This window comes from Desmodus rotundus, chromosome 6, assembly GCF_022682495.2.
Source record: "Desmodus rotundus isolate HL8 chromosome 6, HLdesRot8A.1, whole genome shotgun sequence".
Classification (NCBI taxonomy): domain Eukaryota; kingdom Metazoa; phylum Chordata; class Mammalia; order Chiroptera; family Phyllostomidae; genus Desmodus; species Desmodus rotundus.
In genome coordinates this window covers 66,383,422-66,455,510 of record NC_071392.1, presented here as the reverse complement: position 1 = coordinate 66,455,510, position 72,089 = coordinate 66,383,422, and the positions used below count along the sequence as shown (strand labels likewise).

General features: G+C 37.7%; 3 pseudogenes; all 3 read left to right on the top strand.

The window, feature by feature from the left end:
* Positions 1-115: 115 nt before the first annotated feature.
* On the top strand, positions 116-1,587 carry LOC112300481 (general vesicular transport factor p115 pseudogene; annotated as a pseudogene).
* An 883-nt stretch (positions 1,588-2,470) lies between these two features.
* LOC139440249 (general vesicular transport factor p115 pseudogene) lies at positions 2,471-3,067 on the top strand (annotated as a pseudogene).
* A 31,044-nt stretch (positions 3,068-34,111) lies between these two features.
* LOC112300482 (E3 ubiquitin-protein ligase ZNF598 pseudogene) lies at positions 34,112-62,664 on the top strand (annotated as a pseudogene).
* The last annotated feature ends 9,425 nt before the right edge of the window (positions 62,665-72,089 follow it).

Here is a 72,089-nt window from a genome sequence, read left to right as displayed (position 1 = left end):
ATACAATTCAAAAATGCAGCACCAGGGTGTTTAAGGGCTTAGAGGGCTGGAGCAGCCTCTGAGTAGGAGGCAGTGGTGGCCAGAGAGTACAGAATACAGGCTTGAGGGCTAGGTCATGCAGAGGGTGGGGGAAGTTATCTTTTCTTTCCTTACTGAGCTGGTAGACCAGTGGGTGAATGGCAAGATAAATTTCCTCTGTGGGGTAATGGGAGGTCAGAGCACTGGATCCCAGAATACAGAAGCCTAGACAATTCAAAAGCTTTGTGACAGAGCAGCTTCATCTACTTTACTGGATGATGGGAGAAATGCCATGTGTGCTCTCAAATCATTATCTAAGAAATACCACTTGGAAGTGGTTATTCAAAATATAGAACATCATATCCATGTTCTACAACAGACTGTTAGAATTCTGAAATAATACTTTATGCCTTGGGCACACTATATGATAGCTAATGGTGACTAAGAAGTAGAAGAAAATTCCACAAGGCAGAGTGGAGATTTGGGAAGCCAGTTTACAGAAATTTTCATTAAGCATCAAGAAATTGTTACTTTCTTGTTATCTTTATGGGAGTAGTTTGATTTCCATGTCCATTGCCCTGGTGTGAACTTCTTACTTCTCTTTTAAAACACTTAGGGCCTCAGGTGCAGCAAATTATTTTAGTCAGTCCCATGGGTATTTCATGATTGATGGACTTAATAGCAGGTTCAGTTATATGTTACAGGAAGTTACATGTAATGATGGTGTCTTACTACTGCAGGCACTAACAAGAAGTAATGGAGCAATCCAGGAAGTTGTCGCTTTTGAAAATGCTTCTCAGAGACAACTAGACATTATTACAAAGGAAGGCAACAGTGATGAAGTTATAGTAATAGAAGATTGTCTGATTTTGCTTCAAAATTTGTTTTAAAAACATCAGCTCCAATCAAAACTTTCTTTTTTTTTATTGTTGGTCAAGTACGGTTGTCTGCATTTTCACCCCACCTCAGCCTCCCTCCCCACCCATCCCCACCTCTCACCCTGGAACCTACCCCCTTTGGTCACAAAGGTCCATATATCCTTTATTCATGTTCCTTGATGGACCTTCCCTTATCTTCTCCCATTATCCCTCTCTCCCCTCCTCTCTGGCTACTCTTAGTTCTTTAATTCAATGTTTCTGGTTATATTTTATTTGCTTTTTTTGCTTTGTTGATTAGGTTCCACTTATAGATGAGGTCATATGGTATTTGTCTTTCATCACCTGGCTCATTTAACTTAGCATAATGTTCTCCAGTTCCATCCATGCTGTCATGAAGGGTGGGAGTCCTTCTTTCTTTCTGCTGCATAATATTCCAAAATTTTCTTAAGGAAGGCTCATATAGTCAATGTATGAAACCTTGGTTTGAAAATGGAGATGAAAATTCTGACTGGTCTGAACAGAAAGTAACGAATCTACAACTAATGCTACATCTCTGTTCATGTCCTGGTAGCTCTCCCCAACCCTCCTGGGACTGCCAGTAGCTGCCAGAAAGCCATGTTCCAGTGTTAGCATACTGCAGCAGTTTTCCACTATCCTATTGGCTACTGGAGTTCCTGCTGAAGAGAAGTAAACATTAAACAACATGATAGTATTGTGACTCCCTACAAAAATGTAATTCAAGAGCAAGGTCTGCAACTTGAGGAATTAAAGCAGCAGATTTCTACATTAAAATGTCAAAACAAACAGCTCCAGACAAACAGTCACACAGCAGGTATCTCAGATTCTGCAACGCAAGGATCAGCACAGTCTTCCTAAAGTGCAGTGAGGAAAAGACAATCAGCATCAAGGTTCTTACAGTGATGGAGCTCAGATGAATGGCATTCAATCAGAAGAAAATGGTTGGTAGGGAGAGAAAACACGGTTAAAATAAGTAAGAATTGGGAAATCTTCCATTACAGATATGAATATACTATTGTTAAATACTATACAGATTTAGAATATAAAAGAATGAGATGGATCTTTGGAAGTATTTCATAGAAAAGGGTTAACATTGATTAACTGTGGTGAAATTTTGAGGATGGGGAGGAGAATTCTATTCAAGGGGGACTTACATGTAATTAATTTATGTGTAATTTTAAAAAAATAACAAGACTGTATTCTTGAATTTATGAGTTAGTCATATAATAAAAATAAATTAAAAATCTTTTCAGTGATAGGAGAAAAAAGTAATTAGGAACTTTTACAAAGCCATTTGATTGGTAAGAACTCTTTGATTAAAAAAAAGGTTGAAATCTTCTCTGGCTGTTATGGCTCAGTGGATTGAGCGCTAGCCTGTGAACCAAAAGGTTGCCAGTTTGACTCCCACTCAGAGCACATGGCTGGGCTGAGTGCCTAGAGACAACCCACTAATGTTTCTGTTTCTCTCACACATCGCTGTTTCTCTCCCTCTCTTTCTTTGTCCCTTGCACTCTCTCTAAAAATAAATAAATAAAATCTTTAAAAATTAAAAAAAATTGAAATCTTCCCAAACACCCCCAGATACAAATGAAGCAACAGCTTCAGCTATAGATTCTGAACAAATTGCAGAATTAAAACAAGAACTGGCACAGTAATGTCTCAGTTAAATTCACAGTTTGTGGAGATCACCAAACTACAGAAAAGCAGGAGCTGTTACAGAAAATAGAAGCACTTGCACAATCAGTGCCTGTGCCAGGAAAGAATGAAACTGTAATAGCTACAAAAACTACTGATGTAGAAGGAAGACTGCCGGCATTATTACAAAGGACTAAAGAATTAGAGAATGAAATAAAAGCTTTGTGTGAGGAAAGAACTGCCATTAAAGAGCAGCTGGACTCATTTAACAATACCCCTCTCATTTTACAAAATGAGAAAAACCAGCTCGAGGTGAACATTACAGAATCTAAAACAAGAAGGTCATCTCCTTGTGCAGTTGGCTAATCAGGGTGAAAAAAACATTGTCATTAAAGAATAAACTCAAGGAACTCAGTAATCCAGAGGATGAAGAGGATGAACTTGAATCCACAGACCAAGATGATAAGGATGATGAAAGGAAAGATGTTGACAAGGACCAGGATGATGTCCAGCTTTAAAATCTCTAGAAATGATTTAGAACATTTCGTAACTTTGAACATGGAGTCTTAAGGCAGTGCTTTGGTTTGCCTCCACAGAAAATAAAACTTAATAAGCCAAGTGGAACCATTCACTAATAAGACTATTGAAGTATTTTTTAAACAATGTTACCCATGTTGAAAACTGGTAAAACTCTAACTTTATGCAGAATATGCATTTTTATTGAAATTCATCTGAACTGTCTCAAATTATAACTTTTAAAGATCTCTAGACACCAAAAACTACCATTTTAAGCCTTGTGGTGGCTATTTGCCTTAGTTCACTGGTATCTGTCTTTTATTTTCACTTTTCAGATTTTGTGACTTTAAGTACTAACACATTTGATTTAATGTGTCTTGGAATCATTGTTTTTAAATTCAGTATTCGAGTTCTTAGCTAACAATTTACTTTTAAAGAAATGCAGAAGCATGGGCAAGAGGTAGGGGGGTAACATACATCATCAGCCTTCCATCCAGTGTTACTCCTGAGATGGGCAGGATAGGACGGTTTATAATAAGTGCCTTGACACCTGATATGACTGCATTCTGTGCCTCAGCAGAGAAAGAGGAGGATGTTGACACAGCGTTAAAGAAAGTTTCTGAAAAAATTATGCAACAGTGTATTAGCATTTGGTTGGTTTCAGTTGGCTAAATGTTAAAACACAATACTAATTAACTAGTCATGCTACTCAGATTTAGTATTGTTAATTATCATAAAGCATATTATGTTTCTAGTTTTTAAAAAATCCAAACTACAGCCCTGGCTGGTGTGGCTCAGTGGATTGAGAGCTCACTGGACTGCAAATCAAAGGATCACCAGTTCAATTCCCAGTCAGGGTACATGTCCGGGTTGCAGGCCAGGTCCCCAACAGGGGGCGCATGAGAGGCAGCCATATATTGATGTTTCTCTCCTCTTTCTCCCTCCCTTCCCCTCTCTAAAAATAAATAAATAAAATAATTTTTTAAAAGACCCCAATTATGATTTATATAATTAATTGGCATTTTGCCGAATAGGTTTAAGTCAGATAATAGATTTTTAAAAAGCAAATAAAACAATATATCAAAATGCAATGTTTTCATAATAAAAATAAATATTTTGTAAAAAAAAAAAAGACGGTACCAGCAATATTGAGGATTATTTATTTATCTGAGAGTTCTAATTTACAGAGAAGGTCAGAAATTAGTCAGATGGACAACTAAACCAAGGAGGCAACCACCAGAGTGCAGACAAGGCACAGTCGGTCCACAATCAGGAAGAGTGGAGGACACACGCATGTACACAGATCACAACATTGGGATTCAAAAGTGCAAGGCAGAAGTCAGCAGCCAGAAGGGCCACACAGGAGAAAAGAAAACAGTCACAGACTAGAAATAAAGGCCAGACACACAATAATACTAGTTGCAGCAGCTATTTGAGTCAGGTCCAGGCTTCATAAATGATTTTTGATAAATGCAATGGCTAAACCCAGTGCACTTTGCCTGGGTCTTGAAGGGGGAAGGACCTAATTGTTAGCAGCTGTCTGAAAGCACGATGCTGAAACTGGGGAAAGCAGCAGTTCCAGGACAACAGATTAGACCCAGCAGATCTGAGAGAAACTTAAATTGGAGCCATTCCTGAGACTAATCAAAATTGCATAATTTAAAAAATATTCTATAAAATCATTTGCATTGTGATTTAAATATATAATTTCACTATATCACTCAACAGCATTATTTATACATTTTAATTTTGCCTAAATTTTGGCTCTAATCATAAATCCTGTTTCATCTTCATTTCATCTTACCCAAAGTGTATCTACTAGTGCTCATTTGCCAGAGTAGAAGTGTGCACTCATTCATCCAAAATAAAACCCTTGAGCTGAAGAACACAGAATGACAGAAAATTGCACTCAAATATGGTTATTAATTTAAATTTAAGATTTCCAATCTCTTGTAATATTTTTAATCATAATCTCTAACACCAAAAAATGCACAACACTTCTGTGACTCTTATTTGTTCTAAAGTGATGAGAAATGAATGACATGGGATTGATTTTAAAGGCTAAGTATATCTGGAAATTTGTCAGGAACCAGTGTTAGGGGAGATATATTTTACTGGGACTAAAGAAGAGTAAAATTTAGCATTTCCAAGAACTACACAAATGCATTTTTTCAAGTGTGTAAATTGACAAAAATATGATTAACAGTATGAGCTGTTTGAAAAGAACTCAGCATCCTGTAGCAAATGTCATATTAAAATGTACAGAATATTATCCTCTGCAAATAAATTGTCATCTCTAATGTCACTGGGTGATGGATGGTAAAAACATGCACAGTTACTATTGATTTAGTACACTGAACTGTCTTCCAGATCTTTCAACATTTTATGATAAATTGTACCTACTAGCTCTCCTGAATTGTTCATTTGATTGTTTTCTGAGACCATAATCCTATCAGATATCTGAAGAGTTTCTTCTGTCTTGAATGCGAATACAGTTAATTGGTGCAAACTGAGTCTGCCTTGCAGATCACCCATTTCTCTTCTTATGACTTTGTGAAAGAAACTTTGCTGAGTGTAGGTTTCCTATGCTCCAAAGGAAGCCACTATTCCTTGTTCTGCAAAACTCACAAATGTGTGAGGAACAAAAAGGCAACTGACTGCGAGAATATTACCGAAAAAGTTTAAGCAATATGAACATTAAACTACAGGCATACATTGTTTCTTGTGCTTCGCTTTATTGCGCTTCACCGATGTGTTTTATTACAAATTTGAAGGCAAGACCCTCCACCAGCAAAAAGATATCTACTTGCTTTATTATGCTACCCACTTTATTGCAGTGGTCTGGAATAGAACCCGCAATATCTCTGTGGTATACCTGTATTATAATTATGAAATCTATTTGGTCCTTCATTATTTTTTACATTATCTAGACATTTTTACCAGTTACATTCCTCACTACCCTCACTCCAGCCTAGCTTTCTATGCCACTAAGCTAAGAGAAAATAATCCGTGCTTTATGTATGTGTACCATCAAGATTTCCAATGATACACAAACAGCAGAAGGCAAAAGTGAGAGAGTCTATGAATTTTTCTAATCCAATCTCTTTTTATTTGTCATTATTCATAGGTTTCATTTTAGTGCCTGTGCATGCCAGCCCATGTTTCTTTTACTGGAGGTTCTAATGCACTTCAAACTTTTATGTATCACCAGAAAGTTTACATTATGCTCTGATTTCTTATCTTTCTCTTAAGTTTTAAGATTTTAAAAGAGAAGTCTGAGGCAGACCAAAAGCAAACACATCTTTTCTCAGGGATGTGAGTATACAACATGAGACCAATGCAAGGGTTTTCCCCAGACTTCTCTGGCCTCCCATTCATTACTGGCTTGTGTGAGGAGGGCTGTGCCAGCATTTTCAGTAGGTAAACAATCTCTTTTTGCTGAACTACTGACACCTAGATACATGGTAACTTGTCTGAACCAGGTACTACAATCAATAGAGGAAAATAAGAAACCATTGTTTATTTCAAGGAAACACAATGAACTGCAAAGATGCTGCATAATTGCTCAGAAAAAAAGAATGACCACGTATGATACCTGATATATGACAGAGGAAGAATGAACAAATCACGGGGGGAGTGCAGCAGTGACTCCAAATTCTGGGTCCACCATAGAATCTCCAGAAATTGTTGTTAAAAATAAAGGCCCTCCCGATCATCAACTCCCCTCTTCTCCCACTGAGTCAGGAATTCAGGGAGGAGACCAAGAAACTGTATACTAAAACTGACTCCACGGCAGCTGTCCTTGGAAAAATCAAAATATGAAGGAGGTCTATCTTAGACTTCTTTCCCCACCCTGAAATCTAATATTCCATTCTTTATCAGAAAACCCCTTTTGCCTATTTCTGGTCTGTAAAAATAAACAAAGAAGTAAATCTTGCCTCAATAAAAGACCTGGGGCATATATGCTACTACAGACATCTGGATTTATCAGCATGAACAGTCTGACTAATCCTCTCCCTAAGTTAAAGAACAACAACAACAAAAAATCATCGTTCAAAACTGTCATGAACAACCATTTTGGGAACTGTGTAAATCAATCAAAGGAGAGTTAGAGATTAAGAAGCATTTACTCTTAAAAACTGATACGGCTTTGCATAGTAACAGTGAAAATATGTGGCCTTTTTTGTCACGTTGCAATCCTCCCAACTGGGCTGGTGAGAACTGATTTTACAAGTGGGGGAAGGGTGGAAAAACTAGCAACATTGTTGCCAAAGATGGTGGAATTCATTCTAACAAAGTGGTGCAAATCGGTAGAGATATTGTCAGTGAATGTAACAAACTGAGTAGGAAACAACTAGGAAAACCTTCTGATCTGCTAGCCTGACCTTTTCATCCAAAATGAATCATTCATTGGTTTCTGAAGAAAAATGTAGCATGAAGATTCTTTTTAGGGGAGGGACCAAGATGGCGGCGTACGTAGACACACTGTGCCTCCTCGCACAACCAGAACTGACAGAGAATCGAACAGCAAGGGGGACCGACACCAAGGAAATAGAAAATAAACATTCATCCAGACTGGTAGGAGGGGCGGAGACGGGCACCGGGGTGGAGAGGACTCGCGTGGCTGTGGCGGGACTGCGACTGGCGGAGTGTGGGACAAATGGCGCAGGCAGTCTGAGCACTAGCAGACCCTGCGGCCCCACATTTGCACAGATAAACCCAGAGGGCCGGACTCAGAGTGGGGGAGAGTGGGGCAGGCAGAGTGGCGGGTAGCACTCTGTGGCACCACATTCGCCCACAGATAAACCAGACGAACTGCGGGCAGCGAAGCAGACCGCGCAACCCAGGGCTCCAGCTAGGGGAAATAAAACCTCAAACCTCTGATTGAAAGTGCCCCTGGGGGTTGGGGCGGCAGCAGGAGAGACTCCCAGCCTCACAGGAGAGGTTGTTGGACAGACCCACAGGGGCCTAGAGTGTGCACAGGCCCACTTACTCGGGAACCAGCACCAGAGTGGCCCAGTTTGATTGTGGGTATCAGAGTGAAAGATTGAAATCCGGAAGACAGTGAGGCGGGTGCCATTGCTCCCACTGGGCCCCTACCCCACGTACAGCATCACAGCGCAGCGAACAGCATTACCCTGCCCCAGTGAACACCTAAGGCTCCGCCCCTTAAAGTAACAGATGCGCCAAGACAAACAAACAAACAAACAAAAAATGGCCCAAATGACAGAACACTTCAAAGCTCCAGAAAAAATACAACGAAGCGACGAAGAGATAGTCAACCTATCAGATGCACAGTTCAAAGCACTGGTTATCAATATGCTCACAGACTTGGTGGAATCTGTTCGAAAAACAGATGAAAAAATGAAGCCTATGCTAAGAGAAACAAAGGAAAATGTACAGGGAACCAATACTGATGAGAAGGAAACTGGGACTCAAATCAATGGTATGGACCAGAAGGAAGAAACAAACATCCAACCAGAAAAGAATGAAGAAACAAGAACTTGTAAAAATGAGGAGAGGCTTAGGAACCTCCAGGACACCTTGAAACGTTCCAACATCCGAATTATAGGGGTGCCAGAAGGAGAAGAGGAAGAACAAAAAATTGAAAACTTATTTGAACAAATAATGAAGGAGAACTTCCCCGATCTGGCAAAGGAAATAGACTTCCGGGAAGTCCAGGAAGCTCAGAGAGTCCCAAAGAAGCTGGACCCAAGGAGGAACACAACAAGGCACATCATAATTACATTACCCAAGATTAAACGCAAGGACCTACATCCAAGATTACTGTATCCAGCAAAGCTATCATTTAGAATGGAAGGGAAGATAAAGTGCTTCTCAGATAAGGTCAAGTTAAAGAAGCTCATCATCACCAAGCCCTTATTATATGAAATGTTAAAGGGAGTTACCTAAGAAAAAGAAGATCAGAAATAGGAACAGTAAAAATGACAGCAAACTCACAGTTATTAATGACCATACATAAAACAAAAATGAGAGCAAACTAGGCAAACAACTAGAACATGAGGGTTGTCAATAAGGGAGTGGGAGGGGGAGAAGGGGGTAAAGGTACAGAGAATAAGTAGCATAGATGATAGGTGGAAAATAGACAGGGGGAGGGTAAAAATAGTGTAGGAAATGTAGAAGCCAAAGAACTTATAAGTATGACCCATGGACATGAACTATGGGGGGGGAATGTGGGAGGGAGGGGGGTGGGCAGGATGGAGTGGAGTGGGGGGCGGGAATGGGACAACTGTAATAGCATAATCAATAAATATATTTAAAAAAAGAAAAAAAGATTCTTTTTAAATAAAAAAAAATATACCACAACTGGCATATTGGGACAATGCTCTAACCAATTAAGCTACCCAGCCAGGGCTAGCATGAAGATTCTTTAAAAAAAAAAAAAAAAAAAAAAAAACAGAAGGCCAACAGCAAGCTCTCCATATTTTCCTAGCTGACTGGGTTGTATTTAGACTTGAAGGGAGACACAGCAATCCCAGCTGTAAGTGAAAGCTAAAGAAAGCTTGAATATCAGCTGAACTTTCAGTGTGTTTCAGTGGAAGACATACTATATGATCTCACCTTTAATTGGAACATAATCAACAAAAGAAAAAAGCAAACAAAATATAACCAGAGACACTGAAGTTAAGAACAATCTAACAATAACGAGAGGGGACAATGGGGAGAGAGGATTAGAGGAACTACTATAAAGGACACATGGACAAAATCAAGGGGGAGGGTGGAGGAGGGAGAGGGAGGTGGGTTTTGCTGGGGGAGGGGGTGGAGGGATGGGGAGAAAAAGTAGACAACTGTAATTGAATAACAATAAGAATTTTTTAAAAAGATATAAGAGATTGCAAATTGTGGAAAGAAAATAGAGGAGGGGTGCATTTTCCATAGTATGAGTCCACACTTGCTACAAAAAATAAAGAACAAGGAGACAGGGGAGTGAAGGTGGGAGAGAGAGAGAGAGAAAGAAAAACCATAAAAAGGCAAAATTCAATTTTGCTACAATATTATATCTCAAATTTACATTTTCAAGAACGACAACAACAACAAAAACTTGAGAGGGGCAAAAAATAGAAAAGTGTGACCGATATTCAGGAACAAAGCAGTTAATAGAATGTGTGAACAGTGATTGTGGCAAGATAGTGGATTTAATATTCTTTGTGTGTGTGTGTGTGTGGATATACACACACAGATACACAGAGACCTGAACAAAAACTGAAATAAACATTCACTAGTTCACTAGAAAAGTTCAGCATCAGATTTGAGAACAAATCAGTAAATGAAGATAAATCAACAGAGATTATGAAATTGGAGTATATTAAAAAATAAAGAAAATATGCAGAACCTCAGAGATTGAGGGGCTTCTTCAAGTATATCAAAATAATTACAATTAAAGGACCAGAAGGAGAAAAGAAAGCAAGACAAAACAATATTTAAATAATAATGTTTAAAACCTTCTCAAATTAGCTGTAAATTATTAACCTGACCATTCAAAAACTCAGTGTACTCTGAGTAGAATCACACAAAAAGGTCAATATCTAATAGAAAATGTTCCAGCTGCTGAAAGACAAACAAGACAGAAATCTAAAAAGCAATGAGAGAAAGTGGTCCACTGGAATATATCAGTCTAAGTCCAAGTCCAACAAATTTTTCCTATCACCAAAAAAAACCTATGAACCAGGTAATATTATCTAAAATACTGTCAGAAGCTTACAAAATTTGATGGAAGACACAAATATGTACATTCAAGAATCTCTTTTTTAAGTATATTTTATTGATTGTGCTATTACAGTTGTCCCATTTTTTTCTTCCCTTTATTCCCCTCCAACCTTCACCCTCCCCCCACTAGAATTTCCCACTTAGTTCATGTTCATGGGTCGAACATATAAGTTCCTTGGCTTCTCCATTTCCTCTACTATTCTTAACCTACCCCTGTGTAGTTTGTACCTCCAATTTATGCCTCTTATTCTCTGTACCTTTTCCCCATTCTCCTCCCTTCCCCTCCCCACTGATAACATGCCATGTGATCTCCTTTTCTATGATTCTGTTCCTCTTATAAGTTTTTGCTTAGTTCATTTTTGTTATTGTTTTTAGGTTCAGTTGTTGATAGTTGTGAGTTTGTTGTCATTTTACTGTCCATAGTTTTGATCATCTTCTTTTTCTTAGATAAGTTCCTTTAACATTTCATATAATAAGGGTTTGGTGATGATGAGCATCTTTAACTTGACCTTATCTGGGAAGCACTTTAGCTGCCCTTCCACCCTAAATGATAGCTTTGCCTGATAGAGTAATCTTGGATGTAGGTCCTTGTCTTTTATGACTTTGAATACTTCTTTCTAGCCCCTTCTTGCCTGTAAGGTTTCTTTTGAGAAATCAGCTGACAGTCTTATGGGAACTCCTTTGTAGGTAACTGTCTCCTTTTCTCTTGCTGCTTTTAAGATCCTCTCGTTATCTTCAAACTTGGGTAATGTAATTATGATGTGCCTTGGTGTGTGCTTCCTTGGGTCCAACTTCTTTGGAACTCTCTGAGCTTCCTGGACTTCCTATAAGTCTATTTCCTTTGCCAGATTAGGGAAAGTTCTCCTTCATTATGCTTTCAAATAAGTTTTCAATTTTTTGTTCTTTTTCTTCTGGCACCCCTATGATTTGGATACAGGAACATTTAAAGTTGTCCCAGATGTTCCTAAGCCTCTCCTCCTGTGTGTGTGTGTGTGTGTGTGTGTGTGTTTTGAATTCTTGTTTCTTCATTCTGTTCCGGTTGAATGTTTATATCTTCTTTCTGCTCCAAACTGTTAATCTGAGTCCTGGTTTCCTTCCCTTTACTGTTGGTTCCCTGTATATTTTTCTTTATTTATCTTCTCATAGCTTTCATTTTTTCTTCTATTTTGTGACCATGCTCAACCTTTTCTGTGAGCATTGTGATTACCAGTGTTTTGAACTGTGCATCTGATAGGTTGGCTATATTTTCAACTCTTAGATGTATTTTTTTTTCTGGACCTTTGATCTGTTCTTCCATTTGGACCATATATTTTTTGTCTTGGTTTGCCTGTTAAGTAGTAAGAGGCAGAGCCTTAGGCATTGGCCAGGGCAGGGCAACCCACATCACTAAGAGGTGACATTGTATGGGGTGGCGGGGTCAAAGAGGGAACAATGATGCTTGCTCAGCTCTCAGCTGGCTTTCAGTCACTTCTTCTGCTACCCACAAGCAAATTGGGCCTTTCTGTTGCTGATTTCTGCATGGGTGGTTTTGTGTACATTCAAGGACCCTGTGGATCTCTCTAATGAACTCTGCTGTGAGGCTGGCAGTCTCTCCTGCCACCTCAACCCCCACAGATTTTTACAGTCAGAGGTTTTGAGGCCCTATTTTTCTCACACTGGAACCATTGGTTGAGTGGTCTGTCTCAATCCCCAGTAGTTCCTTCTGGTTTCTCTGTTTTATCTGCACGCAAATGTGGAACCTCCCAGTCTGCCAGCCACTGCCTTGCCATGTGTCCTCTCTGTTCCAGGTTCCCATCTCTGCCCCTCCTACCAGTCTGGATGAATATTACTTCTTTAATAACTCCTTGGTTGTCAGACTTCCATACAGTTCAATTATCTGGAAGTTCTGGTTGGTTTGGTTTTTAAATTTGTTGTTGTCCTTCTTTTGGTTGTTTGAGGAGGCAAAGTGTATCTACCTATGCTTCCATTTTGGCTGGAAGTTCTTTTACATTCAAGAATCTCAACTAACTACAAGCAAAAAAAGGTCCAAAGGGAATCTCATTATAATCAATGGATAAATTAATGAACAAATTATGGTATACATACAAAATACCATACATGACATGGTATTTATTCAGTCATAAAAATATATAAATCACTGATAGATATTAATAATTAGATAACCAGGAAAACATTATACTAATCAAAATAAGCCATATAAAAAGGTCACATATTACAGGACTTGTCTTAAAGATTTATCCAGAATATACAAATTTATAGAGATATCAAATTTACCATGAAAAAGGGGAACAGTGAATGAAGACTGATTACATAATGGGTATAATGTGTTTTGTTGGGTGATAATTTTATTGCACAACATGATAAATGGACTAAATATCACATTAGATTTTATCAGGCAAGATATATAGGTCACACTCTCATTTTTATATGTTTCAAAATTTTAGTTGAAAACTGAACGATAATTATAATATAATTATATAATTTGTATCATATAGAGATGTTATATATAAAACAATGATTTCACTTCACTATAGCTAATTGGAGCAAATGTTGTATACTTCATCAGAAGTAAGTTAGTATTAATTTGAAGGAGATTGTCATAAATTAAAATTTACATTTTAATCCCTAAACCAGTAAGTGAAAAACTAAAAATATGAATATCAATTAAGAGTTAAAAGTGTATACTGAAATAATTGTATGCCACAAAAATATAAAATTAGGAAGAAATAAACACAATGTGTGTAGAAAATAAATAGTATATTTTCACATGTAAATCCACCCACAACATTATTCACTTTAAATAAAATGGGCTAAACTCTTTAAACAGAAGCCAAAGATTTTCAGACTGAATAAAAAGCAAGATCTAACTATATGTTGTTTACAAGAAGAGAGCAGGATGACAGCTTGGGGGTGAGGTTGTTTAGTGTGTCGAGGATGTGAGCAAAAAGGGGAAAGAACTCATGGATGTAGACAACAGTGTGGTGATTGAGAGGGAAGGGAAATAAATGGCAAGGAGAAAAATACAATAAAATTTTTAAAAAGCATATTTTATATTAAAGTAAAAAGATTGAAAATAAACACTAAAAATTTCTATCATACAAATATTAACCAGGAGAAAACCAGAGCATCTAAACCAGCAATTTTCATTTTTTTTCTTTTTGTTGAAGTACAGTTGTCTCCATTTTCCCCCAAACACTCCTCCCCATCCCAGCCATCCCCACCTTCCACCCTCAATCCTACCCTTCTTTGGCTTAGTGCATGTGTCCTTTATACATGTTCCTCAACAACCCTTCCCACTGTTCTCCCTATTATTCCCCCCCACACATTCCCACTGGTTATCATCAGTTTATTCTTAATTTCAAGGTCTCTGGTTATATTTTGCTTCCTTGATTATTTTGTTGATAAGGTTCCACATATAGGTGAGATCATATGGTATTTGTCTTTCACTGCCTGTCTTATTTCACTTTGCATAATGCTCTCCAAATCCATCCAAGTCATCACAAAGGGTAGGGGCTCCTTCTTTCTCTTTGCTGAGTAGTATTCCATTGTGTGAATGTACCACAGTAGTTTGATCCACTCATTTACTGATAGAAACTTAGGTTGCTGCCACACCTTGGGTATTGTAAATTGTACTGCTATGAAAATTACGGTGCATAGTTTCTTTTAAATTGGAGTTTCAGGATTCCTAGGGTACAATTACAGCAGTGGAATTGCTGGGTAAAAAGGCAGTTCCATTTTTAGTTTTCTAAGGAAATTCCATACTGTTTTCCACAGGGGTTGAACCAGTCTGAATTCTTATTTACAGTGACCTAGGGTCCCCTTTTCTTCACAGTCTCACCAGAACTCATTGCTTGTTGATTTATTTATGATGGCCATTTTGACTGGAGTGAAGTAGTATCTCATTGTGGTTTTAATTTTCATCTCTCTGATGGCTAGTGATTCTGAACTTCCTTTCATATGTCTCTGAGCCCTCTGTATGTCCTTCTTGGAGAAATGTCTGTTCAGGTCCTCTGCCCATTTTTTTTTATTGGATTGTTTGTCTTCTTGGAGTAGAGCCCTGTGTGTTCTTTATATATTTCAGAGAACAAACCCTTGTCTGATGTATCATATGCAAATATATTTTACCATATGTTTGGTTCCCTTTCCATTTTGTTGATGTTTTCTTTAGCTGTGTAGAAGCTTTATATTTTCATGAAGTCCAATTGGTTTGTTCTTTCCTTTATATCCCTTGTGCTAGGGCATGTATTGCTGAAAATATTGCTGCATGGAATATCTAAGATTTTCCTCCCTATGTTGCCCTCTAGGACTTTTATGATGTCATGACTTATATAAATCCTTTTATCCATCTTGAATTTATTTTTGTATATGGTTTAAATTGGTAGTTAAGTTTCAATTTTTGGCATGAAGCTCTCCAGGTCTCCCAACACCATTTGTTGAAGAGGCTAATTTTAATCCATTTTATGCTTCTGCTCCTTTTGTCAAATATTAATTGACCATAGAGGCTTGGATTTATTTCTGGGCTCTCCCTTCTGTTCCATTGATCTATGTGTCTGTTCTTATGCCAGTACAAGACTGTATTGATTACAATGGCCTTGAAAAACAGTTTGATGTCAAGTATAGTGATCCCTCCTACTTTGTTCTTCTTTCTCAAAATTGCTACAGTTGTTTGGGGTCATTTATGGTTCCATATAAATTTTTGAAATTTTTGTTCTATATCTGTGAAATATGTAATTTGTATTTTTAGGGATTGTGTTGAATCTATAACTTGCTTTGGGTACAATGGACATTTTGAGGATGTTAATTCTAATCCATGAACACAGTACATGTTTCCATTTATTTGTGTCTTGATTTTTTTCTTCAGTGTTTTGTAGTTTTCTGAGTATAGGTCTTTTACCTCCTTGGTTGGGTTTATTCCCAGGTACTTGATTTTCCTTGTTGCTATATCAAATGGGATTTTTTTTCTGATTTCTGTTCCTGATATTTCATTGTTTATGTACAAAAATGACTACAAATGTTGGCTTCCTATTATGCTGTTTTGCCAAATTCATTTAGTAGGTCAAGTAGCTTTTTGGTAGAATCTATAGAATTTTCTATGTACACTACCATGTAATCTGCAAACAAGGATAGTTGTGCCTCCTCCTTTCCAATTTGGATGCCTTTACTTCTTTTTCTTGCCTGATTGCTGTGGCTAGGACTTCTAATACCATGTTGAATAAGAGTGGTGAAAGCAGACATACTTGCCTTGTTCCTGATCTTAGTGGGAAAGATTTTAGTTTTTGTCCATTGAGTATGATGTTGGCTGTAGGTCTCTTATATATGGCCTTTATTATGTTGAGGTATTCTCCCTCAAATCCCACTTTGCTGAGTGTTTTTATCATAAATGGGTGCTGTACCTTATCAAATGCTTTTTCTGTATCTGTTGATATGATCATGTGATATTTGTATTTGCTTTTGTGTATGTGATGTATTATGTTCATTGATTTGAGAATATTGTTCCATCCTTGCATTCCTGAGATGAATTCTGTTTGATCATTGTTTATGATCTTTTTAATGTATTGATGGGTGCAGTTTGCCAAAATTTTGTTGAGAATTTTAGCGTCTGTGTCCATCAATGCATTGGCCTATAATTTTCTCTCTTTGTTATGTCTTTATCTGTTTTTGAATAGGATGATTCTGGTTTCATAAAAAGCTTTTGGGAGTCTTTCCTCTTCTTGGATTTTTTTGCAATTGTCTGTGAAGGATAGGGGTTACCTCTTCCTTAAATGTTTGGTAAAATCCTCCTGTGAAACCATCTGGTCCAGGGTTTTGCTGTGCTGGGAGTTTTTTGATTACTGCTTCGATTTAGTCAGCTGTTATTCTTCTGTTCAGGCTTTGTGTTTCTTCTTCATTCTTTTTTGGAAGATTATAATTTTCTAGAAATTTTTCTGTTTCAAATTTCTGGGCATATAGTTCTTCATAGTAATTTCTTACAATCCTTTGCATCTCTGTGTTATCAGTTGCAATCTCTCTTCTTTCATTTATGATTTTGTTTACTTGGGTCCTTTCTTTTTTTCTTGATGAGCCAGCTTAAAGGATTGTTGATTTTGTTTATCTTTTTCAAGAACCAGCTCCTGGATTTATGGACCCTTAGAATTGTGCTTTTAGTCTCTATGTCATTTAATTTTGCTCTGGTCTTGGTTATTTCCTTCCTTATACTTTCTCTGGGCTTTTTGTTTTTATTGTTGTTGGTGGTGGTGGTGGTCTTCCAGTTCTTATACATGTAGGGATAGGTTGTTTATTTGAAATGCTTCTCTCTTTTTTAGGTAGGCCTGGATTGCTATGAACTTCCCTCTCAGGACAGTTTTCACTGTGTCCCATAAGTTTTTGACTATTATGTGCTCATTTTCATTTGTTTCCATAAACTTTTTAATTTCCTCCTTGATCTCATTCTTAACCCATTCATTGTTTAATAGCATGCTATTCAATCTCCATGAGTTTGAGTGTTTTGGGGATTTTTCCTTGAGGTTTGTTTCTAGTTTCAGTCCCTTGTGGTCAGAGAAAAGGCTTGATGTGGTTTCAATTTTCTTGAATGTGTTAAATCTTGTTTTGTGTCTTATCATGTGGTCTGTCTTTGAAATGTTCCATGTGCATTTGAAAAGAATTTGTATTTTGCTTCTTTGGGATGAAAGGCTCTATATATCTCAGTTAAGTCCTTTTGATCTAGGACGTTGTTCAATGCCACAATATCTTTGTTGATATTTTGTTTAGAAGATCTATCTATTTTTTACAGTGGGGTATTGAAATCCCCTACTATAATTGTGTTGCTGTCAATATCTTTCTTGAAGTCCCCCAAGATTTTCCCTATATATTTCACTGCTCCTATGTTGGGTGCATATATATTTAAAATGCTTATGTTTCTTGATGGATTCTTTCCTTAGGTATTATGAAGTGACCTTCTGGGTCTCTTTTTATAGCCCTTGTTTTGAAGTCTGTTATATCTGATATGAGTATTTCTAACATGTCTTCTCTTTCCTGTCCATTTGCTTGGGCTATTTTTCCCAACCCTTCTATTTCAGTCTGTGTATGTATTTTGTTCTCAGGTAGGTCTCTTGTAGGCAGCATATGTGTGGGTCATGTTTTCTTATCCAGTCAGCTACTCTGTCTTTTTATTGGAGCATAACCCAGTAACATATAAGGTTATTATTGATAGGTACTTATTCATTGTCATTTCATTCCCTTTGTACCTTTGTTCCTTTCTCTCTCACTGTTTTTCTTGCTCTTCTTAAAGCATTCCCTTTAGCATATCTTGCATTGTTGGTTTGGTGGAGGTGTATTCTTTCAGCCTTCTTTTTGTCCAAGAAGTTCCTTATTTCACCTTCTATTTTAATTGAGAGCCTTCCTGGATAGATTAGTCTTGGTTGCAGGCCTTTGTTTTTCATTACTTGGCATATTTCTTGCCATTCCCTTCTGGCTTATGTTTTTGTTAAGAAGTCAGCTGCTAGCCTTATTGGGGCCCCCTTATATGTTACTTCCTGTTTCTCCCTTGCTGCCTTTAAGATTCACTCTTTGTCTTGGAATTTTGCCATTTTAATTATGATATGTCTTGAAGTGGACCTTTTCAGTTCCTCTTGTTTGGGACTCTCTGTGATTCCTGGATTTGTGTGACTTTTCCTCCCATCGAGTTAGGGAAGTTTCCCATCATTAGTTTTCCAAACAGGTTTTCTATCCCTTGCTCTTCTTCTCCTTCTGGTATACCTATTATATGGTTATGATTACGTTTCACATTGTTCTGCAGTTCCCTTAACACCTCTTCATTCTTTCTGAGTCTCTTTTCCTTTTCTTGGTCTTTCTAGTAATTTTTCTCTACCTTATCCTCGAGATCACTGATTCAATCCTCTGCTTCATCTAGTCTGCTTCTGATTCCTTCCACTGTGTTCTTCAATTCAGAAATTGTACTCTTTTTCCTCTTGGCCCTTGATAATAGTTTCTATTTCCTTTTTGATGTTGATATAATTTGCAGTGTGTTCATTGTAATTTCCCTGTAGTTTTTGGTAATTCTCAGTGAGCTCATTAAGCTTCCTTATAACCAATTCTTTGAACTCAATAACTAATGGTTGCCTTGCCTCTATTTCATTTAGCATTTTTTTTTCTAAGGCTTCCTCATTTCCTTTCATTTGGGGTTTATTTCTTTGTCTTTCCATTATCTGTGAAATTCTTCTTGTTAGCTTCTGCTTCTTAAAGTGATCTGTTCTGACTCCCTGAGTTTGTGGTATGAACTTCTATGATAGGAGATCTGTGAGAAACTGTGGTGTAGTCTCCTTGACCTTCTGAACTTTATGCTCTTGGGATGCTATTTATGCTGATTCTCTATATGTCCTTGGGTTTTGATTGTTGTTGGGTTTTTCTTTGGCAGGTCCTTCCCTTCAGTTGGTTGACTGAGGGTTACCACACCCACCACATCTTGTATGGTATTGTACAGGTGCTACCAGAAGAAAACCACAAAACCCATTTAAAAAACCCACATCTGCAAAAATATTTCCCCCCTGCGATCTCAGTATCAACAGCAAATGAACCAGTATCAATATGGGCATAAAGAGATTAAGAATATTATAAGAAAGGAGAGAAATAACCATACTATAAATTCTAGTGACTTAATAATGTGCACAAATTTGTTGGACAAGAAATGAATGTTAAAAAGCTATGGAGGAACGAAAATATCACTAATCATGGGGAAGACCACAGTGGATTTTTTCTCAGTAGCCACCAGTATTTACCACTGTTTTTTCTTTCTGTATTTGCTTCTTGTGATGTCAAATGTTGACCCCGTGTTACCTTAGGCAGCTTGCTCTGAGACTGCCAGGGATCTACTGTCTATGGATTTCTCCTTCAGTTATTAATCTAGTCACTCTGCACTCAGCAGTCAGGCTTAAGTGACACAGAGCCTGAACAGAGTCTCTCTTGGGGCCTGGGGTATTGTTTCCCCTTCAGGCTGCTGCCACTCAGATAGGAATGGTCTGCCTGAGCAGGATGGCTGTTGGCATATGGGGGATGACTCAGCACCAGGATCCCAGTGGCTCCTCTCTCAGCCCTTTCCCCAAAGCTTCCATCCCCAGTCTCTCCTCAGGTGTCTATAGACCACTGTGCTCCCACCTTTGCCGACACCCCTGGTAAGTGACAGAAAATGGAAATTTGTGTTGGCCCTTTAAACAGTGCTTTGCATATCTAGCTGTTCATCTCTGGTAGAGAGCAGCCCTGCCACTTTTTGCTGACAGTTGTTTTCTGTATGTGTTTTGGACTCTGGTGTTCTAGGCTGGGGATCTCAGGTTATGGTTTGGACTGATGCAGACCCCAGCACCCATGGGATCCATGTGTTGTGGCTGCAGTGGGAAAATTCACACAGACTACAGAAATCCCGTGGATAAAAAGGGATGACATGGCCACTCCCTGAAAGAGAGAGGGTGAGAGGGCCAGAGAGAGCCTGGCCCCTGCCTGGACAGGCTTTTATGGCTTTTCTGGGTACATTACATTGAGGATGATCCTCATGTACTATGCACAGGTCTGCTGTAGGTGATTGCCTTTTACAAGTAACGAAGGAAGAATGTTGTTAATTACTTCAAAGAGAAGGGTGTTATAGATCAAGTGGAAAAGTGGTTGAACTGGTTATACTCCATACTTGGGAGGTTTATCTCAGACTTTAGGAAGTTAAAGATACACAGTAAACATTTGCTGCCTCAATCCAGGGTGAGGGAGTTTTAGCAAAAGCAAGTCTCATAGCAACCTAGCTACAATGCAGGCCTGACTCCCCATGGGAGAACCTGTCCATGGGCATGGGTCTTGTGTTCTGGACCTCACTCCCCACTGGCTCTTCTGAGTGGGGGCTGGGCTACATTTCCCATTCATGGAATGGTTCCCTACATTGGGCCCCAATCTTCTCAGGGGGATCCAACCAGCCACTTAATCATCCCTCCAGTGCTGCCACCTGTGGATGCCCAGCCAGTCCTCTCAAGTTTCTACTGCACTCCTTACCAGACAGGTTATGCTGAAACTGATTCTTCTGTCTGTCCAAGGTTATAAGGCTTCTCTCTCACTATTGTTCAGTTGTTTGTTCTGGGTAATTTCTCCACTGTTTAATTGTAATTCCAGATTGGTCCTGAGAGGAGGTTAGTGTGGCTTCCATTCACTCCTCTGCCATCTTGCCAACTCCATAATGATTTCTTATTTAAGCTTCAAATCCTTGTCAACAAGTAAATCTTGCTGACTTCAAAGTTCAAATTATTAAATCTAGACTCATTACATCACTGTTTCTACTGCTCAGTTGTAAACTGCATCTCATGAATGCATAGGGGAGGTGGCCAATGATGTTTTTCTTTCACATCAATGTTCCTCTTTCCCTCCCCACATCTCTCTCTCTCTCCCTATCCCCTACCACTTCTTCTCTCTATCAATTACACAATTCTTAAACTTACTGAATCTGGGAAATTGCCTTTGTAACTAGGAAAAGCTAGAATGTATTTCTTCTTTGACACTCTTGATTTTCATTAAAATTGCGTCCCTGAATGTATTGGTCACAAACAATTTATCATATTTCAGTCACACATATTTGGTATACATATTTTGTTATTTCTCTTATTTATAGTGGCAGAAATTGAAAAAGTATTCCTGTAGCTCAATATTATATAATAAAAATATTAGAAGTTTGCTAGAGGGAACACTTGAAGGACTTTTAGGGTTTTTAACACTTTTTAAATTTTTGACTTTTTTATTTCATAAATTGAAAAACCCAGTGACTCATGTATAGACTAACTAGGAGAACATATGTTATGTGTTTTAGCAAGAAACTGAAACCACACTAACCTATGTTTAATGTTCGGTTGTCTCCTTGGTGTTTTGGGCTATTTTATATATTCAAATTGTTTTTATTTTAAAACTGAGTTTGCAATTTCATAGAGCTGATTCTTTCAACTTTGTCAAATATAGATAAAATCCAAATCACTAAATCTAATGCATTTTGTAATTGTAAAACAGTCTGTACTTAATCATGCATTAATCATATGGGATTAATGATTCTATAGATCTAATGTACAGCATGAACTCTATGCTTAACACTACTATCTTAAATTCAAAAGTTTGCTGAGAGAAGATTTCAGATGCTCTCACCACACACACAAAAATCATAACTATGGGAGATATGTTAATTAGCCTGACTGTAATAATCATTTCTCCATATGTGTGTAGTTTACATATATATATATAAAATCATCATGTTATACATCTTGAACATATACAATTTGTACTAGAAGGAAAAAATCCAAAATCCATAAAACAAACAAAAAGCAGTAATACTACATGAGGTTAAATTTCTAAAAGATTCAGATGCACATGCTCCAATATTATATTAGTACTAAAAGAAAAGAAGTTGTTTTATTTTTTTAAGTTAGCTGATCTAATTTCAAAGAAAAACTGCTTCAAGTAGGAAGTGTGCTCAAATAAATTATCTGAGACCATCTGGGACTTTGGATTCTAATAATTTAACTTATATACATTGTTCAAAGAAAGTATTTTAATTTCATATGAATAAAAGTCACATTAAAATAGATTATCCAAAATAAAGAACACTCTATCCACCTCAACTATGAAGCCCCTACTAGAGGATCTAACACATTTGTTCTTTTTATCTCATAGTAAGCAACATATTAAATGCAAAGAAGATCAAAATTGTTTTATAACAAACTGTGAAAGGATTCTATTTCCCAAGTGTTCCACATGGTTGCAATCTCACCTGTAAAATAGTTCAGATACAATGCACATGGAATAGCTATGTAGGCAGCATATTAAAGCTCCCTCACAACAGACAAAATAAAAAGAGACATATTGTTTTCAATGTTTATTTCCACATCTCCCAGAGGATTCTATGAGTCACTCATCACTCTTCATACTCATGTGAGAAACAAGTATTTTTTTAAGATAATAGCCATCATAATACAAATTTTATCCATGATTGCAACTGATAATTCTGCTATATATTTTCTAAGCTCTTTTAAGGCTATTAACTACCAATGAGCCAATATTATTTTTGTTTCTTCACAGATAAGAAATAGAGGACAGATTTAGTGACTTGTTTAAGCTCACACAATTGGCCTAAAGAACAACCAGAATTTGAGCCATTGTATGTGTCTCATAGGTCTGTGCTTTTAAAGATCTCACATTTCTGTTGAGAAAGTAACAAGTAGTTAAGGACTAACTCCCTATTCCTATTAGGTAATACACTTTACTGATATACATGTCTACTCACTGGCAGGCAAAAAGCCACAAACATAACAAGTAATTAATATTTTGAATAAAACACTAAAGACCTAAGTAGGCCTCAATTATGAATTATCAGGTAAAGGGAACATAATTGAAAATAGATAAGAAAATTTGGGGCTTGATGTTCAAAACATACATTAGCTATTATTGCACAAATAATATGGATTGTTTATATTTTCAAGACAGAAAAATTGTGTATGTGACAATTCTCAATATATGTTTTTGAAAGGCTTTTAACTATGTGAATGAAATGTCACATTATTTCTACGATCACTTTGTACATATTTTGGTATTTTATATACTGGTTTTGTTTTTTGCAAAAATGACATACAAACAGACGGTTGATTTTAAGTTTTACCTCCTGCAATAAACGTATCTCTGTGCAGATGGACATTAAGCTTTAGTGCCAATATTGGACATTTGCCATATGGACAAGAAGATCTATGGCAGAAGACACTATGCCCAGCTTCATACCTCAACACACATCGTGTTTGACTAATTGCTATCTGTACTTAGTTTTTGTGGTCAGGGAATCAGGAAGCAACAGACCATTTAAGTAAAATACCAAAAACACTGTCTTCAAGATATCTCTATCCATCTACATCTATCATCTGTCTATCTATCTGTCATCTATCATCTACCTGTTTGGCAAAAAATTATACATTATAAATTCTCAGGTGACAGAAGAACTTTTTAGTCAAATTTAGTGAGGTACAATTTACTTAGAGTAAAAGTCACCCTTTTTAGTGATATGGTTCTATGAGTTTTGACAAAGTTATACATTCATCTAACCACAACCACCATGAAGACATAAAACATTTTCATCACACAAAACAGTTTGCTCCTGCCATTTCTTAAAATGAGAAGTGATATCATTTGATTTTTTAATGTTATGCCAATATTTTTTTAGGGTATGAATCTCACCTGGTTTTGAGTTATACTTTTTTAAATAATGAAATGTGTATTTACTTTACTGAAATTTTGTTCAGAATTTCTGCATCTTATGTTCATACAGATATTGGTCTATAGTTATGTTGACAGATATTTGTCTATAGTTTTATTTTCTTTCATTTTCTTAGTCTGATTTCAGGATCATCCTAATGCTGGTCTCATAGACTCAGTTGGAGAATGGCCCATTCTTTTCAATTTGGGGGAGTGGTTTGTGTAGAAATGGGAATTTCTTTTCCCTTAAATATTTAGTAGTGGTTCACCAGTGAAGCCATATTTCCTGAGCTTTTCCATGTGGAAAATTTTCTACTTATATGTGTAACTACTTTAAGAGAAAAATAACTATTTTGTTCATTTTTTTCTTGAGTTAGCTTTAATAAATTGTTTATTTCTGGAAATTTGAATATTTTATCAAAGTAGTCAAATTTATTAGCCTAAACATATTACAACAATCCCTATTATACTCCAAGTACTGGCAAAATTTGTGTTTATGTTATCTCTCTTATTCCATATATTGGTAATTTATGTTTTCACTATTTTTCCCATCATCAGACTGCATAGAGTTTTACCAATTTTGTTAATTTCAAACCCCAGCTTTTGGTGTCATTGATTTTCTATATTATAGTTTGTTTTCTGCTTCAATTTCAATGATTTCTGCACTGATCTTTGTTTTCTTTTTTTCTCTCTTGTCCTTATATTTTAAAGTGTAAGTTGAGGTCTTTGATTAGAGAGCTTTCTTATTTTCCAAAATAGGCACTAAGAGCAAAAAGTATCTTCCTAAGTATTGCAGAAGGGGCATCCTAAACATTTTGATATGCTGTAATTTCATCTAAATTCAATTTGAAATCGTTTCTAATTTGTCTTCTGAGTTTTTTGACCCCAAAATTATTTAAAACTCTACTATTTATTTCCCAAGATCTATAGCTATTCCAGAGATCTTTCTTTTATTTAATTATTTTTTATTGTTGTTCAAGTAGAGTTGTCTCCATTTTCACCACACTTATCCCCTCCTCCCACCTTCAAACCTACCCCCTTTCATTTTGTCCATGTGTCCTTTATACATGTTCCTTGATGGCCCTTCCCCTACTATCCCTCTCTCCCTACTCTCTGGTTACTGTTTGTTTGTTCTTTATTTTAATGCCTCTGGTTGTAATTCAATATCACTGTGGTCAGAGATACTAGTTTATATGATTCAAACTCTTGGAAATTCATTGAGAATTGTTTTATAACCCAAAACAATGATTTTTAACCAATGTACTGCAAGAATTTTTAAAATATGCAATATCTGACTGTTTAGTCAGAGGCAGTGACCTCTTTTCCCTTAGCTTGTCAAATTAAAAAAAAAATGACAAGAGCCAATAGAACAATAACCATTTGCTGTGAATGAATCAAAACTACACCTATTTTTTGTCAGATTGGCAAAAAAATATATTGTTTTGCTGTGCCACAGAATTTTAGTAATGAATTATGTGTTCCATGAGCTAAAAATGGTTGAAAATTGCTGGCCTAGAATACAGATATCCTTGTGCACTACAAAACATGCATTTGGCTGTTATTACATGTTGTGTTTTATAAACATCAGTTGGGTAAAATTGGTTAATATTGGTGTTCAAATCTTCTATATTCAGTTATTTTTTGTCTACTTGTTTTACCAATTATTTAGAGAAGAGAATCTAAATTTCAAACAATTTTAGTCAATTGTGGGTTTATCTCCTTTCCCTTGAATTTCTATCAGTTTTTGCTTCACATACTTATATTTTAAAGATCTGTTATTAGGTGCATAAATGTTAGGGTCATTCTGTACTCTCCATGAACCATTTCAGCATAATAATGAAATGATCACCTCTATTCCCAGTAATAGCATTTGTTCTGAAATTTAATTTCTCTAACACCAATATAGTTATTCTCTTTTTTTTATTTTTATTTTTATTTTTTTTTAATTTTTATTGTTATTCAATTACAGTTGTATGCCTTTTCTCCCCATCCCTCCACCCCACCCCAGGTGAACCCACCTCCCTCCCCCACCTCCACCCTCCCCCTTGGTTTTGTCCATGTGTCCTTTATAGTAGTTCCTGTAATCCCCTCTTCCCACTGTACCCACACCCCCACCCCACCCCCTGCCCTGGCTATTGTTAGATTGTTCTTAACTTCAATGTCTCTGGTTATATTTTGTTTGCTATTCTCTTTTAATACAGTAACTCTCTTTTGTTTAGTGGTATCGTGGTATATGTTTCCATTCTGTACTATTAAATTTTTATGTATTTATAATTAAACTGCTTTTCTTCTAGGGAAAACCTAGTTAGGTCTTACTTATTAATTTAATCTGACAAACTTTGCCCTTTAATTAAAGATTTTAGGCTAGTTATTTTTAATTTGATTATTGATATGGTTGTTTCATTTAAAATCAATACTGAATTTGTACATTTATATTAAGGAGAGTGTATACTTTTAAAAGCAGAGCCAAAAACAATAATTCTACCAAAGTCATTTTTATACATAACAAAAGAGGTTTACAAAAGTTTGGTTAAAATAAAAGGACATTTTAAATCCTCTCAAACACACAAGGGAGTACAAGTTCTAAAATACTGGGAATGTAGCCCTGCATATAAAGGCAGACTGTCACTGAATAACTGTGTTTAAAAGAAATTTATAGGTTAAAAACAAAATCAAACCAAGTATAAAACCAAGAAAAAATTAAAACAATCACTTATGTATAGCATTTCATTGGGAATAATGTCACCTTTACTTTAGAAAGTCTTCTGTCCTATGACTCTCACTCTGTTCAGAATGTCTCTACTAGTTTTGTTGAAATTCAGAATCTACACAGGCCACTATCTGTATTATATACAACAATATCGCTTATCCACTATCATCCAGGGATCCAGAGGTCTCAAAGTTAAACTCACCAAAAAGCCCCAACAAAGTTTATATAACAACACACACATATTCTGAAGATGTTTTGCACACATATAATATCCTGCAAATGCATACAGATGTGTATACATGTATATACACATGCATGTGTACATGCATACTGGTACATGCATACATATCTATATACACGTGTGTATACATATCTACACATCTGCATGTGTATGTATAAATACTTGTATGTGTACATATTCAAGTATGTATATATGTGTATATATAGTACATATATATATGCTATATATACACATATATAATTTTCCCCTAAAACTTAGGAAAACTTCAGAATCATTTTTGTTTTTTGTAATGTATGAATTCTGGCCAATGAAGCACTTTTCCAGTTGCTATACTGAGGCAATATGCTGTTCTTTTAAAAAATATTGTTATGGTTCTAAACATTTCCTATTTTCTCCTCTACTAAGCTATCATTACTAACTCTGGTTAACTGTTACAGGTTAGGAATAAGTTAAATAACTAGTTTTATGAAAATTTCTAAAATGCATACCTGACTACATGGCCTTTGATGGTTCACTTGTAATAATGTTCATAGACTTTTTATATGAACTTTGAAATTTCTGTTTTAGTTTCTTAAAGACTACTAAAACTATTGCCACCTATTTCTAAATCCTTTTGTTATGATAAGTTGAGGATAATGAAATGTTTTTTAATAAATACAATGTTAAATAAATAAGTGGAACCTAATCAACAAAACAAACAAGCAAACAAAATATCAACAGAGACATTGAAGTAAAGAACAAACTAACCAACAGTAACCAGAGGGGAGGGGGGAGAGGGATAATGGGGGAAAATAGGGGAAGGTCCATCAAGGAACAAAGATAAAGGGCACATGGACAAAGTCAAAGGGTAGGTTTGAAGTTGGGAGGTGGGGATGAGTGGGGTGGGGGGAAAATGGAGACAACTGTACTTGAACAAAAATTTTAAAAAAGGTTTCAAAGCCTCCAAGTTGGTCACACAAATACATCCCAGATATCACAGGAATCTAGGGGCTATCAAATTTGAAATACAAATAAATTATTAAATGGTTTCTAAATTGGATAAATTACCATAGTCTAAAAATTTATAACTAATCAATGACACAAACAGAAATTAAATTAGAAATATGCATAAACTAGTATAAAGAAGTAAAAATTCCATATATTCACAGCATGTCATTTCTTATTCAATTCCTTTAAAAGGGCAGCTGAAAAAAATTGTATATATTTCTCTGGAGTTTGAAAAGCACCAACATTTTATTCATGAAGAATAAATAACAGCCTGGGATAGAGACTACCTAAAAGACTCAGAGCTAATTTTAGGATTCTAGAATACTTCCCTTCCCCTGAACCTTACCACTGCCTCAACTCAACTTTTCTCTGCCAGAAACTCCTATAAAAAAAAGTAGGTATATTAATTTTATCTAAAAAGCAGCAACTGCATGCACTTTAATCCAAACATGATTGGGAAGGCTGAATGAGGGTCTAAAGAAAAGCACAGTTATGAACATACCAAATATACATATTACTATTATAACATTTAGAGAGAGTGCTGCACATGACACATATTGAATACTTTATTTTAACACTCTCCCTGGAATATAGCACAATGATGAAATTTTAACTTGTCAAGAATTTAAGTAACTTGCCTATGTTCATCCAGCTGTTAAGTGGCAAAATTGAAAATTAACTTAAACTTTATCTTACTTGAAATTCCAAGGTTCTTTTTTTGTAATACTTCCCCAGATTTCAAAAGGACTCAATATCTAAAGCTTCACTGAAACCTTTTTAGATTTGTCCGGTTCAAATTAGCACAAATGGGTATTCCTAAACTAATACTTGCCCACGAATGTGCAAATACACACTGAATTTGAATAAATATTACCAAAATACTTAAACTTTGTGCTAAAAATAATTGTAATACAACATACTTCTTCAAGAGTCACCACTATCTCCAGATTTTTAAATTGCTATATTTACTGAGGCAGGGAAAAAGGAAATGGCACAGAATACAAACCAAAAAAAGAATCCCCAGATCGTCAATTTGGCACAAAGAACTCTTTCAGCTGTATGGGGATATTACAGCCATTCATTACTAGAAAATAAAATTGGTTCTTTAGGAAAAATGAATTGTGCTCAAAGCCTTGACAGTCCTATTTAACACAATGAAAACCTATTTATCAGAACAGCTTGGGTCTTTGCAACAGAAAACTAGGATGAATAGTATGAAATCTTAAATATTTCTTTGTTGTACTGAAGGCAAGAGAAGAGGACACTTGCTGGTCACAGTCAGAATGAAGCTTTTTCTTAGCACAGCTGTAAAGTAATTAAAATAATTACTGGGTAGTAAGTATTCCACAGAAGCCACTCCTTCCAATGCAGACAGACAGTTTAAATCAGCAGAACATTGGCCCAATCAAGTAATAAATTAGATTATTAATCTAAATATTTATAAAACCAAAGTTAATTCTAGAATTTTGTATCCAGAAAAAAATAAATTTTCATTCATATTCTATGTAATATGGGCTTGGAGGGCTCTGATTCAGCTTCTCAAAGACAACTCAAAAATATCTTCACTTATATCTAGATTATGTTATTTGTCTTGAAAAGTTGAAGGTACTAGTAAGATTATGGCGGTGAGATAGGTGGGAGTGGAGTCTACTTCCCCCTTTGCACAGGTGGGACACCTAGCTGATCTTCTGAAGAACAGAGTGAACAGCCAACGGTATCCCAGCATATATGAATATTGGAGGCCAAAACTGTAGAAAGCATTGAAAAATCAGACAGTAAGGAGAGTGCTTCAGGACAATAAGGTCCCCAAGACCAGTGCAGGGACCAGGACGGCTGTAGCCCCAGGTCCAGTGCCCGCCGGTGCTGCTGCACCGTTCCAGGGAGAGAGCCACATCAAGGGCTCCCTCCCCTGCCAAACAAGGTTTGAGCAGCACCAGGATGGACCTGCATGCTTGAAGTCACAGGGAGGGGGATAAGAACTAAGTGACAAACACACAGGGGCAGTGTGCACCCACTGAGACTGTGGACACAGGCTAGGAAGAGTTGGGCAGTGACAGACCCTGACCTGGACAGCCCCCGGTATGGTTGGAGAGGTGAGCTGTGTGAGAGGCCAGGCGCTTGTTTGGAGCAGCAGGTTTGAATAGGAGGAATTTTTCAAAAAGAAAAAGAGGCACTCAGTGGCTTTTAGGAAATTCTCCCACAACAGCCACCCCAGCCTTCCCCTGCTGCACCTGTGAAGGCTCCGCAGCCTCAGCCATGGGCCCACCTCTGCTGCCAGGACTGTGGCTAAACCCCTACCCCTGGCCACAGTGATGGAGGGCACCCATTCTCACCCATGGGCCCAGTGGCACTCCACAGACCTAGCAGCCAGCCACCTGGCCCTCAGCAGCACAGGCGGGCATGCCCCTGGCACCACAGCCCTGCCAGCAGAGCCCTAGAGCTCACACCCACAGCCCTGGGCACCTCACACCCACTGTACCACCCCAGTGGGCACAACAGTGGAGGAGGCATGCCTGAATCCACTAGGCAGCAGCCACAGTGGTGCCCCTGCCCTGCAAGGCCAACTGGCTCTCTAAGAGGAAGACAGAGATATCCCCACAGAGGAGAGCAGCTGGGCACAGGGAGTCAACAATCACCAGAAAGACTTAACTCAGTGAGGGAATGAACTACCCTAAAGAGATTCTGAGAGTCCCTAGCATCAGAAGGTGGAGTGTGAGTTGCCCCTAACTGGTATCCCTCAAGGACAGCACAACTGGTGGACTGAAGGCATAGGCTGGTCACTGGGGGCTGGACAGAAAACCTTGGAAATAGGCTGGAGGCTGGGCAATTGCGAAGAGTGTGACTCAGACATGGCTCCCATCCCCACAAAACCACAGGAAGGGAGAAAAGCGAAACCAATCCCCCCTCTGCCTGCTGTAGCCAAGAAGACCAGAAGAACTGCCTTGGCTTGTTTAAAGCCAGGAGGAGGTCTTTTTTTTCCTTTTCTATTTTTTTTTTAATTCTTCTTCCTTTCCTTCATTCTTTTTTATTCCTTCTTGCTTCCTACCTCTCTGTCTTTTTTTATTCCTTCTTCCTTCATTCCTTTTCTTTTTTTAAAATTCCCATCAGTGAGAGAATAAAACCTGGAGCTGTGAAAGGACGAGAGTTAGACCCAAAGAGGGGTCATCGCAACAACTGAGACAGTGACACAATTTTCACTTTGCTATTCCAGAGACTCAGTTATTGTGTATTTGTATTATGATTTTTCATTACTCTTACATTTTTATTAGTATTTTTTTATTTCTCTTCTTTCTGTTTAGTTTTCATTGCTTTGTTTGTTAAATTGAATTGTTTGACTGGTTTCCCTTGTTCTCTCTTCCATAGTGTATTTTTTATTTTCTGTCTTTCACTTTACTTGTGTTCCAATAGCACACTACTCTAGGTCATGTACTTCTTTTTCTTGTTACCCAGATCACATAGATTCTGTCATATGCTTGTTGCTCCATTACTATTGTAAATAATTGCTGTACTACTTCAAAGCTCCAGAAAAGTACAACTAAGAGAGGAAGAGATAGCCAACCTATCCGATGCACAGTTCAAAAAACTGGTTATCAAGACGCTCACAGAATTGGTTGAATTTGTTCGAAAACCAGATGAAAAAATGAAGCCTATGCTAAGAGAAACAAAGGAAAATGTACAGGGAACCAATAGTGATGTGAAGGAAATGGGGACTCATATCAACACTGTGGACCACAAGGAAGAAAGAAACATCCAACTAGAAAAGAATGAAGAAACAAGAATTCAGAAACATGAGGAGAGGCTTAGGAACCTCCAGGACATCTGGAAACATTCCAATATCCGAATTATAGGGGTGCCAGGAGGAGAAGAGGAAGAACAAAAAGTTGAAAACTTATTTGAACAAATAACGAAGGAGAACTTCCCCGATTTGGCCAAGGAAATAGACTTCCAGGAAGTCCAGGAAGCTCAGAGAGTCCCAAAGAAGCTGGACCCAAGGAGGAACACACCAAGGCACATCATAATTACATTACCCAAACTTAAAGATAAGGAGAGAATCTTAAAAGCAGCAAGAGAAAAGGAGACAGTCACCTACAAAGGACTTCCCATAAGACTGTCAGCTGATTTCTCCAAAGAGACCTTATAGGCAAGAAGGGGCTGGCAAGAAGTATTCCAAGTCATGAAAAGCAAGGACCTACATCCAAGATTACTGTATCCAGCAAAGCTATCATTTAGAATGGAAGGGCAGATAAAGTGCTTTTCAGATAAGGTTAAGTTAAAGACGTTCATCATCACCAAGCCCTTATTATATGAAATGGTAAAGGGACTTACCTAAGAAAAAGAAGATAAAAAATATGAACGGTAAAAATGACAGCAAACTCACAGTTATTAATGACCACACCAAAAACAAAAACAACAGCAAACTAGGCAAACAACTAGAACAGGAACAGAACCATAGAGATGGAGATCACATGGAGGGTTGTCAATAGGGGATTGGGAAGGGGAGAGGGGGGGAAAGGGACAGAGAATAAATAGCATAGATGATAGGTGGAAAATAGACAGGGGGAGGGTAAGAATAGTGTAGGAAATGTAGAAGCCAAAGAACTTGTAAGTATGACCCGTGGACATGAACTATAGGGGGGGAATGTGGGAGGGAGGGGGTGGGCAGGATGGAGTGGAGTGAGGGGGAGGGAAATGGGACAACTGTAATAGCATAATCAATAAATATGTTTTTAAAAAAGTTGTTCAGAAAAAATGGTTTTATAATAAAATTAGTTGAGCATTCAAGAAACAAATAATTCTAATAAACATATACTATTTCTACAGAAAAAAAATGACAGCAAACTCACAGTTATTAACAAACACACCTGAAACCAAAACAAAAGAAAATTAAGCAAACAACTAGAACAGAAACAGAATCACAGAAATGGAGATCACATGGAGGGTTATCAATAGGGGATTGGGAGGGGGAGAGAGGGGGGAAAGGTACAGAGAATAAATAGCATAAATGATAGGTGGAAAATAGACAGGGGGAGGGTAGGAATAGTGTCGGAAATGTGGGAGCCAAAGAATTTATAAGTATGACCCGTGGACATGAACTATAGGGGGGGAATGTGGGAGGGAGGGGGTGGGCAGGATGGAGTTGAGTGAAGGGGCGCAAATGGGACAACTGTAATAGCATAATCAATAAATATAACAAAAAAACAAAACAAAAACAAAACAAAAAAATAATTGCTGTTCCATACAATTGTAAACACTACACAGCACCCCTCCCGATGCTAGCTCACTTCACTGTTTCCAGAACTGTATTACTATTGTGGTTAACTCTATTCTCTCACACATTACACCCATTTTCTAACCTTTACTCTCACTTTATCTCATAATCTGACCTCCCACAAGCTCACTGCTTTCTAGATCCAACTCATAATCCTTCCCCTCTCTAACAATAGTCTTATCTTTTTTCCACCTTTTGTAAAAAGTGGCTATTTGGGTGAAATATAATGGTTAACACTATACACATACAATGGATCTCCAATCCTTTCTCTATAGGTCGGTACATTAAATACCATAGCATACACACCCTCTGTCTTAATCGATTTTACCTTCCACTCCAACTGATCACAGAAAAGAGTAGGTGGGAGCTGTGAACACCAGTATACCTGTTAGAAGAGGAAGCCCACCAACAAAGGAACCAACAGATAACAACAGAAGAAGGTGAAGGAGGGAGTGGAAGCCACACTAACCTCCACCCAGGACCAATGTGGAAATACAGCCAAATGGTGGAGAAATTATCCAGAACAAACAACTAGATAATAGCAAGAGGGAAGCCTCCAAACCACATACAGACAGAATAACCAGATTCAACACAACCTGTCTGCACCTGCACAACAGAATACAAGACTTGGTGAAAGGAGTGATACTTAGTTAACAAGCTGGAGGGAAAGACACACCAAAGAAAGTCCCAACAAAAATCAAAACCCAAAGACATACAGAGACCCAACATAAATGACAGCTCAAGACCAGCAAGTACAGGAGACCAAGGAGACTGCACCATTGAATCTCACAGGTATTCTACCATACAAGTTCACACCATAAACTCAGGGAGTCAGAACAGATCATTTTAAGAAGCAGAGGCTAACAAGAAGACTCCCAGAAACAATGGGAAGACAAAGAAATAATCCCCAAATGAAAAGAAAGGAGGAAGCCTCAGAAAGAATGCTAATAGAGGCAAGGCAACTATCAGATATTGAACTCAAAGCAATATTCATAAGGAAGCTCAATGAGCTCACAGAGAATTACCAAAAACTACAGGGAAACTACAGTGAATACACTGAAAACTATATCAGCCTGGAAAAGGAAATAGAAAGTATGAACAAGTGCCAAGAGGAAATGAAGAATGCCATTTTTGAGCTGAAGAACTCAGTAGAAGAAATTGAAAGCAGGCTAGATGAAGCAGAGGATCAGATAAACGAGCTGGAGGACAAAGTAGGAAAAAACACCCAGAAAGAGCAAGAAAAGGAAAAGAGACTCAGAAAGAATGAAACGGTGTTAAGGGAAATCCAGGACAACATGAAACATAATAATATCCGTATAACAGGGATACCAGAAGGAGAAGAAGAGCAAGGGATAGAAAACCTGTTTGAAAAAGTAATGATGGAAAACTTTCCTAATTTGATGAGAGAAAAAGTCACACAAATCCAGGACTCACAGAGAATCCCAATCAAGAAGAACCCAAAGAGGCCCACTTCAAACCACATTATAATTAAAATGGCAAAATTCTAACACAAAGAGAGAATCTTAAAGGCAGCAAGGGAGAAACATGATGGAACATACCTGGGAGCCCCAATAAGACTAGAAGCTGACTTCTCAATGCAAACTGTCCAAGCCAGAAGGGAATGACAAGAAATATTCCAAGTAATGAAAACAAAGGGACTGCACCTGAGACTACTCTATCCAGCAAGGCTCTCAATTAAAATGGAAGGGCAAATAATGAGCTTCCTTGAGAAAAGGAGCCTCAAGGATTATACCTCCTCCTCATTTGCTCTGCAATAGACATTATAGGGACTGCTTTTACAAGAACAAGAAAAACAGTGAGAGATAAAGGAACAAAGGTACAAAGGGAGTAAAATGACAATGAATATTTACCTATCAATAATAACCTTAAATGTAAATGGATTAAATACTCCATTCAAAAGACAAAGAATAGCTGAATAGATAAGAAAGCATGACCCACACATATGCTGCCTACAAGAGATTTACCTCAGAAAAACAGACCTACACAGACTGATAGTGAAGGGCTGGAAACAAATTTTCCAAGCAAATGGACGGGAAAAGAAAGCCAGGTAGCAATACTCATAGGAGATAAAATAGTCTTCAAAAAAAGAGCCACAAGAAGAAACCCAGAAGGTACTTGATAATACTCAAAAGAATAGTCCATCAAGAAGACATGAACAGTATAAATATATATGCACCGAACATAGGAGCACCCATATACATAAATAAAATCTTGGAGGACTTCAAGAAAGATATTGACAACAAAACAATTATAATAGGGGATGTTAACACTCCACTGTCAAATATGGATATATCTTTTAAACAAAATATCACTAAAGATATTGTGGCATTGAACAAAGTCCTAGATCAAATGGACTTAACTGATATATATATATAGAGCCTTTCATCCCAAAGAAGCAAAAAACAGATTCTTTTCAAATGCACATGGAACATTTCAAAGATAGACCACATGATAAGACACAAAACAAGATTTAACACATTCAAGAAAATTGAAACCACATCAAACCTTTTCTCTGAACACAAGTGACTGCAACTAGAAACAAACCTCAAGGGAAAATGCCCCAAACACTCAAACCCATGGAGATTGAATAGCATGCTATTAAACAATGAATGGGTTAAGAATTAGATCAAGGAGGAAATCAAAAAATTCATGGAAACAAAGGAAAATGAACACACACTAGCCAAAAATTTATGGGACACAGGGAGAACAGTTCTGAGAGGGAAATTCATAGTTATACAGGCCTACCAAAAAAAGATATAAACATCTCACCTAACCCTATACCTACAAGAACTCGAGGAACAACAACAAAGACAGCCCAGAGCAAGTAGAAGGAAGGAAATAACCAAGATCAGAGAAGAATTAAACGACATAGAGAATTAAAGCACAATTCTAAGGAACAATAAATCCAGGAGCTGGTTCATGGAAAAGATAAACAAAATTGACAAGCCTTTAAGCAGGCTCATCAAGAAAAAAGAGAGAGGACCTAAATAAATAAAATCATAAATGATAGAGGAAACATTACAACTGATACCACAGAACTACAAAAGATCCTAAGAAATTACTATGAGGAAATATATGCCAAGAAATTTGGAAACCTAGGTAAAATGGACAAATTTTTATAAAAATACAATCTTCCAAAGCTGAATGAAGAAGATACATAAAGCCTGAACACACCAATAACAACAGACAAAACTGAGGCAGTAAACAGAAAGCTTCTAACACACAAAAACCCTGGCACAGATGGTTTCCCAGGACAATTATACAAAACATTTAAGGAAGATCTAACCTCTGTCCTTCACAAACTATTCCATAAATTGAAGAAGGTGGAAGATTCCCAAACGCATTTTATGAAGCCCAACTCATCCTCATGCCAAAACCAGATAAAGAAACAACAAAGAAAGAAAACTTCAGGCCAATATCGCTGATGAACATAGACACTAAAATTCTCAACAAAATATTGGCAAACCACATCCAGCAATACATTAAAAAGATCATACACAATGATCAAGTGGAATTCATCCCAGGGATGCAAGGATGGCACAATATTCTCAAATCAATAAATATATCACATACACAAAAGCAAATACAAATATCACAAGCACATATCATTGATGCAGAAAAAGCATTTGATAATGTACAGTACCCATTTGTTATAAAAACACTCAAAAGTGGGAAATGAGGGAGCATTCCTCAACATGTTAAAACCATATATGAGAGACCTACAGCCAACATCATACTCAATGGGCAAAAACTAAAATTTTTCCCACTAATTTCAGGAACAAGACAGTATGTCTGGTTTCACCACTCCTATTCAACATAGAATTGGAAGTTTTAGCCAAAGCAATCAGACAATAAAAAGAAATAAAAGGCATCCAAATTGGAAAGAAGGAAATGAAACTGTCATTGTTTACAGATGACATGATAGTGTACACAGAATATCTTATAGATTCCAAGAGAAAACTGGTTGACCTAATAAGTGAATTTTGCAAAGCAGCTGGATACAAAGTCAATACTCAGAAAACAAAGGCACTTTTGTACAACAATGAAATATCAGAAACAGAAATCAGGAAAAATTCCCATTTGATATAGCAACAAGAAAAACAAAGTATCTAGGAATAAATATAAAGAAGAATGTAACAGACCATTACTCAGAAAACTACACAACACTGAAAAAAGAGCTTAAGGAAAACAAAAAGAAATGGAAGCATGTACCATGGTCATGGATGTGAAGAACTAACATCATCAAAATGGACTTAATACCCAAAGCAATTTATAGTTCCAATGCAATCCCTATTACAGTACCCATAACACATTTCACAGATATAGAACAAACATTTCAGAAATTTATATGGAACCATGAACGATCCCGAACAGCTGCAGCAATTTTGAGAAAGAAGAACAAAGCAAGAGGGATCACAATACCTGATATCCAACTGTATTACAAGGCCAATGTAATCAAAACAGCCTGGTAGTAGCATAAAAACAGGCACATAGACCAATGGAACAGAACAGAGAGCCCAGAAATAAACCCAAATGTCTATGGTCAATTACTAGTTGACAAAGGGGGCAGAAACATAAAATGGAGTAAAAATAGCCTCTTCAACAGATGGTCTTGGGAGATCTGGACAGCTATGTGCAAAAAAATGAAACTCCATCACCAACTTACACCATACAGAAAAATAAATTCAAGGTGGATAAAAGACTTAAATAGAAGTCATGACAAAACAAAAGTCATAGAAGAAAACATTGGCAGGAAAATCTCAGATATTTCACACAGCAATATTTTCACTGATATTTCCCCTAGAGCAAAGGACATAAAGGAAAGAATAAACAAATGGGACCTCATCAAATTAAAAAGCTTCTGTATGGATAAAGATAACAGCATTAAAATACAAAGAGAACCAACAGTATGGGAAAACATATTTGCCACTGATATCTCCGAAAAGGGATTGATTTCCAAAATATATAAAGAACGCACATGACTCCACACTTGGAAGACAAACACCTAATTACAAAATGGGCAAAAGTCTTGAATAGACACTTCTCCAAGGAGGACACACAGAGGGCCTACAGACATATGAAAAGTTGTTCAGCCTCAGAGAGATGCGATCACCAGCCATCGGAGAGATGCAAATTAAAACCGCAATTAGATACCACTTTACACAGGTCAGAAGGCCATCATAAACAAATCAACAAACAAGTGTTGGAGAGGATGTGGAGAAAAGGTTATCCTATTGCACTGTTGGTGGGAATGCAGATTGGTGCAGCCACTGTGGAAAACAGTATGGAATTTCCACAGAAAACTGAAAGTGGGACTGCTTTTGACCCAGCAATTTCTCTGTGGGACTCTAACCTAAGAACACTGAAACATGATTCCAAAAGAACTTGTGAACCCCAATGTTCATAGCAGCACAATTTACAATAGCCAAGTACTGAAAGCAACCTAAGTGTTCATCTGTAAATTAGTGGATCAAAAAACTATGGCACATTCACACAATGGAATTTTACACAGCAGAGAGAAATAAGGAGCTCCTACCCTTTGCAACAGCATGGATGGAAGTGGAGAGCATTATGCTAGGTGAAATAAGCCATGTGGTGAAAGACAAATACCATATGATCTCACCTTTAACTGGAACATAATCAACAAAAGGAAAAAGCAAGCAAGAAATAACCAGAGACACTGAAAGTAAGAACATTCTGTCAGTGACCAGAGGGGAGGTGGGAGGGGATAATGGGAGAAAGGGTTTTCAGCAACTGCTATAAAGTACAGATGGAGAAACAAGGCAGGGAGGAAATTTGGCTGGGGTTGGGGGAGTGGAGGGAGGAAAATGGAGACAACTGTAAGTGAACAACAATAAAAACAAAGAAAAATTGAAGGTACTAGATAAACTTTGGGTATAAAAGATGTTAAAACTTTCTGAAAGCACCCAACTGTATTTAACAAATACCTCCTATTGACTTCAGGAATAATGAAATTATCATTAAAAGTTGGAGTCTCCTTACCTCTCCTAAAACAAAGAGAAGTATTAAAATCTGAATTACAAAACAGTACTGAGAAGAAATAAATACATTTTTCTTATAATCTATTGACCTTGGTGTTTGATTTGCCATTTGAGTAAAATGGGTTTAGGGAGAGTGAGAAGAGGGAAAACAAGGATCTACCTTTTTAAGTGTTGAGTGCTACAATATGAAGTGTTTTATACTGTTATACAAGAACAGGTTGGTCTACTAGTAGGACACCAAGTGTCCTTTCATCTCTTTTTATACACACATGTGCTCACACACACCATAGTGTTTCAGAATCTTCAGTTAGCATCCATGTCTATACCTAGGAACTTGTTTTATTACATTTTCTATAAATATTTACTATGGTTCTTGAATATATAAAGCAAATAAACTATAAAAATTAGATATATTTTTTATTTCCTGATACCCCAGATTAAGAATTTTAGTTTATGTTATTAAGCAAGGACTTAATATTTTTTCAGTCATTGTGTAAAAATGTTGGCCAGGCTTAACCAAATCAACTTGATAGATATTGCTCAAATCAAATTTCCTAAGACTATTGGTTTCCTTAACAAAAAAGATGTATATTTTTGACAAATGAATGTCATTTTAACCCTTTCTAGAATCCCTCATTTTTTTGCCTTTTCCATTTTTTCCTCGATTGCTTTTTAATTTTAATTTTTATTGTTATTCAATTACAGTTGTGTGCTTTTTCTCCCCATCCCTCCACCCCACCCCAGCTGAACCCCCTCCCTCCCCGACCTCCACCCTCACCCTTGATTTTGTCCATGTGTCCTTTATAGTAGTTCCTGTAATCCCCTCTCCTCACTGTCCCCTCCCCACTCCCCCCTGACCATTGTTAGATTGTTCTTAACTTCAATGTCTCTGGTTATATTTTGTTTCCTTTTTTCTTCTATTTATTATGTTCCAGTAAAAGCTGAGATCATATGGTATTTGTCCCTCACTGTCTGGCTTATTTCACTTAGCATAATGCTCTCCAGTTCCATCCATGCTGTTGCAAAAGGTACAAGCTCCTTCTTTCTCTCTGCTGAGAAGAATTCCATTCTGTACATATACCATAGTTTTGGGTTCCACTTGTTTGCTGATGAGCACTTAGGTTGTTTCCAGCACTTGGCTATTGTAAATTGTGATGCTATGAACAATGGGGTGCATAGGTTCTTTTGGATTGGTGTTTCAAGGTCCTTAGGATATAATTCCAGCAGCAGAATTGCTGTGTGAAAGGGCAGTTCCATTTTTAGTTTTCTGAGGAAATTCCATACTGTTTTCCACAGTGGCCGACCAGTCTGCATTCCCACCAACAGTGCACTAGGGTTCCCTTTTCTCCACATCCTCTCCAATATTTGTTTGTTGATTTGTTTATGTTGGCCACTCTGACTGGTGTGAGATGATACCTAATTGTGGTTTTAATTTGCATCTCTCTGATGGCTAGTGAGGCTGAGCATCTTTTCATACGTCTCTGGGCCCTCTGTATGTCTTCCTTGGAGATGTGTCTGTTAAAGACCTTTGCCCATTTTTTAATTGGGTTATTTGTCTTCCTGGAGTTCACTCATGTGAGTTCTTTATATATTTTGGAGATCAGGCCCTTGTCTGAGGTATCATTGGAAAATCTGTTTTCCCATACTGTTGGTTCTCTTTTCATTTTAATGCTGTTTTCTTTAGCCTTGCAGAAGCTTTTTAATTTGATGAGGTACCATTTGTTTATTCTTTCCTTTATGTCCTTTGCTCTAGGGTAAATATCAGTGAAAATATTGCTGTGTGAAATGTCTGAGATTTTCCTGCCAATGTTTTCTTCTATGACTTTTGTTTTGTCATGACTTCTATTTAAGTCTTTTATCCATCTTGAGTTTATTTTTATGTATGGTGCAAGTTGCTGATCGAGTTTCATTATTTGCATGTAGCTGTGCAGATCTCCCAAGACCATCTGTTGAAGAGGCTGTTTGTACACCATTTTATTCTTCTGCCCACTTTGTCAACTAGTAATTGACCATAGACATTTGGGTTTATTTCTGGGCTCTCTGTTCTGTTCCATTGGTCTATGTGCCTGTTTTTATGCTACTACCAGGCTGTTTTGATTACATTGGCCTTGTAATACAGTTGGATATCAGGTATTGTGATCCCTCTTCCTTTGTTCTTCTTTCTCAAAATTGCTGCAGTTATTCGGGGTCATTCATGGTTCCATATGAATTTCTGAAATGTTTGTTCTATATCTGTGAAATGTGTTATGGGTACTCTAATAGGGATTGCATTGAATCTATAAATTGCTTTGGGTAGTAAGGCCCTTTTGATGATGTTAATTCTTCCCATCCATGACCATGGTACATGCTTCATTTGTTTGTGTCTTCCTTAATTTCTTTCTTCAGTGTTGTGTAGTTTTCTGAGTACAGGTCTTTTACCTCCTTGGTTAGGTTTATTCTTAGGTACTTTATTTTTCCTGTTGCTATATCAAATGGGATTTTTTTCCTGATTTCTGATTCTGTATTTTCATTGTTGGTATACAGGAATGCCTTTGTTTTCTGAGTATTGACTTTGTATTCAGCTGTTTTGCCAAATTCATTTATTAGGTCGAGTAGTTTTTTGGTGGAGTATAGGATTTTCCATGTACTCTATTATGTCATCTGCAAACAGTGACAGTTTCATTTCCTCCTTTCCAATTTGGATGCCTTTTATTGCTTTTTCTTGTCTGATTGCTGTGGCTAGGACTTCCAATACTATGTTGAATAGGAGTGGTGAGAGAGGGCATCCTTGTCTTGTTCCTGATCTTAGTGGGAAAGCTCTAAGTTTTTGTCCATTGACTATGATATTGGCTGTAGGTCTCTCATATATGGCCTTTATGATGTTGAGGAATGCTCCCTCTATTCCCACTTTGCTGAGTGTTTTTATCAGAAATGGGTGCTTTACCTTATCAAATGCTTTTCCCACATCTATTGATACGATCATGTGATTTTTGTCTTTGCTGTTGTTGATGTAATGTATTATGTTTATTGACTTGCGAATATGGTTCCATCCTTGCATCCCTGGGATGAATCCCACTAGGTCAGGGTGTAGGATTTTTCAATGTATTCCTGGATGCGGTTTGCCAATATTTTGTTGAGAATTTTAGCGTCTATGTTCATCAGCGATATTGGCCTGAAGTTTTCTTTCTTCGTTGTGTCTTTATCTGGTTTTGGGATTAGGATGATGCTGGCTTCATAAAACCAGCTTGGGAGTCTTCCATCAGTTTGGATGTTTTTGAATAGTCTGTGAAGGGTAGGGGTTAGCTCTTCCTTAAATGCTTTGTATAATTGCCTGTGAAGCCATCTGGTCCAAGGCTTTTGTGTTTTGGGAGTTTTTTGATTACTGCTTTAATTTTGTTGCTGTTACTTGTTTGTTTGTGCTTTCTGCTTCTTCTTCATTCAATTTTGGAATATTATATTTTTCTAGAAATGTGTCCATTTCACCTAGGTTTTCAAATTTTTGGCATACAGTTCTTCATAGTAATTTCTTACAATCCTTTGTATTTCTGTGGTTTCAGTTGTAATCTCTCCTTTTTCAATTTTAATTGCGTTTATTTGAACCCTCCCTCTTTTTTTCTTGATGAGCCTGTTTATAGGCTTGTTGATTTTGTTTATCTTTTGAAAGAACCAGCTCCTGGATTCATTGATCCTTATAATTGGGCTTTTAGTCTCTATGTCATTTAACTCTACTCTGATCTTGGTTATTTCCTTCCCTCTGCTTGCTCTGGGCTGTCTTTGTTGTTGTTCCAGGAGTTTTTGTAGGCATAGGGTTAGGTGGTTTGTTTGAATGTTTCTGTCTTTTTAAGGTTGGCTTGTGTTGCTATGTAATTCCCTCTGAGGACTGCCTTTCCTGTATCTCATAAGTTTTGGGTTGTTTGAGTTTGTTTTCATTTGTTTCCAGAAACTTTTGATTTCTTCCCTAATATTGTTCTTGACCCATTCATTGTTTAATAGCTACTAATCAATCTCCAGGATTTTGAGTGTTTTGTGTTTTTTCCTTTAGGTTGGATTCTATTTTCAGTCCCTTGTTGTCAGAGAAAATGTTTGATATGATTTCAATTTTCTTGAATTTGTTGAGGCTTGTTTTGTGTCTTACCATGTGGTCTATCTTTGAAAAATTTCCATGTACACTTGAAATGAATGTGTAGTTTGCTTATTTGGGATGAAAAGCTCTATATATATCAGTGAAGTCCATTTCATCTAGGGTATTGTTAAGTGACACAATATCTGTTGATATTTTGCTTGGAAGATCTGTCCATTTTTGACAGTGGGGTGTTAAATTCCCCTAGTATAATTGTGTTGCTGTCTATATCTTTCTTGAAATCCTCCAAGATTTTCTTTATGTATTTGGGTGCTCCTTTTTTGGGTGCATATATATTTACAATGTTTATGTCTTCTTGGTGGAATCTTCCTTTGAGTATTATCAAGTGACCTTCTGGGTCTCTCTTTATAGTCCTTCTATTTGAAGTATGTTTTGTCTGATATGAGTATTGCTACCCTGGCTTTCTTTCTCTGTCTGTTTCCTTGGAAAATTTGTTTCCAGCCCTTCATTTTCAGTCTGTGTAAGTCTTTTGTCATGAGATGGGTCTCTTCTAGGCAGCATATGTGTGGGTCATGTTTTCTTATCCATTCAGCTATTCTATGTCTTTTGATTGGAGCATTTAATCCATTTACGTTTAAGGGTATTATTCATAAGTAGTTATTCATTGCCAATTTTTCCTAACTGTGTTCCTCTGTCTTTCTCTTTTCCTTCCTTTCCTTAAAACAGTCCCTTTAGCATCTCTTGCAGAGCTGGTTTGGTGGAGGTGTATTCTTTTAGACTTCTTTTGTCTGGGAAGCTCTTTATTTTGCCTTCTATCTTGATTGAGAGCCTTGCTCAGTAAAGTAGCCTTGTTTGCAGGCCTCTGGTTCTCATTACTTGGCATGTTTTTTTACCATTCTCTTCTGGCTTGGAGCGTTTCCATTGAGAAGTCAGTTGCTAACCTCGTTGGGGCTCCCCTGTATGTTACTTGCTGTTTCTCCTTTGGTGCCTTTAAGATCCTCTCTTTGTCTTGGAATTTTGCCATTTTAATTATGAAGTGTCTTGCAATGGGCCTCTTTTGGTTCCTCATGCTTGGGGCTCTGTGTTTCCTGGATTTGTATGACTTTTTCTCTCATCACATTAAGGAAATTTTCCATCATTACTTTGAAACAGGTTTTCCAACCTTTGTTCTTCTTCTCCTTCTGGTATACTTGTTATATGGATATTATTACGTTTCATGTTGTCCTGCATTTCCCTTATTACCTCTTCGTTCTTTCTGAGCCTGTTTTCCTTTCCTTGATCTTTCTGGGTGTTTTTTTCTACTTTGTCCTCCAGCTCACTTATCTGATCCTCTGCTTCATCAAGTCTCCTTTTCATTCCTTCTACTGTGTTCTTCAATTCAGAAATTGTAATCTTCATTTCCTCTTGGCCCTTTTTGATAGTTTCTATTTCCTTTTTCATGTTGATATAGTTTGAAGTGAGTTCATTGTAGTTTCCCTGTAGCTTCTGGTAGTTCTCTATGAGCTCAGTAAGCTTCCTGATAATCATTGCTTTGAACTCAGTATCTGATAGTTGACTTGCCTCTGTTTCAATTAGCATTCATTCCGAGGCTTCCTCCTTTCCTTTCATTTGGGCATTGTTTGTTTGTCTTCCCATTGTTTGTAAGACTCTTCTTGTTAGCCTCTGCTTCTTAAATTGATCTGTTCTGACTCCCTGGGTTTATGGTATAAACTTCTATGGTAGAATGACAGTGGGATTCAGTGGTGCTGTCTCCTTAATCTCCTGGCATTGCTGGTCTTGGCCTGGTGTTTATGTTGGGTCTCTATATGTCTTTGCGTTTTGATTGTTTTTGGGTTTTTCTTTGATGGGTCCTTCCCTCAATCTGGTTGACTGTGGGTCACTCTGTCCACCATGTCTTGTATTCTGTTTTGCAGATGTGGGCAGTTTGTGTTAAAGCAGATTCTTCTGTGTGTACAAGGTTTTGAGGCTTCTCTCTTGCTCTTGTTAAGTGGTTTGTTTTGAGTAATTTCTCCACTATTTAGTTGTATTTCCAGATCAGTCCTGGATTGAGGTTAGTCTGGCTTCCACTCCCTTCTTCAACTTCTTCCGTTGTTATCTGTTGGTGGTTCCTTTGTTCGTGGGCTTCCTCTTCCAGCAGGTGTACTGGTGATCACCACTCCCCCCATGCAAGTTCTCTGGAGTAGCAAAGTGAAATTTGTCTCACTCTCTCGGTTATTAAGATGACTCCTGTTTGGGTCTAACTCTGGTCTTTTCAGAGCTACAGGTTTTATTGTCTCCATCTGTGGGAAAAGGAGAAAAAGAAAGAAAGAAAGGAAAAGAAAAAAAGGGAAGGAAGGAAAAAGGAATAGAAAAGGAAAGGAAGAAGATGGCGGCGAGATAGGCAGGAGTGCAGCCCACTTCCCCTCACACCAGTGAAATACCTAGCTGATCTGAGGAGCAGAGCGACCAGCCAACAGTATTCCAGAATATAAGAAGATCGGAGACCAAAGATAGAGGACATTGAAAGATCTCACGGTGAGACAACAAAACCCGGAGTGCTGAAAAGACCACAGTTAGACCATGTTCACCCATAAATATCATCTCAAGACCAGTGAGCACAGGAGATTAAGGAGAGAGCACCACTGAATCCCATTGTCATTCTACCATACAAGTTCATACCATAAACCCAGGGAGTCAGAATAGATCAATTTAAGAAGCAGAGGCTAACAAGAAGAGTGTCACAAAAAAATGGGAAGACAAAGAAACAATCCCCAAATGCAAGGAAAGGAGGAAGCCTGAGAAAGAATGCTAACTGAAACAGAGGCAAGTCAACTATCAGATACTGAGTTCAAAGCAATGGTTATCAGGAAGCTTACTGAGGTCTCTGAGCTCATAGAGAACTACCAGAAGCTACAGGGAAACTACAATGAACTCACTGCAAACTATATCAACATGAAAAAGGAAATAGAAACTATCAAAAAGGGCCAAGAGGAAATGAAGATTACAATTTCTGAATTGAAGAACACAGTAGAAGGAATGAAAAGCAGACTTGATGAAGCAGAGGATCAGATAAGTGATCCGGAGGACAAAGTAGAAAAAAAAAAAAAAAACCCAGAAAGATCAAGGAAAGGAAAACAGGCTCAGAAAGAACGAAGAGGTAATAAGGGAAATGCAGGACAACATGAAACGTAATAATATCCATATAACAAGTATACCAGAAGGAGAAGAAGAACAAAGGTTGGAAAACCTGTTTCAAAGTAATGATGGAAAATTTCCTTAATGTGATGAGAGAAAAAGTCACCCAAATCCAGGAGACACAGAGAGTCCCAAAGAAGAGGAACCCAAATAGGCCCACTGCAAGACACATCATAATTAAAATGGCAAAATTCCAAGACAAAGAGGGGATCTTAAAGGCACCAAGGGAGAAACAGCAAGTAACATACAGGGGAGCCCCAACGAGGTTAGCAACTGACTTCTCAAAGGAAACGCTCCAAGCCAGAAGAGAATGGTAAAAAAAACATGCCAAGTAATGAGAACCAGAGGCCTGCAACCAAGACTACTTTACTGAGCAAGGCTCTCAATCAAGATAGAAGGCAAAATAAAGAGCTTCCCAGACAAAAGAACTCTAAAAAAATACACTTCCACCAAACCAGCTCTGCAAGAGATGCTAAAGGGACTGCTTTAAGGAAAAGAGAAAGACAGAGGAACACAGTTAGGAAAAATTGGCAATGAATAACTACTTATGAATAATACCCTTAAACGTAAATGGATTAAATGCTCCAATCAAAAGACATAGAATAGCTGAATGGATAAGAAAACATGACCCACACATATGCTGCCTAGAAGAGACCCATCTCATGACAAAAGACTTACACAGACTGAAATTGAAGGGCTGGAAACAAATTTTCCAAGAAAACAAACAGGAAAAAAAAGCAGGGGTGGCAATACTCATATCAGACAAAATAGACTTCAAAAAAAGGGCCATAAAGAGAGACCCAGAAGGTCACTTGATAATACTCAAAGGAAGAATCCACTAAGAAGACATAAACATTGTAAATATATATGCACCCAACAAAGGAGCACCCAAATACATAAAGAAAATCTTGGAGGACTTCAAGAAAGATGTAGACAGCAACACTAGTATAGTAGGAGACGTTAACACCCCACTGTCAATAATGGACAGGTCTTCCGAACATAATATCAACAAGGATATTGTGTTACTTAACAATACCCTAGATGAAATGGACTTCACTGATACATATAGAGCTTTTCATCCCAAAGAAGCAAAATACACATTCTTTTCAGTGTAAATGGAAATTTTTCAAAGATAGACCACATGATAGGACCTAAAGCAAGCCTCAACAAATTCAAGAAATTTGAAATCATACCAAGCATTTTCTCTGACCACAGGGGATTGAAACTAGAAACCAACCACTAAGGAAAAAAACCCAAACACCCAAAATCATGGAGACTGAATAGCATGCTATTAAACAATGAATGGTTCAAGAATGAGATTAGGGAAGAAATCAAAAACTTTCTGGAAACAAATGAAAATGAACTCACAACAACCCAAAACCTATGGGACACAGCAAAGGCAGTCCTGAGAGGGAAGTTCATAGCAATACAGGCCTACATTAAAAAGATAGAAACATTTCAAACAAACAACCTAACACTACACTTACAAGAACTCGGGGAACATCAACAAAGACAGCCCAGAGCAAGCAGAAGGAAGGAAATAACCAATATCAGAGCAGAGTTAAATGACATAGAGACTAAAAGCCCAATTCAAAGGATTAATGAATCCAGGAGCTGGTTCTTTGAAAAGATAAACAAAATCGACAAGCCTTTAAGTAGGCTCATGAAGAATAAAAGAGAGAGGATCCAAATAAACACAATTAGAAATGAAAGAGGAGAGATTACAACTGATACCACAGAAATACAAAGGATTGTAAGAAATTACTACGAAGAACTGTATGCCAAGAAATTTGAAAACCTAGGTGAAATGGACACATTTCTAGAAAAATATAATCTTCCAAAACTGAATGAAGAAGAAGCACAAAACATGAACAGACCAATAACAGCAGGTGAAATTGAAGCAGTTATCAAAAAAACCCGAACACACAAAAGCCCTGGACAAGGTGGTTTCACAGAAAAATTATACAAAGCCTTTAAAGAGCTAACCCCTATCCTTCAAAGACTATTCAAAAACATCCAAACTGATGGAAGACTCCCAAGCTGGTTTTATGAAGCCAGCATCATCCTAATCCCAAAACCAGATAAAGACACAACGAAGAAAGAAAACTTCAGGCCAATATCGCTGATGAACATAGATGCTAAAATTCTCAACAAAATATTGGCAAACCGCATCCAGGAATACATTGAAAAATCCTACACCCTGACCTAGTGGGATTCATCCCAGGGATGCAAGGATGGAACCATATTCGCAAGTCAATAAACATAATACATCACATCAACAACAGCAAAGACAAAAATCACATGATCATATCAATAGATGTGGAAAAAGCATTTGATAAGATACAGCACCCATTTCTGATAAAAACACTCAGCAAAGTGGGAATAGAGGGAGCATTCCTCAACATCATAAAGGCCATATATGAGAGACCTACAGCCAACATTATATTCATTTGGCTAATACTTAGAGCTTTCCTACTAAGATCAGGAACAAGACAAGGATGCCTTCTCTCACCACTCCTATTCAACATAGTATTGGAAGTCCTAGCCACAGCAATCAGACAAGAAAAAGCAATAAAAGGCATCCAAATTGGAAAGGAGGAAATGAAACTGTCACTGTTTGCAGATGACATGATAGTGTACATGGAAAATCCTATAGACTCCACCAAAAAACTACTCGACCTAATAGATGAATTTGGCAAAACATCTGGATACAAAGTCAATACTCAGAAATCAAAGCCATTCCTGTACACCAGCAACGAAACTGCAGAAACAGAAATCAGGAAAAAAATCCCATTTGATATAGCAACCACAAAAATGAAGTACCTAAGAATAAACCTAATCAAGGAGGTAAAAGACCTGTACTCAGAAAACTACACAACACTGAAGAAAGAAATTAAGGAAGACACAAACAAATGGAAGCATGTACCATGGTCATGGATGGGAAGAATTAACATCATCAAAAGGGCCTTACTACCCAAAGCAATTTATAGATTCAATGCAATCCCTATTAGAGTACCCATAACACATTTCACAGATATAGAACAAACATTTCAGAAATTCATATGGAACCATGAATGACCCCGAATAACTGCAGCAATTTTGAGAAAGAAGTACAAAGCAAGAGGGATCACAATACCTGATATCCAACTGTATTACAAGGCCAATGTAATCAAAACAGCCTGGTAGTAGCATAAAAACAGGCACATAGACCAATGGAACAGAACAGAGAGCCCAGAAATAAACTCAAGTCTTTATGGTCAATTAATATTTGGCAATGGAGGCAGAAGCATAAAATGAAGCAAAAACAGCCTCTTCAACAGATGGTGTTGGGAGATCTGGACAGCTACGTGCAAAAAAAATGAAACTCGATCACCAACTTACGCCATACACAAAAATAAACTCAAGATGGATAAAAGACTTAAATATAAGTCATAACACCATAAAAGTCCTCGAGGAAAACATTGGCAGGAAAATCTCAGACATTTCACACAGCAACATCCTCACAGACATATCCCCTAAAGCAAGGGACATAAAGGAAAGAATAAACAAATGGGACCTCATCAAATTAAAAAGCTTCTGCAAGGCTAAAGAAAACAGCATTAAAATGAAAAGAGAACCAACAGTATGGGAAAACACATTTTCCAATGATACCTCAGACAAGGGCCTGATCTCCAAAATATACAAAGAACTGATATGGCTCCACTCCAGGAAGACAGACAACCCAATTAAAAATGGGCAAAGGTCTTTAACAGACACATCTCCAAGGAAGACATACAGAGGGCCCAGAGACATATGAAAAGATGCTCAGCATCACTAGCCATCAGAAAGATGCATATTAAAATCACAATGAGGTACCATCTCACACCAGGCAGAGTGGCCAACATAAACAAATCCACAAACAAATGTTGAATAGGATGTGGAGAAAAGGGAACCCTAGTGCACTGTTGGTGAAAATGCATACTGGTGAGGCCACTGTGGAAAACAGTATGGAATTTCCTCAGAAAACTAAAAATGGAACTGCCCTTTGAGCCAGCAGTTCCGCTGCTGGGATTATACCCTAAGACCCCTGAAACACCAGTCCAAAAGAACCTATGCACCACAATGTTCATAGCAGCACAATTTACAATAGCCAAGTACTGGAAGCAACCTAAGTGCCCATCAGCAAATGATTGGATCCAAAAACTATGGTATATGTACAGAATGGAATTCTTCTCAGCAGAGAGAAAGAAGGAGCTTATACCCTTTTCAACAGCATGGATGGAACTGGAGAGCATTATGTTAAGTGAAACAAGCCAGACAGTGAGGGACAAATACCATATGATCTCACCTTTAACTGGAACATAATAAATAGAAGAAAAAAGGAAACAAAATATAACCAGAGACATTGAAGTTAAGAACAATCTAACAATTGTCAGGGGGGAGTGGGGAGGGGTAGTGAGGAGAGGGGATTACAGGAACTACTATAAAGGACTAATGGACAATATCAAGAGGGAGGGTGGAGGTGGGGGATGGAGGGGTTCAGCTGGGGTGGGGTGGAGGGATGGGGAGAAAGGGCACACATCTGTAATTGAATAATAATAAAAAATTAAAATAAAAGAAAAGAAAAGGAAAGGAAGGAAGGTAGGGTAAAAAAAATATTGGAGGAAAGAAAAGAAGAAGGAATTTTAACAAAAATTAAGATAAAAAATAAATAAAAGAAGGCAGGAAGAAGGAATAAAAAAGTAAACGAAGAAGGAAGAAGGAATAAAAAAAGAAAGTCTTCTGCTGGCTTTAACCCATCACGTCAGTTCTGCTGGTCTTCTTTTCTGTGATAGGGGAGGGGGTGGGTGGAGGGATTGGTTTCACCTTTCTCCTTTCATGTGTCACACTATTCAGTGTTGTCCAGCCTCCAGTCCAATTCCTCAGGGTCCTTCTGCTCCCCGCTAAGCCTTTAGTCCACCACTTGTACTGTCCTTGAGGTCCACCAGTTAGTGGCAACTCACACTCAACCTTCTTGTTCTTTGCTGTCCTAGATGCTAGGTGCTCTTGGTGCTCCTTCAGGGTAATTCAGCCCCCTACTGAGTCAAGTCTTTCTGGAGACTGCAGTCTCCGCTAGCACTGAAGCTCCCCTCTGTTGGGAGTTCAGCCTTCCTCCTAGAGAGTGAGTAGGCCCTACAGGGCTCTATGCACAAGGGCTAGGTGGGACCTGTTCAGACCTGGTTCTTCAGGTGTGGTCACCCTCGGGTAGCCAGGCCCTTGATCAAGGTGTGCACCACCCACTCGGCGGGGCTTCAGGTGTGGGCATCCAGGCTGCTGTTTGTGATGGGCACAAACCCCAGGCTTTGGGCCTGTATGCCCAGGTAGCCTGGCCACTGATCTGGGTGCGCACTGACCTGGGTTTCAGGTGGGTGCTGGGGCTGCTCATCCAGTGTTCACAGTCCAGGGGCTGAGGGAGTGGGGGCGCAAAGGCCAAGGCTGCTGTGGAGAATTCTCTAAACAGCCGCTGAGTGCCTCTATTTTCTCTTTTTCTTTGGAGAAATTCCTCCTGTTAAAGCCCCCCAGTCCAAACAAGCACCTGGCCTCTCACACAGCTCAGCCTGGCTCTCTCCAAAGAATCTTGCAGCAGACACTGCTGCCCCAGCTGGGGGCTTCAGCTGCCCTAGTCCTCGTGCCGGTCCCAGGGACCTTATTGTCCTTAAGCACTCTTCTTACCATCTGATTTTTCAATGTCCTCTACAATTTTTGGTCTCTGATCCTCATGTATACTGCAATACCGTTGGCTGTTCACTCTGTTCCTCAAATCAGCTAGGTGTTTCACTGGTGCCAAGGGGAAGTGGTCTCCGCTCCCACCTATCTCGCTGCCATATTCTGTCCCTCTTCCCCTAGATTTTGTTCCTTCATTTTTAGATGGACACTCCAGCTCTTCTGGAAGCATAGTCTCACCCAATGTTCATGAGAGCAATACTTTTGGAAACACTATTATTTATTTTTCTTTAATCTTCCAACTACTTTGGAGGGCTAGGGGTAGGGAACCCAAGTATATAAGACTGTGGACCACAAATCTTCTTTGGATTAATTCTTATATATAGAAATATGAAGGACTGCTCCAATCAATCCTCTCTTTAAACAAGTTGCACATAACTAAATGGTTTGTGTTGCTTCCCTTAACAGACTTTTGTTATTTAAAGCCCATTTAAATTCTTGAATCCTCTACTTATCTATCAAAAATACTGAATTGAGTCACATATTAAAATATTTTCTTTCAGCTATGTTTTGCTTCTGTATGACAAAGCCCACTTAAGTAAACAGCAACTCAATGAACACCTTATTTTCTTATGTTCAAAGTAACAAATTTTCTTTAAAAACATTATAACACTATAAACATTGATATAATAGTAATAAATAAATAAAACTATAGCTGCTATTAATTTGATCTAAAAACAACCACTAACAATTATAATTTATCTGCTTGGAGAAAGACAATGGGATTAAGGTTGGGAAGATAAACAAATGTCAGGCAAGTCTAAGTTTGAAACCCAAACCTATTATTAAAACCATTGTGTTTTAGTAATGTTACTTTCTTAACTGGAACCTGTGTCTTTGGATAGAAAATGACCATATAATCTATAATTTGTGAGAATATAACAAAACTGAAGACCAAACTCATACTAGTAAACAACTAGACAGGACAAAATAATAAAATAAAATAGAACAAAATAGATACCCTAGAAGTGAAATTGCTGACCAAGGGAAGTCTTTAATTTCATTAACTGCAGTAAATGAGAAGGAAAGAAAAATAATAGTAGACAAGTCAATGGAGCACAAGTAGAGATGAGCAAAAGGGTCTGATATAGAAAATTCAACAAGTAACATTTTAAAAAGTATTCAATGTTGTAATGCAGAAAACATTTTCTTACTATGTAAGAAGAGCTATAATGTTAGTTTTTAAGGAGCTTTATTAGATATTGACCTGAATTACTATTTACATTTATGTGTGGGGATTTTTAAATGTTCTTTATATTCTTAGGCACAATTTGGGATCATTACCCTATACATACTTCAAGAATGTATTTATCATTCTTGAATTTTCAACAATTATTGCAAACATTTAGTATATTTTCATGTGGTAGTAGCAGCTATTTGGGAAGTATTCATTTTATTATAAGTATTCCCACCTAGACTCTAAAAGCACCAAATTAATTAGAAGTGAAATGAATAGAAAAAAATAAAGATTTTGGATTATCTGTGGTTATCTACACACACACAAACACCCTTGTTAAGAGCCTTTGCCAGTTAGGGATTTATAATTGTGATATTCCACAATCTTTTTTGGTATATGCTTAAAGCCCAACATATGCTTAAAACCCAGAAAGGGTAGGTGTTCTAGATGTGTCTACTCTATTAAATGGTGAGATATTGGAGGAAAGATATTTTATTTGTGTATCCTGAAAACTCCGTACAATGTCTGTAGAAAGACTCATAAATCAGGAATATTTTTAAAGAAAGAAAAATTAAACTAGGCACTATTAACAAGGAAACAGAAAGATGAGTTAAAAAAACAAAGATAAAAATGATATACTATTAAATATAAGTGCTACTTTAAAATACTAGGGAAAGTAGGTGGTGCCTTCAGCTCAGAACATAGTCTTGAATATGTCTAGTACACCCATTTGTTCAACTCTGCAATTAAATGTCACCTGCTCAATAAATGTTTTGAATACAACCTGTTTCTTGTAATGTGATAGATGAGGAAATTGTTTTCCAAAGCGGTGGAAAACTTATGGAAGACTTCTTTTTACATTTTAAGAAGTACAGTATTCTATGTAACACACTCCACTTACATATTTGAACAAAGGTAAAATGAAGCATTGTAGACTTTTTCATAAACAAACAACTGAAAGCATTAGAATTTTCATTCCTTTTCCCTGATCCAGTGCTCATTCTGGTAGAAGTTTTTGTTTTTGCTTTTTGAAGAACTTATTTCACCTCCCTTGAAAGGTTTAAAAAATAAATGAAAAACAATGAAAAAATGTAAGTTACTCAATAGTGAAGGGTGGAAAAAAAGAATAAGGGGAGAAAAAAGAGGAAGATGAAATAAAGAGAAGAATTCATCTCAAATTAAGAGAAATTCTGGAATCAAAGTTTTTTCTGAATAGGTACTCCTTTCTTATATGAGCTATAAAAATGCATCATATAAACTGAAGGGAGAATTAAATGTTTAATACAAACTTTTATTCAATTGGAGCCCTTTCTTCCTATAATCAACCAAATATCAAGTATAGGTAATTGATGATGACATATCCCTTATTTCTTCTTCTAATGTCCTACTAAGAAAGAATCGTGGCTTAAATGTAAAGGGGGCAATGTATTACCCACAAAGTCACCCTGAGTTCAGCACACCTCTCAAAGTTAAGTCATTTGTGGACAGAGGACCAGGCCCTGAGCAGGTCTGCCTAGGGCCAGCTGGTAGTATGAGGGTTCTTGACATCATGTAGGAAAGATTTCACAACACCAGTCCAGGTAACTTTGAAGATACTGTTTATTAGCATAAAACAAGGATATGTTTATTAAAGCAGTAAAACAAGGAAGGGCTTAGCATAGAAGAAGCAACAGGAAAGACTTAGATTGGGCTGCTTTAGCTCACCAGGAAGTCAGAGAAAAGGGCACCTTGGAGACAGATTCAAGGGGATAGCCCCAGATGAGCTATTGATGCCAATTGCTACCCTGGTTGCAAGTCTGATAGAGTCCCTTAGAGTTTAGGAGATGTATTCCTGTAGTCAGGGGAAGGAAACGTGGAAGGGAAAGGCACAGGCATGTTCCCCAGAGGAAGAGAAGATGCTCTGGGCCCTTTGTCTTGGGGGTTTTCTCTCTCTTGCAGGCAGGAATTTTAGGGAAGGTCTCAGGGGAGGGTTCCAGCAGAATATTCATCAGTTTTCTAGGTGTGCCCTTTCAGGATCACAATCTCTATTTATTGGTCAGTGCCAGGGCAAGGGGTCATAGGTCAATGCAGCTGGTCCTGCAGTTGCCCATCTGGTTTGTTGATTTTCTGGGCCTGGCACTGAAATACAACTGAGGCCTAGCTTGTATCTTTAGGGAGGTGACCTTCTGTATCTGGCTGTAAATTGTTCATCCTGTTTGTTCAGCTGTCTCAGTTTCCCCATTCTACTTGTGAGAAGTTTCCCAAGCTTTTTACTATACACTGTCTTAAGAGTTTTATACATTCAGAGACTGAGTAGACCCACCTACTCTTCAAAATTATTGTCTGCCATCAAGCAGCTAAAGACCAGCTGTGGGTCAGCTGTGGGACAATAGGGAGTTTGTAAGCTGAAGTTTTTCAAACTAAAGGAAAGGTAATTTTTTAGGCTTGCAATAGTGATGCTGATCTCTAAGAGGTCTTAGGGTAGGAAGGAAAAGGGGAAGCTGAAGAGGGGATAGAACAAGAAATACATAAGGAAAACATGAAAAAAAAACAAACAAATATATGACATGATCAAGAGAAAGAAGCCACAGCAACCACAATAGAAAATTAGAAGAATGCAAGAAAATAAAAAGAGCAATATAGAATGAGCAGCAACACAGGCAGTAAGCCTAGGATTTTTTTGATGACCATCTGTGTTTTAAAACAGAGACAGGCACTGTTGTTTTCCCAGCTCTGCAGGCCTGTAGTTCTCAGAGCTTCACACAAAATTGACTCCAAACATTAAATTTAAAAGACAAATAATAAAGCTTACAGTTCAAATTCAAAGACAGACCAAAAGGGGCACCTCATCATTGTATATATAAATTTACATTAAAATTTAATACATATAGTATATATAAACAGAATATATGTATGTATATATATGTAAAGAAGTAACTCATTTAATATATATAAATTATATATGATATATATACATTATAAATTAGATATATATATACATATACAGTCTTCTAAATTTGAAGGTGATAAGTAAGTCTACTTAGGACAGTTTAGCTCTCTCACTGCAAAGCTATTTCTTAAAATGCTCGGTATTCTGATCCTTTACTCAGGGAAATAATGTACAGTCAGTAGAAAATCATTGTAATGTTAAAAAAAGGAGAATGCAGTTTTTAATCATTTGAGTGTATATAAGAAACTACAGAAGTTCATTTTGCCAGCACGTTTTTATCTGTTTGTAATTGCAATTGAAAATTGCAGTAAGCTACTTACAAGGAGTGCCATTGAAAAGAATTTATTATACGATAGAGCTACTTTCAGATGTGCCATTGTATAATGTAGGGCTACCACTAGCCCTTTATTGTATATAGTATACAAAGAATCAGAGGCCAGCATATACAAGACATTTAAGAATACATTTACAGAGCAGAAATTATGGGCAGAGGCTATGCTTCTTTCTAAGAATGCGAAGAACAAATATGCTTTCCCTGGCCCGAAGGTATTTAAAATTAAATTGCTTTACTGGCAGTGCAATGTATCATCATAGTTGCTTTATTTAGTAGGTGCTAAGAAAACTAACAAGAAAAAAGATAATGATGCATCACTTAACATTTTCAAAGGTTTTACAGCATGTTTTAATGACCAGATGCTAATGACCAGGCTGTGGATCTGGACTAACAAATTCAACCTCTGGCCTTAAAACCCCAACTCTGATTCACAATGGGCCTAGCTCACTCATGTTTATTTTTGTTTATTCTGTTTGTTATACCAGAGAAGGGTCCTCCAGAGAAACAGAAAGAATAATGCAGGTAAGATGATAGATGATAATTGATAGATAGATAGATAGATAGATAGATAGATGATAGATAGATACATATGTAGATAGATAGATCCATCAATTGATTGCTCAAGGAATATGGTCACAGAATTTTGTAGGGGCTGCTGAGTCCAAAATTTGTAGAATAGACCACCAGACTGGAAACTGAGGCAGAAGTTCTATGTTACAGTCTTGAAGCAGAATTTCTTCTTCAGAAAACTTCAGTCTTAACTCATAAGGCCTTCAACGGATTGGTTAAGGCCACATATATTACAGAAGAAAATGTGTGTTATCGAAAGTTAACTGATTCTAAACATTAATCTCATTTAAAAAATACATTCACAAAAACACATATATTAGTGGGTACCCCTAACAACTGGCAACTAGCTAGGTACCACAGCTTAAATAAGTTGACACACTAAATTACCCATTACAGTAAATTTTCCAAAACTGTCTAATCTAGGGTTTAATGTTTTGTACAGTTAGAGGTACTCTCAGAATTTTTGCTTAATTATAATACTGAAATCAGAAATTCTAAGTAGATATTTCTATTAACCTTATCACTTAAGACACAGTCTAGTGAAAAATATATGGTCAAGAGAATATAAGTGAGTTTTTACCCCAAATACTCCCAGCCTTTTCTTATTCTTTGTTCATTCTTTCTGTTTTCATTTCAAATTATAAATTCATATAAATATTTAATTTTTTAAAAAATAACTCTCTTCTGCCTAAAAATATGGCTGTATAAGAGGAAGATTGATTGGACAGAACTGCATACAGCAAAGTGTCAAGTGGTATAAAATTTTAGTTATACAAATTGAGTAAGTTCTAAAGATTTGCTGTGCAACATTATGTCTATAGATAGTATTGTATACTAATAAATCTGTTTAGAGTGTTTTCTTCTGTGAATATCCTTCTCTTCACAGGTTTTTAAATATGAGAAAGTATATACAGGCATCAGTTAACACTGTCTTCTATTTCACACAAAATAAAAGAAAAAAGAAGCCTCATAACATTATAAGGAAGAAATCAGTTCAAGTTCAAACTGGCATTTTTGAGAATTAGATGAAATACAGATCACTTCACAAGCCACTAGGTTTTTAACTATATAGGTGCAGTGACTTACGTTATTACCTGGCCAGCTTTTCTCAATACCTTTACATTGTGCCAAAGGAACTGTTAATGTTACCTACAAGTGCTCATTTACTACCAAGGGATGAAAATTACCTGCCTTCTTCTCTCCATAGACTCTTAATCTCTAAACTGAAAGTGCTTCTAGCAAGATTTAGAGATATCTTCATTTAAGGCAAGGGCATCAAATCCATAGAGTATTTCAAACAGTCGGTATGCCAGCAAATCAAGCCCATGACATAGAAAGTAAATGGCATAGGAAAGAGCGCAAAAGGCAACAAAGTCAAATGATGGCTGCCAAGTGATGGTTGCTTGATCAAAGGCAATGGGCCAGGCTCCTGGGATCAGATTAGAATCAAATGATTAACCCACAGGATAGGAAGTGCTCACTGGGATATCAGCTAGAATCCCAGTGACTTAGAGTGATTCCCTACAGACTGAAGCAGCTGCTGCTTCTGCTATAAACATCAATGCCAGCAACATCCAAGCTGAATTCACTTCTATTTCCTCAGCTTTTAATTAACACTATAAAGCACATACTTTTACCCCATGTTCCATCAAAATATAGACCAGATTGTTTCTCCCTTTCCTTGTGTCATCATAAATATGCTTTAGAATTTATCAATATCATACTCTCAGCAGCCTAAATCTTCTTCCCCTATGGAAGAAAGTTGAGTTCAGTCCAGTCCATTTCAGGCCACCTTCTTCATATAGCAGAGCAAGCTGTACTCTGGGACTTTCTTCCTCCTGGCAGTGGAGACAAACACCTTTGCTCTCAGCTGTCTAGTCCTGCAACCTTCTGGAAGAGTGTGGAACATGAGATTTAATCCTCCCCTTTCTTTCCCAAGTTCCACTGCTCTGAATGTTTCATCTCATGCTGTATTTCCCCTTCTCTAATGTCTTTCTGGCTTATACAAAATTATATGTTTGTACAGTACTTAGCTGTTTCAAAGTGATATCATCTTATTGTCTTGTTTCTGCTTTAAATTGAAATCAGCTATAAATTAGGGGATGGTTGTAATTCTCACAGTAGCTACCAAAAAAGGAGGCTCAAAATGTTAACACATTTTCTCAAGAACACAGAGTTAATAATAGAGAAACAGTTTTGTGATCCAGGTTGGGCATTTGCTTCCTCTTATCCTTGATTGCTTCATGTAGTTAAAGTGTCTCCCTATGGACAATGTATGTTAAAGGACTCTGGAACTTAATTCAATGAGATACACGTATGTGATCAATAATCTTGTGTAGGTTGCCTGAATTACCATTCTTAAAATACTATAATACAGCTGGAAAATTCATTACTTAAGCTTAATAAATATAAAACTTACGTTTAAGTCACTTAAATGATTTTGATTAGGGGAAACCAAAATATCAGTGTCAGAGAAACAGAGACCAATTTTTCTTTTTCTGTTTATTAATTGAAAATGCAACATCATCAATGCCCTGATCCTTAGGTATCTAAAAAATGCTGTAAATGTAAATAGAATGTCTCTTTATGTTGAGTCATTCAGCAAGTGTTTATCTAGGTACACGTACTAGGTGTACACACAATAATAAAGGCTATGCACAATAACACATGAATGTACAATGATGAAAAGATTCAACAAAGAACAAGCCTTGCTTCTTGTCCTTTAGGGGAGTAGACTACCTTGAACTTTTCACACACAACTGAAACAGAACTAGGACATACTATATACCAGTGATTTTCAACTGGTGTGCTGCAACTTGCACTACCTGGGGCAGTAATGTTGCCCGGGAAGGGACAGACACCAGGAGACTGGTCAGCCACACAGGCTGGGAGGTGGTGCAGCAGCGGTCATACTCACTGCCAGGCCCAGGAGGCAGTGAAGCCTGCACTGTAGTGAGGCGGTGGCAGCTGCATGGTGTGCTGTGGGAACCTGGAGGTCAGGGCACTGGGTCACTGCTATCCCCCAACCATCCACTCTGCCACCACTGCTCCCTGGTGCTGTGCAAAGAGTGGTACTGCCAAGCTTCCCACCTTTACCACAATCCCTATCCACCAGCTACACCGTGAGAAGTATGATGTCTACTTTACTGATGAGAAAGTGCCTTGCACAGGCAGATGCTGCTGCATAAGTGTCCACAATGCCCCGAGCTACCACCCTTGGGCCTCTTTGGGAACCTTGAGCAGCATACATGGAAGTAGCATGAGCTCTTCTGCCATACCCTATGCCTCAAACAGCTCAGATCTCACATATGAGTGCAAGTGGTACTCAAGCAAGGACCTGGCCTAGTACTGAGCACTGCATGCAGGAAGACCCCATGACACCTCACACTGTAGGCATCTGCTCCGCAAGTTCTGCAATGAGTGCTGAGCTGCTAAAGCGCCTGCATCCAGACCACTACTTCTGTGACTGGGTGGGGCCAATGACTACTACTATAGGGATTAAGCTCTTTGTGAGCACTTCCAGAAGCACTTCCTGTGCCAGGAGGGTCACTGCAGTACTGGGCAGTTCATTCATACCTTTTGAACCTATATCGACCTCAGTGCCCACAGGACAGCCTGTCACAGCTAGAGCTGTGCCAAGGCACTCCAAAGCTGCCAGATCGACTTGCAATTCAGCTATGTGTCAGGGTACTTGCACCAGAATGAAGGGATCATCAGGGGCCAGTACTGCAAGGAAGTGGGCAGATACAACTGCTAGGGCTGAGAAGACCAGACCAATAGCTGCAGAACCATGCAGAGCCCCTGAGGAAGCTGGAGGAACAAGAGGGAAGAAGAGGATGAAATGGCAGCTGTTATGTGGGGCTCAGGGACTACACAGCAGCAGCAGGAGACACACAAGGAAGAGCAAGGACAGGGAGAAGGGCAGCTGGCTCAAGAGGAGGAGGCAGGGGTGTGGGGACCCAAGGAGCTCCAGGGGCCCTGGCATGTGTGGACTCAGAGTGAAGGCCCAAACCTCAAAGAAGCCTCAGCAAATGGTCCTGTAAGCCAAGAAGCCTTCTCAGCCACCAGCCCAGCTTCAGGTGCCACATTTCTGAGCACCCTCCCACCCACTACATCAAAGCACAAAGACAAAGATTTCCCTAGCCTCTGCATCTCTGCTTCCTCCTCCTGCTCCACTGAGTGGTAGCCCTGGGCCCTGTGGGGGTAGTACTGGAGTACTGTGTTCCTGCCAGGGGCAGAAGTACCTTCCATGAAGACAACTTGCTTAACATGGTGTCCTCCACCTCCAAACCCAGCACAGACACCATCATCTCTGCCTGGAATAGCAGTGGCAGCAAGAATGTCCCACAGCCCATCCCAGGGGCCCAGGCTGCCAGTAGGGGCAGTCAGCCCCCTAGGAAGGCTGGGAAGGTGGAAAAGGGAAGCGCGAAGGGTGGACCATACCCTATAGAGAAGGAGAAAGAGGGGAGTAGCCCCTCTTTCCACCCAGGACTAACCACCCAGGAGTTGTGGACTGTGTCCACCATGGTCACCATCTAATCTCTACTGGTGCTGGCATCTACCCAGACCTTCACCAGAGCAGGTAAGGAGAATAAAGTGGGCTCCGAGAAGCTAGGTATAGCATCACCCCCACCACTGCCCCATGAAAAAGATGGGCCCCCTGGGCCTGAGTAGCACCCCAGGCTCCATGGGCAGAGTCCATGCCCCCAGGCTTCAGCTCTGTGGTGCTCCTGAAGGGTACTCCACCCCCACCTCTGCCAGGTATGGTGCCCCCAGTCAGCAAGCTGCCCCGACTGTTTCTTTGGCCTACCCAGCTGTTGCCCAGCACTACCACCACTACAAAAGCTCCCAGGCCAACACCAACTTCCTGTGCCTAAATGGTCCCTGAAAACTTCCAAGAGAGTAACCTGCAGCTCATCCAGTTTGTCAAGGACTTCCTGCAGAAAGATGAAGCCCACTTCAGTGAACTAAAAGTCACTCAGGGAGTTCAGATGGAGCATGATCTCTGCAGCCAAGTATTATGAGAGCTGCCAGGATCTGCTCAAGGAGAACTTCCAGAAGATATTCAATCAGCTACTGGTGTCCCCCCTCCTCTGACCCAGCCAAACAGCAAGAGATGCTGTCTGCACACATAGACTTTTGAGGCCAAGAGAAGCACCAAGACCAAGAAGAAGAGAAGAGCACATGGCAGGTCAGCACCTGGCAGGTTGACCAGGTGCTTGCAAATGGTGAGGTCAGCAACCACCAGGCTCTGCACACTGCCCAGGATGATGAACGACTTCCCCAACCTGCAAGCCTTGCCAATTCCTTCACATTGCCAGTGTCTTCACATTGTCAGGGCCTTCACATACCTCCAGCTCTTTGGGCAGGAGTGGCCACACCCATGAGCCTCCTTTTTCTATCCTCCTCCTCCTGGACCACCAGTTAGCCAGGTAAGGCCCTGGTGAGGCCACCTCTTCAGGCCCTTTGGTTGGGCAACCCGTGAAGGGTCACAAGAATAGGCACCCCACCATGTCAGCCCACTGTCAGGCAGGAGTCCACCTGGTATCCTCCTAGGAACTGGGCAGATACCCCTGCCGCAGTGGTGGGCCAGTCTTAGTTTGTATCTCATGATTTTGGAAGGTGCCAGGATAGGCAAGGGTGGAGATGCCATGATTTGTCATTGCTGTCAGAGCCCGTGGCCAAAGCAGTCTGATCTGGGACCTCCTAGGCTTGAGGGCTGCAGCACCATGGCCCCCAGGCCTGAAGGTATGGGTCCACATGTGCTGGAGTAAGATAATGAGTATGCTATATAAACACTTGGCTGTTCCATGACTCAAGAATGTTCACAAATAAAGCAGACACATAATTGTGCTACTTGAAGTTAAGTCTTTCTATCAAACAAGCTGAATCTGGAATCTCAAATTCCCTCTGACTCTTATAAACAGTTCGTTTTCAATTAAATTCATTTTGCAATAATACAAACAAAATTGCAATACCTGAATTCCTAACTATTTAGTCAGGAGCACTAACCTCTTTTCCCTTAGGTTGTCAAAAATAAAAAAAAATAAAATGGCAATAATCAACACAACTATAGCTTTCCAGTGTGAATGAATAAAAATATACCTATTTTTGTCATATCAGCAAAAAATATATTTTTTGGTGTGCCACAGGATTTTAGTAATTAGTTTATATGAGCCATGAGATGAAAAAGGTTGAAATATCACTGCTTTATACAATAAGTCCTCACTTAAAGTCCTCAACAAGTTCTTGGAAACTGAAACTTTAAGAGAAATAATGTATAATAATGTATATCACAATAGGCTAATTGATATAAACACAAAACAAGTTTCTACATCATATTTTAATCACACAAATATCATCAAACTTCTAATGTGGGCTATATAATCATCCAAGAAAGATTAATTAAAACATTTGAAATAATTATTTTCCAACAGACTCAGGTTCATTCAGAGTTGTGGGCAGTCAGAGCCCTACCTGAGAGCTAAGAACACAACATGGGAACCAACCTTGTGTTGTTGGTGGGAATTAGGCTGTTCCATGTGATCACAAGAAAAACATTCCAAGGACCTATGCACAGGAAATTATGGGGTGGCAAGGTGCTTTATTTATGTGGAAATGGAAGCTGCCCCTTGGGTTTCCAATGTCCCATTTCCTTCTGTCCCACCATGGAAAAAGTCCATCTGTGTCCTCAGCAAGGCCAAGACAAACACCAGTGTCCAGAGTTTCTGCTTCATGTTAAAGTTTAGTCCTTTAGAGCCCATAGGCAGCTACTCAGTGGTCTCAGTCCCCATCCAGGTACTTTAGTTTGTTCCTGGCTGCTGTGGTGGTGAAGTCCACATGGCTGCCAGCCATGCAGCTGCTAAAGCCACATGGCTATAAAGAAAGAATGCACAAGTGTGTGGGGTGAGCCCTAGTTCCTAAGTGAGAGAGAGTTTAGTCCTTTTGGAGCCTAGGTTATCTGCTGTGGGCACAGTACCTGCTAAACCCACATGGGTTGCATGCTCCCAGGCAAGACAGCATGCAAACAAATGGGCAAGTGCACCCAGTGGACAAGGCAGACAGAGAGAGAGAGAGAGAGAGAGAGAGAGAGAGAGAGAGAGCACACTCATGTGTCTTTGTTCTCCTCGGATTATGTTAGTTTGAGCTTGAGATGGGCCAGGTGCCCTTTCAAAAAAATCAATCATCTTCCCAAACTTCCATGGACTTTGGATAGGTTTCTACCCTCTAGTTAGACTGATAGGCCTCTATGATCCAGCACCCCCAACAATCTTGTACCAGAGATGGGGAGAGAGGAATGTTAATTTCCTCCGTGGAAATGCTATAATCCCTGGAATGTAAAGTTGTAATTTCCTGGCTGAGCAAGTAGACATCTGCTTCCCATTTTATTAAGCTCAATGTTTAAGTTTCCTTTGCTCTCTTTTCTTTATTAGTATCTAGCTAAACACTGATGATAACACCTGGACAGGACGTCCTTCCATAGCAGGGCCACTCGCATACATACACTCACACTCACTCATACTGGGACAATTTAGACATGCCAATTTAACCAACATGCACATCTCTGGGGGGTGGGAAAAACACAAAGTACCTCTCAAAACAAACATACCGACATGGAGAGATTGTGCAAACTCCATGCAGAGAGTGGCCCTGGCTGGGAATCATTTTTTAAAATCAATATTACAGCAAAAACAATATTGAAAGAATGGTATTATTTGAGGACCCGCTATACTTAGTATGTGCAAGGTACTATGTTGAACACTTTACAGGCTTTACCTCATTTTACAGATCAAAAACCTGAGCACATAAACTTAAGCAATGAACTCAAATATTCCAATGGGTAAGAGTCAAAAGGAATTCAAAGGGAAGTGCAGTAAGTCCTCAATTTTGTTGATAGGTTCTAGGAACTGTGGCAAACAACATATAATAAATCTAATTTTACCATAGTCTAATTGATATAAATAAGTTTTTTCTTCCTCAGTGGGAGGGTAGATGACAAATTCTATGTGTCTTTAGTATCCCCCCAAAATTCAGGTTTGTGTAGATGGCAGGTCATGACAAAAAGAAAATAACCTGAGTAAAATACCACTAGATGGCATCTTCCTTTAGTATTATGAATCAGTATAAAATTCAATTTCCTTCACCAAAAACTTCTACTTCTCTACCTTCCATTTTTGACATCTGTTCAAGGAAAATGATATGTGCAAATATCTGTGCTCTTTCTTTCAAACCTCACCTGAATATGTAAAGTTTCTTCATAGTAGGAAAATGTCACAAAATATTAGAATGACAGAGATTTATACCATAGGAATGTGATGAGGATAAGAATTATTATTCATTGTTATCAAAAACAAATGTTATATAAGATCTAAGAACAAGACGTACTATTTTTAAAAGGTATCAACTATGCCTCAAATTTTAATAAGATGACATATATACACATTTATTTGCTACTAAAAATTGAAATAGCATATCAAAAAAGTTGTTATAATTCAAATTTTGAAAACTATAGAATAGTCAATATACGCTGCACTAATCATCCTCTAGCCAAACTACTTAATGTTTTCTTTTTTACATTCCTTCTGCACAAGTTAATTGCTTCTAATTCTTCTTTTAATTTTTCATTTTTTTACTGTTCTTCAAGTACAGTTGTCTCCATTTTCACCCCACCTCAGTCTCCTGTCCCACCCATCCCTGCCTCCCAATTCTTGATGTTGGGTTTCATCTTACCAACTTCAGGCTTCTAAAGCACAATGCCAACACTCAACACCTATTAGTGCTTCTTTGGATCAAATAAAAAATGAACTGAAATGCACTGAAGTCATTCAAATGCAAACTACATATATTCCCTATAAGTTACTAGCTTCCAGGGAGACAACAAGAAGATGCAAGAAAAAGACTTCACTGAACTTCTATCATAGGTTATCAAAATATTGGTCTACAGTCTATCCTAGCATAGAGAAGTTTTCCAAAGCTGCTGCATAATGACCTTAAGTCTTCTGGATTTGACTCAATCCAAGTTTCATCTCCTGTGGGTCTTTTTGAAGCAGAGATTGGGTACAGTATCTAATACCATATTTTGCCATCTATAATATGTGCTTTTTGTCCAAATTTTTTAGGGAAAAATAAGGATGCACATTATATATGGGTATAATCATTACATACCATAGGTATAGTAATGGGTATAATAATCCCATGTATAATGAGCACAGAAATGTGGATGTGCATTATACATGGCAAAATATGGTAACTTGTAATATCCTTTGCATCCTTTTTTTGCAGCTGTTGCCAATGTCCTCACTCCATATCCCCTGTAGAGCATGCCTTGACTTGCCCCAGTCGAAGCCCCTGTAAGCTCTTTTCTCTGTCCTGCTATTGGGGTGAACATTCTGGTAGAAGGGAAGGGAATTCAGTACTAGGGCTGAGAATCAAGTTACCGAGGTTCTTTGCTAGCACTTCTGAGACAGCTTGAGTGTCAGCTGAGTATTCACAGAGCATCTGAGATGATTTCAGGGCCCACGTTGGGTTAAGCTTCTTTGGTGAGTCCATTAGATGCCACGTCACAGCCTGAAGCTCCTCCTCCATTTCTCCAAAGAGTTCTAGTACAAGGTGACACTCAAAATCTCTCAAATTGCTACAAAGTAGCCTGGAAATAACCATACAAACCAGAAATAGTGAGAAAAATCCCAAATTCCAACAAAATGTGGCGAAAGAAAGAACTAACTTGATATATACAAGTTCTTACAGCATCTCATCAATGTTATAAGGGAATGACTGAAGAAAATGATATTCAAGGACTTGCAATATGCTGAAAGCAAAAGAAAACAACATAAGTTTACTGGCTTCCTTGAGCCGAGTTATTTTCTTTTTCAGTCTTTTCAAATTAATTTTCTAAATAATGAATCCAAAAGCCCCAATATATTCCCCAAATAAATCAGCAAGAGTCAGTGAGGTACAGCAACAAAAGACAGTGTCCAGATATGTATGAAAGAGAGGTCGCTTTACTGGTGCCATTGCATCTGATGTTTAGAGAGAGCAAAACCTAATCTAAAATCCTACATGATAATGGAGAAAAGAGAAAATATTCAGTTCCCAATACCTCCATTCTATATATTAAGGGACATATTATGCCAGGGAGTGGAGGAGATAGGAGAGAGCATGGCACAATAAAAGACCTGCACAGAGATAAGGCAGAAGGACAGCCAAGTAGCACCATCGCAGGAGCTCTCTATCTCTTTATCACAACACAGTCCCTTTGTCATGACAACATCAGTAGTTGTTTAGCTGACACATGAGGACCACCAAAAATATAACCATACCCCATTTGTCAGTAAGAACATCTGCATCTATTGCTCATGTTCATACAGTGAATAATGAGTTAGCAACTGTGCATGTTAGAGTAAGGCTTTGTAAGATTTAGAAAAGAAGGATATTTCACATATCATCCTGACAAAAATTCTAGTTTGTATGATTTTATTTTTCCTTCAACAAATAAATACAAATTATCTCTCCTGAAAAAGCAAACACTGATTCTTTTCTGCTTTAAGCAGTACCCATAGCTGTTAATATTTTGGTGGTATATATGTAGTTAAAAAGTGTCTTTGAATGGTTTTCATTTGCTTCTAAATTCATATCAATTTGAAGTTGACCAAAATGAAGATATAGACATTTCCTGAGCTCTCTTCATTGCAGGGATGCACAAATGTAAATCTACTCACAGAGTGATACTATCTGAAAAAGATCCAGAACCAAACTGAAAAAGTACTACACATGAAATTAATAAGAAAATAGCTTAATGAAACTGTGTAGGAAAGTCTAAGACATATTCTCACAATAAACCCCCAACCCAACACAGTGCCATACATCAGGAGAGAATCCTTAACACCTAATTATTCCATGAGGAGTAAAGAATTTTAATACCAAATGCTAAAAGATGGAAAATAGAAAATTTACAAACATGTGGAGATTAAATAACATGCTCCTAAACAACAGTGGGTCAAAGAAAGAATCAAAGCTAATGAAAACATAGCTGAGACAAATGGAAACAAAAACCCAACTTACTAAAATCTGTGGAATGTAGCATAAGCAGTTCTAAAGGGAAGTGATATTAATTAACACTTACATTAAGGAAAAAGTATACTATAAATAAACAACCTAACATTATAACTCAAGGAACTAGAAAAAGAAGGGGAAACTAAGTCCAAAGCTAGTGGAAGGGAGACAAATAACATATTAGAGTGAAAATAAATGAAATGTGGACAAAAAGACAATAGAAAAGATCAATGGAACTTTGGGTAGTTGTTTTCAGAATAGATAAACAAATACATAACCTTTCAGCTAGACTTATGAATAAAAAAGAGAGAGAGGGCTCACATAAATAAAATTATAAATGAAAAAAAAGATGTTACTACTGATCACAGAAAGACTGGTATCAGTAGTAATATAAGATCATAAAAGACTACAATGAACAAATGTACATGTCAACAAACTGGACAACCTGGAAAAAATGGATAAATTCCTAGAAACATACAAACTGTGAAGACTGAATCATGAGGTAATAGAAAGTCTGAACATGCCTTCTGATAATATGGTAATGAATCAGTAATGGAAAGCTTCCCAACAAAGAAAGGTTCAAGACCACATGGCTTCACAGGTGAATTCTACCTAACATTTAAAGAAGATCTAATACCAATCTTATTTAAACTCTTTCAAAAAATAGAAGAGGAGGGAACATTTCTAAGTTCATTTCACAGGGCTTCAATACCCTGATATCAAAGCCAGACAAGGACACTCACTGAAAAGAAAACTACAAGCCAATGTCCCTGATGAATATAGATATAAAAATCCTAATCAAAATTTAACAACCAAAATAAACAATACAGTAAAAGGATCACACACCATGATCAAGTAGGATTTATTTGAGGGATGAAAGGATGGATCACCATCTGCAAATGAAAAAAAAAAATGTGATAAACCACATTAACAATATGAAGGATAAAATTCATATGATTGTTTCAATACATACAGGAAAAGCATTTGACAAAATTCAGCTGTCTTTAATGATAAAAAAAAACTTCCAACAAACTAGGTACAGAGGAACCTTACCTCAATACAATAGGGGCCATTTATCCCAGACTCACAGCTAACATCATATTCAACAGTGAAAGCTGAAAAGCTTTTCTGTAACATCAGGAACAAGACATACATGCCCACTCTCTTCTTCACTTTTACTCAACAGAGTACTGGAGGTCCTAGTGAGAAATTAGGCAAGAAATGAAACTAAAAAGGCATCCAAATCAGAAAGGAAGGAATAAAATTGCCTCTGTTTGGAAATACATCGTATTATTTGAATAAAATTACAAGAAAATCCAGCAAAATATGGTTAGAACTAATAAATAAAATCAGTAAATTTGCAGAATACAAAATCAGTGTATAAAAGTCAGGTGTGTTTCTATATACCAATGAGCTATCTGGAAGAAGAATGAAGAAAATCATCCCATCTATAATTATATCCAAATAATAAAATATTTAAGAATAAATTTAACAAAAGAAGTAAAAGATCTGTACTGAAAATGTAAGACATTGATGAAAGAAATTGAAGAGTACACAAATAAATGGAGACGTATTCCATGTTTGTGGATTTGAAGAATTAATAATGTTAATATATAAAACAATATTCATATAACACAATGAATTTACAGATTTGATATAGTCATCAACATTCCAATGGCATTTTTCAAAGAAATAGAAAACATCTTCACTATGAGATTATAAGTTTTGTGTATTTGAAACTTTACAGTAGAGAAATAAAGAATAATAAAAGGAAAAATAAGCAAATAGCTATAATTCTTTGCAAATTACAAACCACAAATGCAAAGATCAAGTAGCTCATAAAGAGGGGGAATCTCAGAGATTTCCCTTTGATATTTACTATTATATTAATAAGTTAAAGCATGTAAGTTGATTTTATATAAATATACATAAGGTATATCTATAATATTATATATGTAATATATATAATATAAGGTATATATATTATATGAATATATAAGGTATGTGTGTGCATATATATGTGTGTGTGCACATATGTATATATATATGTATGTGTGTGTGTGTGTGTGTGTGTATATATATATGCCTTAAATGGAATACCTCTTAAGTTGTAAGATGCAAATTTCCCTTCAGCCCTAAGTTAAAGAAATTTCAGTGCCATAATTAAAATTCCTCAACTCATACACATAGACCAAATGTACATGAAGCACTTCAAAGGGTATTGTTACTGTGATTAAGCCTATTCCATTATAGTAGGACACCACTATCAACCCCATTTTAAAGCACTTATTAAAATCAGGGTACATGGGGCTCTTGCCCATGCACTGCTTCCTCCATTCATAGCAGTCTCAATTATCATAAAGAATACAAACTATGTTTTTGCCTTGCAAATGTGTATGACATATTACTTAAAGTGTTAATTTCATGATGTTTGAATGAAAGATTCAATCTTGCTTTGAGTTAATATTTTCAATTATCAGAAGTCACTCACCCCTCTGTTAAGACAAAACAAAAATGGCATGAAACAAAACAAATTCAAAACAAACAACCTTTTCTTTTTTAAAACTTCATTAAGAAAAACACCTTTTAAGATATAACTCATATATGAAACAACCCACCATTTAAAGTGTACAATTCAATGGTTTTAAGCATATACGCAGATGTATGCAACCATCACCACAATCGATTTTAAGACATTTCAGCACCCTCTGTTTGTTAGCTGCCACTCCCTTTGTCTGTTCCCTTCTTCCCTTACTCCTTGCCCTGAGCAGCCATTAATCCACTTTCTGTCTCTACAGATTTGCCTCTTCTAGACACTTCATATAACTGTACTCACATAATAGATGGTCTTTTGTGACTGGCTTCTCTCATTCAGCATAATTTTTTCTTTTTTTCTTATTTTTTATTGTTTGTTCAGTTACAGTGTCCCACTTTTTCCCCATTGCTCACCCATATCCTGTTCCCCCTTTTCTAAAACAAATATTTCTGATGAAAGGGATAAATAAAATGTAGAGATAGATATGAGAACATAAAATGACAACAAAAAAACTGACCTTTATTTCAGTTTCTCCAGTTCAACTTCTGAGGCACTGAACTACCATTTTTAAAGTTTTATAAATGTTTCAAACCACAAATTCAACAATTTACTTTTTTAAAAAAGGAATCAAATATAGAAAGACCAAATGTAATCATGGACATATTCAATATTATTGCCTCTCTATTCCATTTACTCATTTGTTAATCTTTTATATGGTACTTAGTGTTTTCAGGTATTTGCTTGGTGCCTACAATATACAACATTCTACAATACTCTGAATTTCTCTTCTCTAGTAAATGTTAAATCTTCATGAGATCACAGATTGTTGACCATGATGTTGCCCTCATAACATGTAGCACAAGGCTCTAAATTTATCTATTTCTTCAAGCGTTCTTCTTCTTTCTGAGATTATATTTTCCTCAAAGACAGTGGAGTTGTGTGTTTTGTTTGCTTCTATAAACTCAATTCATAGAACAAAGCCAAGGAAACTTTGGAGATATATCAGCATTCAATAAATACTTACTAAATATATAGATGAATAAGTATATTTACCATAAATCTTCTGAGGAACATAAGGTTTATGATAAATACAATTTTCTGAGGAACAGAGTGAATAGCCAAGGGGATCCCAGCATATATGAAGGTTGGAGGCCAAAACAGTAGAGGCTGTTGAAAAATCAGACAGTAAGGAGAGTGCTTCAGGACAATAAGGTCCCTGGGACCAGCATGAGGACCAGGACGGCTGCAGCCCCAGGTCCAGTGCC